The sequence below is a fragment of the Arachis hypogaea genome, chromosome 9, assembly GCF_003086295.3.
Source record: "Arachis hypogaea cultivar Tifrunner chromosome 9, arahy.Tifrunner.gnm2.J5K5, whole genome shotgun sequence".
In the NCBI taxonomy this organism is placed as follows: Eukaryota; Viridiplantae; Streptophyta; class Magnoliopsida; order Fabales; family Fabaceae; genus Arachis; species Arachis hypogaea.
In genome coordinates, this window is record NC_092044.1 from 27,195,719 (window position 1) to 27,267,807 (window position 72,089).

The 72,089-nt window shown below is 37.7% G+C and overlaps 1 protein-coding gene and 1 non-coding gene across 2 annotated transcripts; one reads left to right on the top strand and one right to left on the bottom strand.

Moving 5' to 3' along the window:
* Positions 1–3,463: 3,463 nt before the first annotated feature.
* LOC112710755 (importin subunit alpha-2) lies at positions 3,464–8,873 on the top strand. Its single transcript, XM_025763156.3, has 11 exons — positions 3,464–3,984; positions 4,264–4,360; positions 4,455–4,546; positions 4,949–5,080; positions 5,428–5,613; positions 6,277–6,440; positions 6,596–6,674; positions 7,336–7,464; positions 7,580–7,707; positions 7,806–8,205; positions 8,345–8,873. Exons 1-10 carry the CDS (start codon positions 3,769–3,771, stop codon positions 8,176–8,178), a joined length of 1,596 nt encoding a protein of 531 aa, XP_025618941.1. The 5' UTR covers positions 3,464–3,768; the 3' UTR covers positions 8,179–8,205; positions 8,345–8,873.
* Positions 8,874–19,805: 10,932 nt separating this feature from the next.
* On the bottom strand, positions 19,806–19,909 carry LOC112713148 (small nucleolar RNA R71). The gene has a single exon (XR_003158123.1). It is a non-coding gene; the product is annotated as a small nucleolar RNA R71 (small nucleolar RNA).
* Positions 19,910–72,089: the final 52,180 nt, after the last annotated feature.

The window sequence follows — 72,089 nt, forward strand, 5'->3', positions numbered from 1 at the left end:
AAAGTAGTGTCAGATATTATTAAGTTTATTTTTATTCTTTATTTCTTTATTTGTATTTTCATTATATTTGACAAAAAATAAACCTACACATATATTAAATCGTTGACCTAAAGACAATTTATTTGCCAATAAAAATAAATTTTATTTATAATTGGAATAAAACTTATTTACCAATAATCGGTGGATAAAATTAAAATTACACCTGTGTCATATAATTATAATTGATTAATTGGTATAAAATGAAATTATACCCGTGCCATGAGTAATAATCTAAATAATTATATCTTAACAAAATATAATTTGAAATAATTTATAAACAATTATCTTAACAAAAATAATTATTTAATAATTGATTTAAAAATCAATGCAAAAAATAATTATTAATAATAGTATTATTAACCGGGTAAATAATATAATTTCAAATTATTACTTGAAATATAAATAATATATGGAAATCTATTGAGTAAGTCAATGATTTTGCACCTTAATAATTTGACAATTATTACTCAATTAGCCAGTTAATTAAATTAGTAATAACAATTTCCAATTTCAAATTTTGTATATTAAGTAGTTATTAAAAACTGGATAATAACGATTTACACGGGAAAATTATTGATAAATTCAATTAACCATAAAGAAGATAATATACTAACAGTTTTAGTATATTATTTATGGCAAAGGAAATTATTTTCTCAAATTAAATTTTATATAATTATAGTAAGTCTCTATAATTAAAGTAATATAAAATTACTTTATATATAACAATAATATTATACATATTTATATATCTCTTCTTTTATCTCTTTTTTTTAAAATATTGCCATATAATTAATGTAAAAAATATATAATATTAAACTGTTTTGTTATGCATATATATGAATTTATATAATAACCCGTATAATTTATATGTATGGCATAATACATATGTTAAAAAAAGATTCCATAATTTTTGAAAATCACTGTTTTATTATATGAAATTGAAATTAAAATTAAATAATTTCTATTTATATAATTTTTTTTCTATAAGTATCAAGTATTTTCATTAAAAATTCATATCGTTTGTAATTAGTATATATATATATATATATATATATATATATATATATATATATATATATATATATATATATATATATATATATATATATATATATATATATATAAGTCGTAATAGTCAATTGTTTCAATTATTTTGACGTTAATGCTCTTGCGAATGAACTAAGTGGGTATTAAGAAAGGCTAACTAATGAGCAGAAATTTGCATACAATCAAATAATTGGTGCTGTTAGCGGTAATATGGGTGGACTTTTCTTCTTATATGGTCAAGGTGGTTGTGGAAAAACATTCTTATGGTCAACTATATCATGTCAATTAGGTCTAAAGGAGGTATAGTTTTAAATGTTGCTTCTTGTGGGATTGTTGTACTTTTGTTGCCTAATGGAAGAACTTCACTTTCAAGGTTTAAAATTTCTTTGGCCATAAATAAGGATTCTTTGTGTAGCATTAAACAGGGAAGTCCTCTTGCAAGGTTAATATCTAAGGCCAAATTAATCATATGGGATGAAGATGAAGCTCCAATAATAAGTAAGTATTGTTACGAAACTTTAGACAAATGTCTAAGAGACATCTTAAGGTGCTCAGATTCGTATAATGCTCATTTGCCATTTGGAGGTAAAGTTATTGTTCTTAGAGGAGATTTTAGACAAATTTTACCTATGATTCCCAGAGGCTCAAGGCAAGATATAATTCAGTCTTCTATTAATTCTTCATATTTGTGGCATAACTATAAGGTTTTGAAGCTTATAAAAAACATGAGATTGTCACTAGGTGAAAATAACAACATACAAGAACTCAGAAATTTTGCAGAATGGCTACTCAAAATTGGTGATGATTTAGTTGGTGATACAACAGATGGTGAATCGATCGTTCATATACCATCTGACATTTTGATTAAGAACTCTGAGACAGCTTTGGATGACCTCATTAATTTCGTGTATCCAGATATGTTATCCAATTTATCCGTTGAAAATTATTTCAAGGATAGAGCAATTCTTGCACCAACTTTGGATTGTGTCACTGATGTCAACAACAAGATGACTGCAGGGTTACTTGGACAAGAAAGAGTCTACTTAAGTTCAGACTCTGTGTGTGCTGAAGAGGGAAATATGGAATTTGAGTTAGATGCTTTCTCGCCGGAGATTTTAAATGGAATAAATTGTTCAGGTCTACCACCACACAAGTTGGTTCTGAAGGTTGGCGCTCCTGTTATGTTGCTGCGAAATATAGACCAAACTAATGGTTTGTGCAATGGAACGAGGATGCAAGTTAGAAGAATGGGAAATATGGTGTTAGAATGCAAGACTTTAACTGGTAACAAAGCTGGAAGTATTGTTCTTATCCAAAGACTGAATCTAATTCCAAATAATGAAACATTGCCGGTCATGTTTCAAAGAAGACAATTCCCAATTATCATGTCATTTGCAATGACAATAAATATGTCCTAGGGACAAACTCTATCGAAAGTTGGAATTTACTTTCCAATGTCAGTTTTCACCCATGGTCAATTGTATGTTGCGTTATCAAGGGTAACGAGTAAAGATGGTCTGCGAGTGCTGTTGCAAGATCATGGACACTTGGAAGATAACTGCACGATGAATGTAGTATATAGAGAAGTTTTTGAGATCCTATAATAAAAAGGTAATAACAAAATGTCTTACTAAATGTATTTATTTATTAAAATTTATTACTATCACTTATAAAAATTTAAAAATTCTAGGAACTAATAGATGAATTCTTATTGCACATTAATAGTTTGAGAATATTAAAATTATCATTAAAATTCGTATAATTTTATTCTCTTGACAAACAATTTTATAATTACATTAATCATATAATTTTATATACAAATATTTATACAGTGTTGTTTTATGTATATATTTTGCAGGTATCAAAGGATAGCATTGAATTGTTATTCAGTAGGTTTAAATTATTTATTGTTTATTACAAAACTTTCTGCATTAGAATTCTCTATTAATTTGTTCTTCATTTTGAGCTGATTTTGATATTTTCTTACTTCACAGTAAATCAACATATAAAACTTTGTTGGTAAATTTAAGTATTACTAGATTATTTATGATCATATTGAGTATATATGCCTGATTTATTGAAAAAAGTAGATTAAATAACTATTTTATAGTTAATACAATTAATACTATATTAAGAAAAGAAAAACAACGCATACAAGTTATTTTTTTATTAATTAAATTATTATAATTAAAATAAAATTTAACATAACAACTTAAAATTATAATTTCAATCTTATCACGTGTATGGGCACGGGTGATTAAACTTGTTATTTGATATAATTCGGTGCCTTGCCGATTATTTATGATGTTGAAACAAATAAGCAGTTTGATTTTCAAAAATTTGCAATTAGACATTACGTAGATTGTTTTATATTTATATGTTAATTAACAATTATAGATTGATAGAATGAATATTTTATGAATGGCACGGACAACAAGCCACTACGCTGTTTACGCTTGTGCATCCTAGACACAAGTTATACTTGTCCAGTTGTTCTCCTTTCCAAACACACCCAGTCTGCTCCCGCTTCCTGCCATTTCTTCAATAGCAAAAACCCTATTTTTCAAGACTTCCAACTTCCAATAGCTTAAGCCTAAAACCCAAAATCTCTTCGATTCTATTTATCTACTCTCCAAGAAACCCTACTCATCAGTTCACTCTTCTCTTGATTGTTCCCAAACGATGTCGTATCGCCCAACCGGAAACTCAAGGACCGATGTCCGCCGGAGCCGCTACAAGGTGGCTGTCGACGCCGAGGAGGGTCGCCGGCGGCGAGAAGACACCATGGTGGAGATCAGGAAGAACCGAAGGGAAGAGAGCTTACAGAAGAAGCGGCGCGAGGGTCTCCAAGCACAGCAGATTCCCGCTTCGGCACAATCCACTGTGCTAGAGAAGAAGGTCAATTCTTACATCTTCCACAATCTGTACTCTCTTTTTTCCTGCTCATAATGATAATCATTTTTCTCCTATTTTATCCCTCGAATATGGGTATCGTTAGTTTACTTAGATGCGTGCTCGGTTGACCTGTTCACTCATGATACTTGAATTGTTGAATTGATCTTCTTATTTCGTTATATTTATGTTTACCGAGTAGACTTCAGTAGTTTTATTAAGAATGTTGATGGCAGTGCGTTGATTGTGTTAATTTGCTTACACTGAAAGTTTATGGTGGTGCAGTTGGAACACCTACCTACGATGGTTGCAGGTGTTTATTCTGATGATAATAGCCTTCAGCTGGAAGCAACTACTCAGTTCCGGAAGTTGCTTTCGATTGGTTAGATGTTTGGTCTTTATAGTTTATACTACTACCTCATTTATTTCTTGTAGTTTTGTTTAGTTCACTTAGATGGGTGCTTTTCTTGTTCCAGAGCGCTGTCCGCCGATTGAGGAGGTTATACAGGCTGGTGTCGTTTCTCGCTTTGTTGAATTTCTTTCGAGGGATGATTTCCCCCAGTTGCAGGTTTGTTGTCTGCCTTGTTTTCTTTAATTAGTCTTTTAACTTGAAAGTATAGGTAGGTAGGTATATGGATGCAGAACACTTGGAACACTTTAAAGTTTGAAAATTACAATTTTCATAGATGGCGTATATAATTAAAAATTTTAAAAAAATTTAAATAAGATGATTCATGTTTTAATTTTCAATATTAAAAATTATTTTAAAATCTGAATAAACTAAAAATTTGCATGTCATTTCTTTTCTTAGGTAATTTTTTCCCCCAAATGTATATGTGAATTATGAAATGTGTTATTAGTGTGTCGTCATGGTCTAATGTGGACCTGTAGAAACAAATGGCCAGTCGTTATGTACATGCTTTCTAGCTTCTACTATATTTCATTGACTATGTTCATTGCATGTTGTTAGTTCGAGGCAGCTTGGGCTTTGACAAATATAGCTTCTGGAACATCTGAAAACACCAAGGTGGTAATTGATCATGGGGCTGTCCCCATTTTTGTAAGGCTCCTTGCTTCACCCAGTGACGACGTCCGTGAACAGGTACCTTTTTTGTGCTGTTGCATCCTTTAAGCGTTGGGGAACATACACGTGCATTGTTTGTGTATGTGTTGTTTTTGTTAAGTTTGTGAAATTAAAAATATGGATCATGATTATGAAATACAGTTGTTCATCTTCCCCTTTGGATTTTGATGAGATACTTGTGGCAGGTATAATGTTGCTATGTATGTGCTCATGCATACAAAGAAAGTGGGAGAGTTCTTAATGCTGAGTGTTATTATTTATTATTAATATGTAGCAGACAATGCGATGCAATGCATTGTGTCTAAATTTATCCATGGTATCTTTTGTTAAAAGTTTTTATTTAACCACTTGTTTTTGGTTTCCAGGCAGTGTGGGCATTAGGAAATGTTGCTGGGGATTCTCCCAGATGCCGTGATCTTGTACTCAGTCATGGTGCTCTGCTTCCTCTGTTGGCGCAATTGAATGAACATGCCAAACTTTCCATGCTTAGGAATGCTACCTGGACACTTTCAAACTTCTGCAGGGGCAAGCCACAGCCTCCTTTTGATCAGGTGAAAAACAGTTTATTTAATGGCTTAATCTTTCTGAATAATCAGTTTTTGAAAATTGATTGTCTGGTCCTTAGGTATGTTTGCAAGTTTTTGTTTCGGAGAGAAATGGAGGTCTTGAAGTGTAAAGCTTAGTCCATTATATACTTTAAACCCTTCTCTTCTTTCTCTTCCCCATTGAAACCAAAAGTAGCATCATATCTTTACTTGCCCTTTTAATTGTTTTAGTACAGTCCTTTATCACAATGAGATCTAGATGTACATGTATGTACCCTATTGATTAGAATGTCCTTGTATTTTCTAGAATACTTTATTACTTTGTTAGAGTTGGTTTTTGGATCTGATGAGCAATGTCCCTCAGCTTTTTCTCCGTTCTCTTAAAAATCAATTTCATGCAATTCTATCATCATGTTTCTAGGATGTGCCAGCATTCTTCTTTGTTAGTGGCTGTAGATTATCTAATATGTAATTTTGTTGCACTTGTATGTTTTGTCTTAGTATCAGCCAAGCAACAGCCAAAGTCATTATTTATTTGGGAGGCTGCCATTTGCTACATCAATGGTTTATCCAGTTTTAGTTTTCAAAACTTCTCAATTCCACTTAACTGAAGTTACTTATGTTTTATTCTTTGCCGTATATTTTGTTCTTTTTTCCCCCTTTAAACAGGTTAAACCTGCACTTCCTGCCCTTGCTAGTCTTATCCATTCAAATGATGAAGAAGTCTTGACCGATGCTTGTTGGGCACTTTCATATCTTTCTGATGGTACAAACGACAAAATTCAAGCTGTAATTGAAGCTGGTGTCTGTCCCCGGCTAGTTGAACTTTTAATGTGAGTACTAAACTTATGTCTCTGCAGTTTTGTTCCAAAAAAAAAAATGCCTGAATGCTTGTGTCCTGACAACCCAATTCCATTTGTTGTCAAGTTCTAACTACTCTTTTCTTTTCTTTTTTTCTTTTTTTTTTATTTTAAATAATCTTGTTCAGGCACCCATCCCCTTCAGTTCTAATTCCTGCTCTTCGTACTGTTGGAAATATTGTCACTGGAGATGATATGCAAACTCAGGTATTAAATTCCAGAACATGTCACGGTTCTGTTGTTGTGATCAGTATCTCGCTATGCCTTTCTGCATTGAGGAATATTGGGACATAGACACAGCATGCCTTTCACAATTGATTGTGATGTCCTTTTCCCTTCCTCTCTTCTTCCACATTACTAATCCTGTAGTATAACATTTCACCCGTTCCCCACTATATAGAAGTCATATTGTTGTTGATGTTGACACTTTAAAATCGACTTTTTTTTTATCCTTTTTTGTTCCTTTCAAATTTGAATTTGAATTTTTAGGTAAAGTATTATCAGTCATCTTATTCATTCATCAGTAGTGTGCTTCTTAGATTATCAATTATTGATTGGTTTGTGTTGCCACTCCTTGCTTTGCTCTTTTTCTCATTCACCCACAGACGTGTCACAGGCATCAAACTGCAACATTATTGCTGAGTTGAATTCCAAATTTTTTTAAAGATTGATTTGGTGATTATATTAAATGTAGTTCAGTACAATGAAAGATAATGGGTTTTGTAATTTTTCTTTCAAACTCCATTGCCGTGTTCAACCTAAACATGTTTCTGACGATAATTGCCTAATTAAACTTGGTGTTACAGTAATTAAATGTTCTTGTCAATACTTTTTCGGGTTTTTTCAAATGCGATTCTTTTCTCCATAGGTTATCATCAACCATCAAGCACTTCCTTGCCTTCTTAATTTGTTGTCTAATACTTATAAAAAAAGCATCAAGAAGGAAGCTTGTTGGACCATATCAAACATCACAGCTGGTAATAAACAGCAGATTCAGGTATAGCATGCTCCCCCCTCTCTTTATTTTGTTTTACTTGCATGTTCTAATAATTAAAGTTCATAAAATCCTCTTCTAATTCTGAGCATTTTGTTGTTGTATTTTTCTATTACAGGCCGTAATTGAGTCTAATATAATTGGTCCTTTGGTCAGCCTGCTTCAAAATGCTGAGTTTGACATCAAGAAAGAGGCGGCTTGGGCTATATCAAATGCTACATCTGGTGGATCTCACGAACAAATCAAGTATGAAGAGTAGCTTTTGATCATAATATCCCCTTGATTTGATAGTGGTGTTATGATACTTTTAGTATCAAGTTATGATTATTTTCCCTGGTTGACAGGTACCTGGTAAGCCAGGGGTGCATCAAGCCCTTGTGTGATCTTCTCATCTGTCCAGATCCTAGAATTGTGACAGTTTGTCTGGAAGGACTTGAAAACATCTTGAAGGTGGGTGAAGCTGATAAAAATATGGGCAATACTGGTGATGTGAATCTGTATGCCCAAATGATTGACGATGCTGAGGGTTTGGAGAAAATTGAGAACCTCCAGAGTCATGATAACACAGAGATCTATGAAAAGGCAGTGAAGATTCTTGAAACATACTGGTTGGAGGAAGATGACGAGACTATGCCTCCAGGGGATGGTTCCCAAGCAGGGTTCAACTTTGGTGGCTCTGATGGTCCTGCTGTGCCACCTGGTGGATTCAACTTTTAATTAGAAGATATTCATGCTTTTTCCTGGGTAACATTATTTCATGCTTCTCCTTATTCTGATTTATCTTTAAATCCTTGAATATTCAGTAGAATTGATTTGGTGATTTGTTTGTGGCATTTGTTTTCTTTAATATTCAAGACATTATTCAGATGTTTGTCAACTGCAGGAGTTTCAGCTGCTTTAAAGTCGTCCAGTTCCACAGGACAACAATTGGGGTCACTAATGCTGTCGATGTGTGCATCCTATAAGGTCCATCCTTGGTAAATAGAGGATTGCTGGACCCAGCTTTGGTTTTCAGTGGCTGGTTTACATATCACATGGTGTCATATGGGTTGTGGCATGATTTTTTTGCCAATTTAGATATCACTCGAGTTCATTCTGAACATCATCATAGAATTGATGTTCAGTCTCGTTGGTTTTCCTTTGTAATATGCTAAATATTATTTCTGTCCTCCATTATAGTTACAAGGAAACATTGAAGTCTTTGTTTTACCACTTCCCTTGTAGCCACTAAGTTCTTTTGACGATTAAGTTTTGATGATTTCCCTGATGTTAAATTAGTAGTTGTCATATTGGCCCTCGTTTCGTTATGTTCCTTGTGTATTTCTAGTTTGGTTTGGGTAGCCGAAAAGTAACGGGCTTCCCCTGTTGTGTATTAGAATTTTATATCTAGTTGATCTCTGGTTTTTTCGTTTTTTGCTTGCATTATTTTAGCCTCTGTTTTAGTCTCCTATTTAACGGTCTCAACAGTGTTTTCTTGATTTATAATTGTATTCTGCCTACACGATACTATTCTTATGAGGCATCTTTTATTGAGTTAAATCTTAATTTGATCCCTGAAATTTGGCCTGATGCTTAGAATGACTTTTACAATTTCGTTGGTTCCAATTAAAACCCCCAAATTTACAATTGTGGCTTTAGCTTACCCCTGCGATCATCTCCATCACCGGAATGCTGATCTTTCGCAATTGTATGACATGGTGGACACTACTTAAATGACGACGCATTGGTTTCGTGTGCAAACCCTTTGGAAACCACGTAGTGTAAGGATTTTCTTGATGTTTGGCAACTTATGATCGTCGTATGAACGATGTGGTTTCTAAAGGGTTTGGACGCGAAACCAATGCGCCGCCGTTTAAGTAGTGTCTACCGTGTCATGCAATTGCATCAAATCAGCATTCTGGTGACGGAAATGATCGCAGGGGCAAGTTGGAGCCACAATTGCAAATTTAAGAGTTCTAATTAGGACCAACGAAATTGTGGATGTCATTTTGAGCATCGGGCTAAATTTCAGGAACCAAATTGAGATTTAACTCTTTTATCTGTTTGAATTTTTATTACTGTCACTCATTGTGAGAGGGATATGGTGGTTCATATTTTATGTATTTAATATTAATAAATGAATTATAACATAATGAATTTAATAGGGGATGATCCAAAGCAAATACACTAGTTATGTTGTCTGGGATGAATACAAAGATAAGGATAGTAGGCAAAATAAGAAAAATTAGATAGATAAGTATTCATACGCAAATACATAAAAAATAATAAAAGAGTGGAAGTTAGAGTGATGCAAACATAAAATGAAGTTATTTAGGCGGTTTACACTGTGGAAAACGAGGGTTGACCAAATGAAAAATAAATCAGTGGTTACTGTCAGGGGTGGCAAGCGGAAAAGTCCGTTCTGCCGAAAGCCTGCTTTTTGGCGGGCTGGTCTCCCCTCCTCCTCGGCTCGCTCTGCGTAATGAAGTAGTCTTAAAAATTTCACTCCATCCTGCCTAACTGCGGGCTGGCAGGCTGGTAAGCCCGCCAAATTTCTTTTTTTTAACTATTAATTATTAAATAGTATATATAATTTTATAATTATTTTAATAAATTTATAATTTTTAAAGGCATAAAAATTATAATTTTTATATTCACAAGCATTAAAGTCTTTGTAATTATAAATATTGTCTCCAAAACAAAATAAACATAATTCAAAATACTCAATTTTCATCTTCATTTTCTTGTAAGTTGGGTTGGGAGAAGTTGAGTTTTGGCAAAAAAGTTACAAAAATACCCCTTGCTAAAAAAATACTAAACCTAGCGGGAAAATTCGCCCCGTTCCGCCAAAGCCTGCTGTTTAAGCAGTGCGGATTAGGTGGGATTTTGCTATTTGGCGGTGATAAAGGTCAAAAGTGGGTTCGGAATTTCACAAAATAGAATTTCTTCGATGCAAGTATAGTCCAAACCTACAATTGACCAACATCAAAGTTTTCCAAAGATGTCACAATCAACACAAAATATTCGAGAGTTTTAAGTACCGGATCGTCTTCCTCAAACTATGCAATTAAGATGTTACGCTCTTGGTTGTGAGGAAAAATGGGGGTTTTCAATTGTGGAACGAAAGATTAAAAAAACTCATAAACAAAAGAACTAACAAACGATCAAAAAAGGAAATTAATGCAATTAAAAAAGAAAGAAGGTCAAAACTTAGTGAAAATGCGGTAAATGCATAAAAGAACCTTGACTTGGGAATGAGAATTAAGGAATCCTATCATCGTCATAACCACAACTATGGCAACTATGATGAGTTAATCTCGCTTCGTCAACTCCTAATATCGAGGAGTAAGTCAAGTAAGCATAATTGACCTTAATCCATAAGTCCTAGCTAACTTACTAATTACTTAGTATAAAGCTAGCGTCAATGGAAACAAGAATCAACTAACAACCTAAGAATTACTACTAAATGTCGGACATTATGACTCTAGTATCCTAGGAACTAATTTCCCAAATCAAGGTGTGAAAATCTACTCAAATTATATAGTTGGTATTTTCACAAATATCTTGTGGGCATAAAAGCTAAACAAAAGAAATTGCAAAAGATAATGAAAGCTATAACCAAACTATTCACAATATCAACAATAGAAACTCAATCAAGCATGTATAAACTATAAAATACCAAATTCATAAATAAAGAATTCAAGAAATCAAAATTGCATATATTAACAAAATAACTTGAACTATAAGACAAGAGCAAAAGTAGTGTAATTAAAGAGAAGATTAAAGAGTACTTACAATGAAGATGAACGAAATCTAAGATCAAAACTGAAACTATAAAATTCTACAATAAAAATTTAGTAAACCCTAAGAGAGAATTTTCTAAACTACACTACTCCTACTCCTAGTATGTTTTTCTATCTAAAAGTGAGCTCCAAAGTGTCCCCCCTTTGATATGAAATGATCCTCCTTGATATAGCACTCCAAATGGCTTCAACAACTCTAAAAATTGGGCCAAGAGAGCCCCAAATTTGCGAGCCACATGGTTCATTAATGTAGACACACGCTGGGACTTATGCGTACGCATAGGATGTTGTGCGTACGTACACTTGAGTGTGTGCTTCTCCTTTATTTTCTTCATAAAATCTCCCATTTTGCATGCTTCCTTCCACTTTTGCCTAGCTATTCTTGCCTAATTGATCTAAACTCACTTAACAAAATATATCATAGCGTCGAATGGAATAAAAGTGGAATTAAAATGATCAATTTAAGCACAAAACACATGTTTTCACATTTAGGTCTAATCTAGAGAGAAATCATAAAAGTATGTTATTTTGGTGATTAAGTGTGAGTTTATGTGATGAAATCCGTCCAATTCAAGTAAAAAATTATCATCAAATATGGACTCATCAGGCGGTCCCAATTTTTTAGTCCGACCTTCTTTTTTGGCGAGTTACACGGCTGGCCCAGTGGGTTTAGACCCGTTTGCCACTCCTAATTACTGATTAGGGAGCGAGGAGATATCCACATTAGTCAGATATAATGGCGTTAATTGATTCATGTAATCAACTTCATTTAGTCGTATGAGATCTTTTTGTTATTTTTGTATAATAAATTTAATAGAAAACTATTAAAGAAAATGTCGGGAAAAATTCAAATGCTTACAACAGTAATCCCTGGAGATAAAAACAAGAGTTCCCCAAAGTTCTAAAAGTTGATAAGGTTTTGTTTTTATTAACAATAAAGATTAAATGTCACTATGTAAGGTTGCTACATAGGCATTTCTTTTTGTCTATTTTTTTTGTATAGTTATCAGAACTGAATCGGTAATCAATCTAATCATATGACTGAGTCACTGGATCACTAGTTCAATCGGTAGGTCACTAATTCATCTGGTTAATCCAGTCATAATTAAAAAAATTAAAATTATATATCCAATATCAATTTTTAAACATAATTAATAATCTAAAACAAAGATAATAAACAAGTCTCTAGTACAAAATACATTCTCAATTTAAATTAACAATGACAAGTAAAAGATAACACAATCGGTAAATTAAGTCCAAGGGATGAGCTCAAAGTCAGCATCAATATCTTCATAAGACAAAATTGGAGCTTGATCAAGATTTTTCTCATTTTAATTTGCATCTATATCTTCCATAACATTGTTATTCGGTCCATCATTATCTTGATCATCTTCCAAATTTAATTGATCTACATTTGTGTATTTTTCACAAATCAGTATCAAGAATAATTCGTAATAGCAACCGACAATTAAAATATTCAAGCAATTGAAAAATTTACCAAGATCATCTAAAGTTGGTTGAATAGACATATTTGTCAAATTATTTCGTAGACATCAACCTTTTCAGGAGTTAAAAATGGTGGTGAATCTTCCAATATCCAATCTGAATGGTCATCAAATGCATCAAGACAAATTGGATCATAGCTTTACTTTCTCATTTGAAATTAGGTAAATAATTATAAAAGATACCTTTATTGTAGCCTCAAGTTATAATGAACGAAAACAAGATCATTAAGCTTTTGATGTTCTAACCGATTCCTCTTCTTTGTGTGGATGTGTTCAAAAATACTCTAATTTCTCTCACAACCCGAAGAACTAAAAGTTTGACTTAAGACACGAATGACTAACTTTTGTAAATTTGGTGCTCTAGTTCCATAAGATTCCCACCATTGGTCTTAAAATCAAAAGAGGCAATCCATTACAATTAGTTGTTTTAAATAAACAAACTAATAAAGAAAGATAAAACCAAATAAAATATTTACCTGGCATCACTGTGCTTCGTTCACGTAGTGCAGATTGTCTTCTAAAATCATCTTCAGCATTCTTATATATTCTTATCTCACTTGTCAACTTAGAATTCAATTCTAGTTCACCATATGCATATTTCTCAATTACATCTAGTAGGCCAGAAGTGGTTTGCTTATATTTTTCAAAATTCATCAGCATTTAATCGAAAAGTAGAATTTAACCAATAGCCAATAGCATGAAGGTTTTTCTGAAGTTGTAAATTCCAATGAGTATCCAAAATCTTCAAGTAAGGCTCCACAATCTTCTTTCTTCGTTGAAACTTCTTCACCATCTCTTCTCTAGCCTTATAAAAAGCTTGATAAAGAAAACCCATTGTAGTCGTATCTTCACTATTCACAATACGAAGCACACGAACAAGTGTCTCAGTAAGCTTAACAATATCCGTACATTAATTCTAAAACTTAGAGTCTAAAACTTGATCCACAAATGTTTTAGCTTTAGCTTCTTTGGAGTAGGCTGAGATTCTCTATTCTTTAGAAGTTACCATATCTCTCAATGCATCTTTTTGTGCTAGAATACTCTGCAAAGCTATGAAATTGGTAGCAAAGCGAGTTGGAGCTGGACGAAGTTTTTCTCGCCCACTAGTAAACTTTCTCATCAGATACAATGGATGACATTGATTATATATGTATTTAGTAATCTTTGAAGCATGTGAAACCGTCTCACTTACTTCATCCAACTTTCCAATATCTTACAACATCAAATTAATACAATGCGCATCACAAGAAAACCAATACAACTTAGGAAATTTAGCTTCCAACAACCTTCCAGTAGCAATATAATTTGTATCATTGTCCGTCATTGTATGAACAACATTTTCAGGACCGACAAATAAGACAACATCCTTAAAAAGCTTAAACAACAAATCAGCAGTCTTGGAGGCATGAGAAACATCAACTGACTTTAGGAAGATAGTTCCTTCAGGACAATAAACCAAGAAGTTAATTAAAGTACGCCTACAACGATTAGTCCATCCATCAGTCATGATAGTACATCCAGTTTGCTTCCAAATTTCACAATAATGTTCAATCATCTTTTTCACATCCTCCACCAACTTGCTCAACAAATACCCAAAAACTCTACCAAAGTTTGGACTTTTATACCCTGCACCCATGCTTGCAATAACATCAATCATTGGTTGTTAATATGCTTAATTAACTGCTGATGAGCGGATAATTTATACGCTTTTTGGCATTGTTTTTAGGTATTTTTAGTAGGATCTAGCTACTTTTAGGGATGTTTTCATTATTTTTTATGCTAAATTCACATTTCTGGACTTTACTATGAGTTTGTGTATTTTTCTGTGATTTCAGGTAATTTCTGGCTGAAATTGAGGGACCTGAGCAAAACTCTGATAAAAGGCTGACAAAGGACTGCTGATGCTGTTGGAATCTGACCTCCCTGCACTCGAAATGAATTTTCTGGAGCTACAGAACTCCAAATGGCGCGCTCTCAACGGCGTTGGAAAGTAGACATCCAGAACTTTCCAGAAATATATAATAGTTCATACTTTATTCAAGATTAGACGACGTAAACTGGTGTTCAACGCCAGTTCCATGCTGCATTCTAGAGTCAAACGCCAGAAACACGTCACAAACCAGAGTTGAACGCCAAAAACACGTTACAACTTGGCGTTCAACTCTAAAAAAAGCCTCTGCATGTGTAAAGCTCAAGCTCATCCCAAGCACACACCAAGTGGGCCCCTAAAGTGGATTTATGCATTAGTTACCTATTTTTGTAAACCCTAGTAGCTAGTCTAGTATAAATAGGACATTTTATTATTGTATTAGACATCCTGGATTGTATTTTTGATCCTGTGATCACGTTTTGGGGGCTGGCCATTCGGCCATGTCTGGACCTTCATCACTTATGTATTTTCAATGATGGAGTCTCTACACGCCATAGATTAAGGGTGTGGAGCTTTGCTGTACCTCAAGTTTTAATGCAATTACTACTATTTTCTATTCAATTCAGCTTATTCTTATTCTAAGATATTTGTTGCACTTCAACATGATGAATGTGATTATCCGTGACACTCATCATCATTCTCACCTATGAATGCGTGACTGACAACCACTTCCGTTCTACCTTAGACCGAACGCATATCTCTTGGATTCCTTAATCAGAATCTTCGTGGTATAAGCTAGAATTGATGGCGGCATTCATGAGTATCCGGAAAGTCTAAACCTTGTCTGTGGTATTTCGAGTAGAATTCAGGGATTGAATGACTGTGACGAGCTTCAAACTCGCGATTGTTGGGCATGATGGCAAACGCAAAAGAATCAATGGATTCTATTCCGACATGATCGAGAACTGACAGATGATTAGCCGTGCTGTGACAGAGCATTTGGACCATTTTCACTTAGAGGATGAGATGTAGCCATTGACAACAGTGATGCCCTACATACAGCTTGCCATGGAAAGGAGTAAGAAGGATTGAAGGAAGGCAGTAGGAAAGCAGAGATCCAATAGGGACAAAGCATCTCCATACACTTATCTGAAATTCTCACCAATGAATTACATAAGTATTTCTATCTTTATTTTCTGTTTATTTATTGTTATTATTCAAAAACTCCATAATCATTTATTATCCGTCTAACTGAGATTTACAAGATGACCATAGTTTGCTTCATACCAACAATCTTCGGGGATCTACCCTTACTCCGTAAGGTTTATTACTTGGACGACCCAGTGCACTTGCTGGTTAGTTGTGCGAAGTTGTGAAGTTATGTTTGGACCATGGTATCATGCACCAAGTTTTTTGGTGCCATTACCAGGGAGAGAACGGACATGAATGCCATTATCAGAAATCACAATTTTGCCTATCAACTGCATTAAAAGGCACAGAAGCATTGATGAGCGGATAATTCATACGCTTTTTGGCATTGATTTTAGGTAGTTTTTAGTATGATCTAGTTACTTTTAAGGATGTTTTCATTAGTTTTTATGCTAAATTCACATTTCTGGACTTTACTATGAGTTTGTGTGTTTTTCTGTGATTTCAGGTATTTTCTGGCTGAAATTGAGGGACCTGAGCAAAACTCTGATAGGAGGCTGACAAAGGACTGCTGATGCTGTTGGAATCTGACCTCCCTGCACTCAAAATGGATTTTCTGGATCTACAGAACTCCAAATGGCGCGTTCTCAATGACGTTGGAAAGTAGACATCTAGAGCTTTCCAGCAATATATAATAGTTTATACTTTATTCGTAATTAGATGACATAAACTGGCGCTCAACGCTAGTTCCATGCTGCATTCTGGAGTCAAACGCCAGAAACACGTTACAACTTGGCGTTCAACTCCAAGAGAAGCCTTAGCTCGTGGATAGATCAAGCTCAGCCCAAGCACACACCAAGTGGGCCCCGGAGGTGAATTTATGCATCAATTACTTACTTCTGTAAACCCTAGTAACTAGTTTAGTATAAATAGAACTTTTTACTAGTTTATTAGATGTCTAGGACTATCTAGTTCTTTTGACCATTCGGTCTTTCATGGGGGCTGGCCACTCGGCCATGCCTAAACCTCTATCACTTATGTATTTTCAACGGTGGAGTTTCTACACACTATAGATTAAGGGTGTGGAGCTCTGCTGTACCTCTTGTTTTAATGCAATTACTACTATTTTCTATTCAATTTGACTTATTCTTATTCTAAGATATTCGTTGCACTTCAACATGATGAATGTGATGATCCGTGACACTCATCATCATTCTCACCTATGAACGCGTGACTGACAACCACTTTTGTTCTACCTTAGACCGGGCGCATATCTCTTGGATTCCTTAATCAGAATATTCGTGGTATAAGCTAGAATTAATGGCGGCATTCATGGAAATCCGGAAAGTCTAACCTTGTCTGTGGTATTCCGAGTAGGATTCCGAAATTTAATGACTGTGACAAGCTTCAAACTCGCGATTGCTGGGCGTTAGTGACAGACGCAAAAGAATCAAGGGATTCTATTCCAACATGATCGAGAACCGACAGATGATTAGCCGTGCTGTAACAGAGCATTTGGACCATTTTCACTGAGAGGATGGGATGTAGCCATTGACAACGGTGATGCCCTACATACAGCTTACCATAGAAAGGAGTGAAAATGATTGGATAAAAGCAGTAGGAAAGCAGACATTCAGAAGGCACAAGCATCTCCATGCACTTGTCTAAAATTCCCACCATTAATTTACATAAGTGTCTCTATCCTATTTTATTCCTTCGCGTATACTATAATTTCTTAACACAGTTGAATCCGCCTGACTGGGATTTACAAGATGACCATAGCTTGCTTCATACCAACAATCTCGGTGGGATCGACCTTTACTCACGTAAGGTATTACTTGGACGACCCAGTACACTTGCTGGTTAGTTGTGCGGAGTTATGACAAAGTGTGATTTATGTTTGAGAGCACCGAGTCTTTGGAACCATTGTTGATGATCACAATTTTGTCCACCAAGTTTTTGGCGCTGTTGCCAGGATTGAGTTTGGACAACTAACGGTTCATCTTGTTGCTCAGATTAGGTAATTTTCTTTTTGTTTTGTTTTCAAAAATTTTTCAAAAAAAATTTATTCCTTTTTTTTTCTTCGAAAAAAATTAATAAAAATACAAAAAAATCATAAAATCATAAAACCAAAAATATTTTGTGTTTCTTGTTTGAGTCTTGAGTCAATTTTTAAGTTTGGTATCAATTGCATGCTTTAAAAATATCTCTTGCATTTTTTGAAAATTCATGTATTCATAGTGTTCTTCATGATCTTCAAGTTGTTCTTGGTAAGTCTTCTTGTTTGATCTTGATGTTTTCTTGTTTTGTGTCTTTTATTGTTTTTCATATGCATTTTTGTATTCATAGTGTCCATGCATTAAAGATTTCTAAGTTTGGTGTCTTACATGTTTTCTTTGCATCAATAATTTTTCAAAAATATGTTCTTGATGTTCATCATGATCTTCAAAGTGTTCTTGGTGTTCATCTTGACATTCATAGAGTTCTTGCATGCATCTTGTGTTTTGATCCAAAATTTTTTGTTTTGGGTCATTTTTATGTTTTTCTCTCTCATAATTAAAAATTCAAAAAAATATCTTTTCCTTATTTCTCTCCTAATTTTTGAAAATTTGAGTTGACTTAATCAAAAATTTTTAAAATTAGTTGTTTCTTACAAGTCAAGTCAAATTTTCAATTTTAAAAAATCTTATCTTTTCAAAATCTTTTTCAAAAATCATATCTTTTTCATTTTTTTTTACAATTTTTCGAAATTTTCTTTTTAAAAAAATGTTTTTCAAAAATGTTTTTCTTAATTTTATCTTTATTTTCGAAAATTATGCTAACAATTAATGTGATTGGTTCAAAAATTTGAAGTTGTTACTTTCTTGTTAAAAAAGGTTCAATCTTTAAATTCTAGAATCATATCTTTTAGTTTCTTGTTAGTTAAGTAATTAATTTTAATTTTAAAAATTAAATCTATCTTATCTTATCTTTTATATCATATCTTTTTCAAAATTTTATCTTTTTCAAAAATTTGATTTCAAAATATCTTATCTAATTTCTTATCTTCTTATCTTTTCAAATTTGATTTTAATATCTTTTTCAACTAACTAATTAACATTTTGTTTGTTTCTTATCTTTTTCAAAACCACCTAACTACTTTTTCGTCTCTAATTTTTGAAAATATCTCATCCCTTTTTCAAAATTCTTTTTTAAATTAACTAATTGTTTTAAATTTTAATTTTAATTCTATCTCATCTTTAATTTTCGAAAATCATTAACTCCTTTTCAAAATTAATTTTTGAATTCTCTCCCTCTTCTCTTCTTCTATTTATTTATTTATTTACTAACACTTCTCTTCACCTCTCTTCATCTCAAATCACTATCCCTATCCTCACCCTTGTGTTTGGATTCTCCACTCTTCTTCACTCTTATTCCCTTTCTTCTTCTACTAATAATAAGGATCCTCTTTATTGTGACATAGAGGATTTCTCTTCCTTTTCTTTTTCTCTTCTCTTTCATATGAGCAGGAACAAGGAAAAAGGCACTCTTGTTGAAGCTGATCCTGAACCTGAAAGAAATCTGAAGAGGAAACTAAGAGAAGCTAAATTACAACAATCCAAAGGCAACCTTTCTGAAATTTTTGAACAAGAGAAGGAGATGGCAGCCGAACCCAACAACAATAATGCAAGGAGGATGCTTGGAGATTTCACTAAACCAATGTCCAAATTTGATGGAAGAAGCATCTCAATTCCTGCCATTAGAGCAAACAATTTTGAGTTGAAACCTCAAATAGTTGCTCTAATGCAACAGAACTGCAAGTTTCATGGACTTCCATCTGAAGATCCTTACCAGTTATTAACTGAGTTCTTGCAGATTTGTGAGACTGTTAAGATGAATGGAGTAGATCCTGAAGTCTACAGGCTCATGCTTTTCCCTTTTTCTGTAAGAGACAGAGCTAGAACATGGTTGGACTCACAACCTAAAGATAGCTTGGACTCCTGGGATAAGCTGGTCACGGCATTCTTGGATAAATTCTTTCCTCCTCAAAAGTTGAGCAAGCTTAGAGTGGATGTTTAGACCTTCAAGCAGAAAGATGGTGGATCCCTCTATGAAGCTTGGGAAAGATACAAGCAGATGACCAAAAAGTGTCCTTCTGACATGTTTTCAGAGTGGACCATATTAGATATATTCTATTATGGTCTATCTGAGTTTTCCAAGATGTCATTGGACTACTCTACAGGTGGATCCATTCACCTAAAGAAAACGCCTACAGAAGCTCAGGAACTTATTGACATGGTTGCAAATAACCAAATCATGTACACTTCTGAGAGGAATTCCGTGAATAATGGGACGCCTCAGAGGAAGGGAGTTCTTGAAATTGATGCTCTGAATGCCATATTGGCTCAGAACAAAGTGTTGACTCAGCAAGTCAACATGATTTCTCAAAGTCTGGATGGATGGCAAAATGCATCCAACAGTACTAAAGAGGCATCTTCTGAAGAAGAAGCTTATGATCCTGAAAACCCTGCAATGGCAGAGGTAAATTACATGGGTGAACCTTATGGAAACACCTATAATTCATCATGGAGAAATCATCCAAATTTCTCATGGAAAGATCAACAAAAGCCTCAACAAGGCTTTAATAATGGTGGAAGAAATAGGCTCACAATATCAAGCCTTATCCATCATCTTCTCAGCAACAGACAGAGAATTATGAACATAATACCTGTAACTTAGCAAACCTAGTCTCTGATCTGTCCAAGGCCACTTTAAGTTTCATGAATGAAACAAGGTCTTCCATCAGAAATCTGGAGGCACAAGTGGGCCAGCTGAGTAAGAAAATCACTGAAACTCCTCCTAGTACTCTCCCAAGAAATACAAAAGAGAATCCAAAGAGAGAGTGCAAGGCCATTGATATAGTCAATATGGCCGAATGCAAGGAGGAAGGGGAGGACGTGAGTCCCAATGAGGAAGACCTCATGGGACGTCTCCCAACCAAGAAGGAGTTCCCTATTGAAGACCTAAAGGAATCTGAGGCTCATATAGAGACCATAGAGATTCCATTAAATCTCCTTCTGCCATTCATGAGCTCTGAAGATTACTCTTCCTCTGAAGAGGATGAAGATGTAACTAGAGAGCAAGTTGCTTAATATCTAGGAGCCATCATGAAGCTGAATGCCAAGTTATTTGGTAATGAGACTTGGGAAGGTTAACCTCCCTTGCTCATTAGTGAACTTGATACATGGGTTCAGCAAACCTTACCTCAAAAGAGACAAGATCCTGGCAAATTCTTGATACCCTGTACCATAGGCACCATGACCTTTGAGAAAGCTCTGTGTGACTTAGGGTCAGGCATAAATCTTATGCCACTCTCTGTAATGGAGAAGCTGGGGATCATTGAGGTACAGCCTGCCTTATTCTCATTACAATTGGCAGACAAGTCAGTAAGACAAGCTTATGGATTAGTAGAGGATGTGTTAGTAAAGGTTGAAGGCCTTTACATCCCTGCTGATTTCATAATCTTAGACACTAGGAAGAAGGAGGATGAATGCATCATCCATGGAAGACCTTTCCTAGCCACAGCAGAAGCTGTGATAGATGTTAACAGAGGAAAAGTAGTCCTTCAATTGAATGGGGACTACCTTGTGTTTAAGGCACAGGGCTATCCTTCTGTAACAAGGGATAGTAAGCATGCAGAGCTTCTCTTAGTACAGAGTCAAACAGAGCCCCCACAATCAAATTCTAAGTTTGGTGTTGGGAGGCCACAACCAAACTCTAAGTTTGGTGTTGAACCCCCATATCCAAACTCTAAGTTTGGTGTTGGGAGTCCACAACATTGACCTGATCACCTTTGTGGCTCCAAGAGAGCCCACTGTCAAGCTAGTGAGATTAAAAGAGCGCTTGTTGGGAGGCAACCCAATTTTTATTTATCTAATTTTATTTTATTTTCATTGTTCTTTTATGTTTTATTAGGTTTATGATCATGTGGAGTCACGAAAAAATAATATTAAAATTAAAAACAGAATCAAAAATAGCAGAAGAAAAATCACACCTTAGATGAAGGACTTACTGGCGTTTAAACGCCAGTAAGGAGCATCTGGCTGGCGTTCAACACCAGAACAGAGTATGGATCTGGCGTTGAACACCAGAAACAAGCAACACCTTGGCGTTCAAACGCCAGGAATGCACCCTGAGGAGAGCTGGCGCTGAACGCCAATAACAAGCATAGAACTGGTGTTCAACGCCAGAAACATGCTGCAACTGGGCGTTGAACGCCCAGAACATGCATCACTTCGGCGTTTAAATGCCAGAATTGCATACAAAGGCATTCTACATGCCTAATTGGTGCAGGGATGTAAATATTTGACACCTCAGGATCTGTGGACCCCACAGGATCCCCACCTACCATATTCTCACCCTACCTCCTAATAATCCTATAACACACTTTCCCAAAAAACCCTTCACCAATCACCTCAATCTCTTTTCCCAATTACCCCCTTCACCACTCACATCCATCCACTCTTCCCCATAAACCCCACCTACCTTCAAATTTCAAAATTTCTTTCCCACCCAAACCCACCCTAAATGGCCGAACCTACTCCCTCTCCCCTCACTATATAAACTCCTCCATTCTTCTTCATTTTCACACAACACAAACCTCTCTTCTCCTTCTTGGCCGAATACATCTCTCCTCCCTCCTCTATATTTTCTTCTTCTTCTTCTCTTCTTTCATCTCTTGCTCGAGGGCGAGCAATATTCTAAGTTTGGTGTGGTAAAAGCATAGTTTTTTGTTTTTCCATAACCATTGATGGCACCTAAGACCAGAGAAACCTCTAGAAAAGGGAAAGGGAAGAAAAAAGCTTCCACCTCCGAGTCATGGGAGATGGAAAGATTCATCTCCAAAGCCCATCAAGACCACTTCTATGATGTTGTGGCCAAGAAGAAGGTGATCCCCGAGGTCCCTTTCAAGCTCAAGAAAAATGAGTATCCGGAGATCCAACATGAGATCCAAAGAAGCGGTTGGGAGGTTCTAACCAACCCCATCCAACAAGTCGGAATCTCAATGGTTCAAGAGTTCTATGCCAATGCATAGATCACTAGGAACCATGATCAAAGTAAGAACCCGAACCCAAAGAATTATCATACAATGGTTTGGGGGAAATACTTAGATTTTAGTCCGAAAAATGTGAGGTTGGCGTTCAACTTGTCCATGATGCAAGGAGATGCACGCCCCTACACTAGAAGGGTGAACTTTAATCAAAGGTTAGACCAAGTCCTTATGGACATATGTGTGGAAGGAGCTCAATGGAAAAGAGACTCCAAAGGCAAGCCGGTTCAACTAAGAAGACTGGACCTCAAGCGTGTGGCTAAAGGATGGTTGGAATTCATCCAACGCTCCATCATTCCTACTAGCAACCGATCTGAAGTTACTGTGGATCGGGCCATCATGATCCATAGCATCATGATTGGAGAGGAAGTAGAAGTTCATTAAGTCATCTCCCATGAATTCTACAAAATAGCCGATAAGTCCTCTACTTTGGCAAGGCTAGCTTTTTCTCATCTTATTTGCCATCTATGTTACTCAGCTGGAGTTATCATAGAAGGAGACATACTCATTGAGGAGGACAAGCCCATCACTAAGAAAAGGATGGAGCAAACAAGAGAGCCCACTCATGGAACCCAAGAGACGCATGAGGAAGCTCATCACCAAAAAATCCCGGAGATGCCTCAAGGGATGCACTTTCCTCCTAACAACTATTGGGAACAACTCAACACTTCCTTAGAAGATTTGAGTTACAATGTGGATCAATTAAGGGTGGAACATCAGGAGCACTCCATCATTCTCCATGAAATTAGAGAAGATCAAAGAGCAATGAGGGAGGAGCAACAAAGGCAAGGAAGGGACATAGAATAGCTTAAGGACATCATTGGTCCTTCAAGAAGAAGACGCCACTAAGGTGGATTCATTCCTTGTTCTTATTTTTTCTGTTTTTCGTTTTTATCTATGTTTTGTGTCTCTACTTCATGATCATTAGTATGTAGTAACTATGTCTTAAAGCTATGAATAAATTCCATAAATCCTTCACCTCTCTTAAATGAAAAATGTTTTTAATTCAAAAGAACAAGAAGTACATAAATTTCAAAAATTGTCCTTGAATTTAGTTTAATTATATTGATGTGGTGACAATACTTTTTGTCTTCTGAATGAATGCTTGAACAGTGCATAATTTTGATCTTGTTGTTTATGAATGTTAAAATTGTTGGCTCTTGAAAGAATGATGAACAAAGAGAAATGCTATTGATGATCTGAAAAATCATAAAATTGATTATTGAAGCAAGAAAAAGCAGTAAATAGCAAAAGCTTGCGAAAAAAAATTTTAGAAAAAAAAAGAAAAAGCAAGCAGAAAAAGCTAATAGCCCTTAAAACCAAAAAGCAAGGGTAAAAAGGATCCAAGGCTTTGAGCATCAATGGATAGGAGGGCCCAAGAAAATAAAATCCAGACCTAAGCGGCTAAATCAAGCTGTCCCTAACCATGTACTTGTGGCATGCAGGTCCAAGTGAAAAGCTTGAGACTGAGTGGTTAAAGTCGTGATCAAAGCAAAAAGAGTGTGCTTAAGAGCTCTGGACACCTCTAACTGGGGACTTTAGCAAAGCTGAGTTACAATCTGAAAAAGGTTCACCCAGTCATGTGTCTGTGTTATTTATGTATCCGGTGCTAATACTGGAAAATAAAATGCTTAGGGCCACGGCCAAGACTCATAAAAGTAGCTGTGTTCAAGAATCAACAAACTTAAATAGGAGAATCAATAATACTATCTGAAATTCTAAGTTCCTATAGATGCCAATCATTCTAAACTTCAAAGAAAAAAGTGAGATGCCAAAATTGTTCAGAGGCAAAAAGCTACAAGTCCCGCTCATCTAATTAGAATTAATATTCATTGATATTTTGAGATTTATAGTATATTCTCTTCTTTTTATCCTAATTGATTTTTAGTTGCTTTGGGACAAGCAACAATTTAAGTTTGGTGTTGTGATGAGCAGATAATTTATACGCTTTTTGGCATTGTTTTTAGGTAGTTTTTAGTATGATCTAGTTACTTTTAGGGATGTTTTCATTAGTTTTTATGCTAAATTCACATTTCTGGACTTTACTATGAGTTTGAGGATTTTTCTATGATTTTAGGTATTTTCTGGCTGAAATTGAGGGACCTGAGCAAAACTCTGATAGGAGGCTGACAAAGGACTGCTGATGCTGTTGGAATCTGACCTTCCTTCACTCAAAATGGATTTTCTGGAGCTACAGAACTCCAAATGGTGCGCTCTCAACGGCGTTGGAAAGTAGACATCTAGAGATTTCCAGAAATATATAATAGTTGATATTTTATTCGTAATTAGACGATGTAAACTGGCGCTCAACGCCAGTTCCATGCTGTATTCTGGAGTCAAACGCCAGAAACACGTCATGAACCAGAGTTGAATGCCCAAAACACGTTACAACTTGGCGTTCAACTCCAAGAGAAGCCTCAGCTCGTGGATAGATCAAGCTCAGCCCAAGCACACACCAAGTGTGCCACGGAAGTGAATTTATGCATCAATTACTTACTTCTGTAAACCTTAGTAGTTAGTTTAGTATAAATAGAACTTTTTACTAGTTTATTAGATGTCTGGGACTATCTAGTTCTTTTGACCATTTGGTCTTTCATGGGGGCTGGCCACTCGGCCATGCCTGAACCTCTATCACTTATATATTTTCAACAGTGGAGTTTCTACACACCATAGATTAAGGGTGTGGAGCTCTGCTGTTGATGAGCGGATAATTTGTATGCTTTTTGGCATTGTTTTTAGTATGTTTTTAGTATAATTTAGTTAGTTTTTAGTATACTTTTATTAGTTTTTAGCTAAAATTCACTTTTCTGGACTTTACTATGAGTTTGTGTGTTTTTCTGTGATTTCAGGTATTTTCTGGCTGAAATTGAGGGTCCTGAGCAAAAATCTGATTCCGAGACCAAAAAGGACTGCAGATGCTGTTGGATTCTGACCTCCCTGCACTCGAAGTGGATTTTCTGGAGCTACAGAAGCCCAATTGGCGCGCTCTCAACGGCGTTGGAAATTAGACATCCTGGGTTTTCCAGAAATATATGATAGTCCATACTTTGCCCAAGATTTGATGGCCCAAACCGGCGTAGCAATTCGGCCTCAGAAATTCCAGCGTTAAACGCCGGAACTGGCATAAAATTTGGAGTTAAACGCCCAAACTGGCATGAAAGCTGGCGTTTAACTCCAGAAAAGGTCTCTACACGAAAATGCTTCATTGCTCAGCCCAAGCACACACCAAGTGGACCCAGAAGTGGATTTTTACGTCATTTACTCATTTCTGTACACCCTAGGCTACTAGTTTACTATTAATAGGATCTTTTGACATTGTATCAGTACCTGATGACCTCATGACACTTTACACGTTTTCTTTGTGTATCTTCCACGGCATGAGTCTCTAAACCCCATGGTTGGGGGTGAGGAGCTCTGCTGTGTCTTGATGGATTAATGCAATTATTACTGTTTCTCATTCAATCATGCTTGCTTCCATTCTAAGATAATACTTGTTCTTAACCCGGATGAATGTGATGATCCGTGACAATCATCATCATTCTCAACTATGAACGCGTGCCTGACAACCACCTCCGTTCTACCTTAGATTAAGTAGTTATCTCTTGGGTTCTTTAACCGGAATCTTCGTGGTATAAGCTAGACTGATGGCGGCATTCAAGAGAATCCGGAAGGTCTAAACCTTGTCTGTGGTATTCTGAGTAGGATTCAATGATTGAATGACTGTGACGGGCTTCAAACTCCTGAAGGCGGGGCGTTAGTGACAGACGCAAAAGAATCACTGGATTCTATTCCGGCCTGATTGAGAACCGACAGATGAATTCCGCTATGCTGTGACAGAGCATATGCAATCGCTTTCACTGAGAGGTTGGGAGGTAGCCATTGACAACGGTGAAACCCTACATACAGCTTGCCATGGAAGGAGACTTGCGTGTTTGAAGAAGAAGACAGTAGGAAAGCAGAGATTCAGAAGATGGAGCATCTCCAAACCTCAACCTATTCTCCATTACTGCAAAACAAGTAATCATTTCATGTTCTTTTGCTTTTAACAATCAATCCTGATAATTTCTGATATCCTGACTAAGATTTACAAGATAACCATAGCTTGCTTCAAGCCGACAATCTCTGTGGGATCGACCCTTGCTCACGCAAGGTATTACTTGGACGACCCAGTACACTTGCTGGTTAGTTGTGCGGGATTGCAAAAGTGTGATTGCAATTTCGTGCACCAAGTTTTTGGCGCCGTTGCCGGGGATTGTTGAGTTTGGACAACTGACGGCTTATCTTGTTGCTTAGATTAGGACTGTTTTATTTTTGTTGGTTTAGAGTCTTTTAGTTGAGTCTAGTTTCATATTCTAAGTTTGGTGTCAATTGCATGCTTTTGTTTTTATTTTAATTTTCGATTTTTGCATGTTCTTAGTCCCTTTTTGATTTATAAAAATTCTAAGTTTGGTGTCCTCTTTGTGTTTTTCCCTTAAAAATTTTCGAAAACTGTGTGTTTGATTTTCTAAAAATTTTAAGTTTGGTGTCTTTTTGTGTTTTTCTCTTTCCTCTTTTCAAAATCAAATCTTTTTCATAAAAAATTTTTCAATCATATCTTTCTAATTACTATTTTCAAATTCTTTTTAATTAACTCATTGATTCAGTTTTCAATTTGCTTTGATCTTATTTTCTTTTTGATTTTTGAATTTTTATTTTATTTTATTTTATTCTATTTTTTTTTCGTAAATTCAAAAAAAAAAAACACAAAATTTATCTCCTTGCAATCATTATCATTTCCCTTTTGTCCATTGTGGACTTAAGTGGGATCAATCAGTCCAAAAGGACTCTGGGGTCATATGCTAACCCCATTACAGCTGCATATGGGAGTAGCATCTGTACACCTCCCATCAAAGCAAGCAGCTTTGAACTAAATCCTCAACTCATTATCATAGTGCAGCAAAATTGCCAGTATTCCGGTCTTCCACAGGAAGAACCTACTGAGTTTCTGGCACAGTTTTTACAAATTGCTGACACAGTACATGATAAAGAGGTAGATCAGGATGTCTACAGACTATTATTGTTTCCATTTGCTGTAAAAGATCAAGCAAAAAGGTGGTTGAATAACCAACCTACAGCAAGCATAAAGACATGGAAACAGTTGTCAGACAAATTCCTGAATCATTTTTACCCTCCTAAGAGGATGACACAGCTAAGGCTGGACATCCAAGGCTTTAAATAAGAGGATAATGAATCCCTTTATAATGCCTGGGAGAGGTATAGAGGTATGCTAAGGAAATGTCCCTCTGAAATATTTTCAGAGTGGGTACAGTTAGACATTTTCTACTATGGGCTTACAGAAAAAGCTCAGATGTCTTTAGACCACTCAGCTGGTGGATCTATACACATGAGGAAGACAATTGAAGAAGCTCAAGAGCTTATAGACACTGTTGCTAGAAACCAATATTTGTACTCTAGCAATGAGTTCTCTCCAAAAAAGGAAGTCATGGCTGTAGTCACTGACCCTAGTCCTCAAGAACAGATAATTGAGCTTAATCAACAATTGCTCCTGATGACAGAACAGTTAGCAGACTTTAAAGAGATGCTCTATGAAACTAAAGTTGCTAACAAGAGCATAGAACTGCAGTTGAATCAAGCAAAACAGCAAATATCCAAACAGATAACAGAGGAATGTCAAGCAGTTCAACTGAGGAGTGGGAAGACACTGAATAACACTGCTCAGAAGAGCAAAAAGCCAAACAAGGAACAATCGACAGAGGACAACCAAACCACTGTGCAAAATCCCTCTGAGGACAGTAAGAGCCCAGAGAGGAATATTATTGGCGTTCAAACGCCAGAAAGGGAAGGAAAGCTGGCGTTAAACGCCCATTCCTTGCCCAGTTCTGGCGTTCAAACGCCAGAAAAGGGGGAAAAGTTGGCGTTAAACGCCCATTTTCCACCCAATCCTGGCGTTCAGACGCCTGGGGAGAATCAGACACCTGAGAGTGCTGACAGTAATCCCTCTAACAAGGCTTCTTCAACCACTTCTGTAAGGAATAAACCTGCAGCATCTAAGGTTGAAGAATATAAAGCCAAGATGCCTTATCCTCAAAAACTCCGCCAAGTGGAACAGGATAAGCAATTTGCCCGCTTTGCAGACTATCTAAGGACTCTTGAAATAAAGATTCCGTTTGCAGAGGCACTTGAGCAAATACCTTCTTATGCTAAATTCATGAAAGAAATCTTAAGCCATAAGAAGGATTGGAGAGGAACAGAAAAAGTGTTTCTCACTGAAGAATGCAGTGCAGTCATATTAAAGAGCCTACCAGAAAAGCTTCAAGATCCAAGGAGCTTTATGATACCATGCACATTAGAAGGTGCTTGCACCAAGACAGCTCTATGTGATCTTGGAGCAAGCATCAATCTAATACCTGCATCCACTATCAGAAAGCTTGGGTTGACTGGAGAAGTCAAACCAACCCGGATATGCCTCCAACTTGCTGATGGCTCCATTAAATACCCATCAGGCATAATTGAGGACATGATTGTCAAGGTTGGGCCATTTGCCTTTCCAACTGATTTTGTAGTGCTGGAAATGGAGGAGCACAAGAGTGCAACTCTCATTCTAGGAAGACCTTTCCTAGCAACTGGACGAACTCTCATTGATGTACAAAAAGGGGAAGTAACCTTGAGGGTCAATGAGGATGAGTTCAGGTTGAATGCTGTAAAAGCCATGCAGCATCCAGACACACCAAATGACTGCATGGGCGCTGACATTATTGACTCTCTGGTAGAAGAGATCAATATGGCTGAAAGCCTAGAATCAGAGCTTGAGGACATCTTCAAAGATGCTCAACTTGATCAAGAAGAACTAGAGGAGGCAAAGGAATTTTCAAAAATTCCTCAGGAGGAGGATAAGCCTCCCAAGCCTGAACTCAAACCACTACCACCATCCCTGAAATATGCATTTCTGGGAGAGGGTAACACTTTTCCAGTGATTATAAGCTCTGCTTTAAATTCACAGGAAGAGGAAGCACTGATTCAAGTGCTAAGGACACACAAGACAGCTCTTGGGTGGTCCATAAGTGACCTTAAGGGCATTAGCCCAGCTAGATGCATGCACAAGATCCTATTGGAGGATAATGCCAAACCAGTGGTCCAGCCACAGAGGAGGCTAAATCCTGCCATGAAGGAGGTGGTGCAGAAAGAGGTCACTAAATTACTAGAGGCTGGCATTATTTATCCTATTTCTGACAGTCCCTGGGTGAGCCCTGTCCAAGTTGTTCCCAAAAAGGGAGGCATGACAGTGGTTCATAATGAAAAAAATGAACTGGTTTCTACAAGAACAGTCACAGGGTGGCGTATGTGTATTGACTACAGAAGGCTCAATACAGCCACCAGAAAGGATCATTTCCCTTTACCATTCATAGACCAAATGCTAGAAAGACTAGCTGGGCATGACTATTACTGCTTTTTGGACGGCTATTCAGGCTACAACCAAATTGCAGTAGATCCTCAGGACCAAGAGAAAACAACATTCACTTGCCCTTCTGGCGTGTTTGCCTACAGGAGGATGCCTTTTGGTCTGTGCAATGCACCTGCAACCTTTCAGAGGTGCATGCTCTCTATCTTCTCAGATATGGTAGAGAAATTTCTGGAAGTCTTCATGGATGACTTTTCAGTATATGGAGACTCATTTAACTCCTGTCTTAATCACCTAGCACTTGTCTTGAAAAGATGCCAAGAGACTAACCTGGTTTTAAACTGGGAGAAATGTCACTTTATGGTGACTGAAGGAATTGTCCTTGGGCACAAAATTTCAAACAAGGGAATAGAGGTGGATAAGGCAAAGGTAGAGGTAATTGAAAAATTACCACCACCTGCCAATGTTAAGGCAATCAGAAGCTTTCTGGGGCATGCAGGGTTCTACAGAAGGTTTATAAAGGATTTTTCAAAAATTGCAAAACCTCTGAGTAACCTGTTAGCTGCTGACACACCATTTGTGTTTGACACACAGTGTCTGCAGGCGTTTGAGACCCTGAAAGCTAAGCTGGTCACAGCACCAGTCATCTCTGCACCAGATTGGACATTGCCATTTGAACTAATGTGTGATGCCAGTGACCATGCCATTGGTGCAGTGTTGGGACAGAGGCATAACAAGCTTCTGCACGTCATTTATTATGCCAGCCGTGTTCTAAATGACGCACAGAAGAACTACACAACCACAGAAAAAGAGTTACTTGCAGTGGTCTATGCCATTGACAAGTTTAGATCCTATCTAGTGGGGTCCAAAGTGGTTGTGTACACTGACCATGCTGCTCTTAAATATCTACTCACAAAGCAGGATTCAAAACCCAGGCTTATAAGATGGGTGTTGCTTCTGCAAGAGTTTGATATAGAAATAAGAGACAGAAAAGGGACAGAGAACCAAGTAGCTGATCATCTGTCCCGAATAGAACCAGTAGCAGGGGCGTCCCTCCCTTCTACTGAGATTTCTGAGACTTTCCCAGATGAGCAACTATTTGCCATTCAGGAAGCTCCATGGTTTGCAGATATTGCAAATTTTAAAGCTGTGAGGTTCATACCCAAGGAGTACAGCTACGTGCAGAGAAAGAAATTAATTTCAGATGCCAAGTACTACCTCTGGGATGAACCATATCTCTTTAAGAGATGTGCTGACGGAGTGATCCGCAGATGTATACCCAGAGAAGAAGCACAAAGGATCATATGGCACTGCCATGGATCACAGTATGGAGGACATTTTGGAAGTGAGCGAACAGCCACTAAAGTCCTCCAATGTGGCTTCTACTGGCCTACTCTCTATAAAGATTCCCGAGAGTGTGCGTAACTGTGACAGTTGCCAAAGAGCTGGTAACCTGCCTCATGGATATGCCATGCCTCAACAAGGGATATTAGAGATAGAATTGTTTGATGTATGGGGAATTGACTTCATGGGGCCATTCCCACCATCATACTCAAACACTTACATTCTGGTGGCAGTGGACTATGTATCTAAGTGGGTAGAAGCAATTGCTACACCCACTAATGATACAAAGACCGTACTGAAGTTCCTCCAGAAAAACATTTTCAGCAGGTTTGGCGTTCCCAGAGTGCTAATCAGTGACGGGGGCACTCATTTCTGCAATAAACAGCTACACCTTGCTATGGTTAGATATGGAATTAGCCACAAAGTGGCAACTCCGTATCATCCACAGACAAATGGGCAAGCTGAAGTCTCTAACAGAGAACTAAAAAGAATCCTAGAACGGACTGTGATAGCCCGAAGAAAGGATTGGGCAAAGAGCTTGGATGATGCTCTGTGGGCATACAGAACAGCATTCAAGACTCCTATAGGAACCTCCCCATACCAACTGGTGTATGGGAAGGCCTGTCATTTGCCTGTGGAACTGGAACATAAAGCCTACTGGGCAACCAGATTCCTAAACATGGATGCACAGTTAGCTGGTGAAAAAAGACTGCTCCAGTTAAATGAGCTAGAGGAGTTCAGACTCAATGCCTTTGAAAATGCAAAAATTTATAAGGAAAAGGCAAAGAAATGGCATGACAAGAAGTTGTCAACCAGAGTCTTTGAGCCAGGACAAAAAGTTCTGCTCTTCAACTCTAGGCTCAGACTGTTTCCAGGAAAACTCAAATCCCGTTGGAGGGGTCCGTATGTGATTACAGGAGTGTCACCATATGGATATGTTGAGCTTCAGGATATCGATTCTGACAAAAAGTTCATTGTTAATGGACAGAGAATCAAGTTGAAGGCAACTTTGAGCAGGAATGCTCAAAACTGAGACTTGAGTGATTCTCAGTGAAAGTCCAGCTAAAGACAGTAAAGAAGCGCTTGCTGGGAGGCAACCCAGTCATTAGGAGGTTATATGATTAGTTCTTACAGAGGCAAATATCAAAAATGAAGGAATTCACAGAGTTACAGAAGGATTCAGCTCAAAAAGCAGAGAAAATGAGCTTACTGGCGAAAAAACGCCAGTAAGGGGCATTTTGGGCGTTAAACGCCAGAATGGGTACCATTCTGGGCGTTTAACGCCAGGAATGGTGCCATTTTGGGCGTTAAACGCCAGAATGGGCACCATTCTGGGCGTTTAACGCCAGGTGTGCAGCATCCTGGGCGTTCAGAAAAACGCCCAGTGATAAAGGCTTTCTGGCGTTTAACGCCAGCCAGGGCACCTGGCTGGGCGTTAAACGCCCAAAAGGGGTAGCAATTGGGCGTTAAACGCCAGAATGGGTGCCATTCTGGGCGTTTAACGCCAGAAAGGTGGGGGGACCACATTTTTGTTTTCAACTCAAATTTTTTCACACTTTCCTCTTTTTACCCATACTCTTCTACATAAATGCACTTCAACCTTTCATCATTCACTTTCAAATCTTCACAAATCAAAACCATTCTTCAAATCTATTTCAAATTAATCCCAAATCTTCTTCAAAAACTCACCCTTTTCTCAATTTCTTTCCATATCTTCTCAAATCTCCTTTCAAATCTCTCTTTTTTTCGAAAAAACTCTCCCCCTCACCTTATAAATTCGTGTTTGGCTTCCTCTTTCCACCACACCATTCGAATTTCCTCTTCCTCTCTCTCTCTCTTCTCTTCTTTCTTTTCTTTTTGCTTGAGGACAAGCAAACCTCTAAGTTTGGTGTGCTTTTCCGTGATCACTAAGCCAAGATTCATCAAGATCATGGCTCCTAAAGGAAAACAAACCAATTTAAGAGGAAAGAAAGAGACTAATCCAAAGAATCTTTGGAATCAAGAGAAGTTCTTAACCAAAGAACATGAAGACCATTATCACAAAATAATGGGTCTGAGGTCAGTGATCCCGGAAGTCAAATTTGATCTGAAAGAAGATGAATATCCGGGGATCCAAGAGCAAATTCGAAATAGAGGATGGGAAGTTCTAACCAATCCTGAAATAAAGGTTGGAAGGAACATGGTTCAGGAATTCTACTCTAATTTGTGGCTAACAGATAAGCAGAGAATGACTGGAACTGCCTACCATACCTACAGAACCATGGTCAGAGGGAAAGTTATGTACTTCCATCTGGACAAAATAAGAGAAATCTTCAAACTACCTCAACTGCAAGATGATCCTGATTCCTTTAATAGGAGGATGGTGAGAGTAGATAAAGGGTTGGATCAAGTTCTAGAGGACATATGCCTCCCTGGGACTAAGTGGATAACCAATTCAAAGGGTGTCCCAAACCAACTCAAGAGGGGAGACCTCAAGCCAATTGCAAGAGGGTGGCTAGACTTTATTGGGCGTTCCATATTGCCCACTAGCAACCGTTCTGAGGTCACCATCAAGAGAGCAGTGATGATTCATTGCATTATGCTTGGAAAAGAAGTGGAGGTCCATCATGTGATTGCTTGTGAGATCTACACAATTGCAAATAAGAATTCCACTGAAGCCAAATTGGCTTACCCAAGCTTGATCTCCTTGCTCTGTAAAGAGGCTGGGGTGAAGATGGGAGTAGATGAGTTCATACCCATTGAACACCCAATCACCAAGAAGTCAATGGAAGGACAAGTGCAAGACAACTCTATCAAGAGGAGGGCGCAGGAATTCCTCCCTGAATTCCCAAGAATTGACTACTGGACCAGCCTAGAAGCATCTATCTCCAAGCTGCAAGAGACTATGGAGCAACTGAAGGAAGAACAGCAGAATCAGAACTGCATGCTCTGCAAATTGCTGAAGGAATAAGAGAAGCAGGGGCGTGAACTCCAAGAATTGAAACGCCAAAAGTTCTCCTCTCAAGCTGAGGGAGCATCCACTTCTCAAAATCAAGGTTGTTGAGTCCTAACTCTGTGAAAACCTCTATCATTAGGAGCCTATGTTTGCGTTTTTTTTCCTTTGTTTTGTTTTTATTTTTCGTTTTTCTAGTCTCAGTTTATATCTATTTTTGAGTCTTGTTTTAATTCATAATTAATAAAATTGAAATTTTATGCCTTAAAGATATGAATGTCCTATGAATCCATCACCTCTCTTAAATGAAAAATGCTTTAATCACAAAAGAACAAGAAGTACAGGATTTCGAAATTTATCATTGAAACTAGTTGAATTAGTTTGATGTGGTGACAATACTTTTTGCTTTCTGAATGAATGCTTGAACAGTGCATAGTCTCTTGAATTTGTTGTTTTGAGAATGTTAAAAAATTGTTGGCTCTTGAAAGAATGAGGAAAAAGAGAACTGTTATTGAGGATCTGAAAAAATCATCAGATTGATTCTTGAAGCAAGAAAAAGCAGTGAAAAAAAAATATTTTCGAAAAAAAAGAGAAAGAAATAAAGTTGTGATCCAAGGCAACAAGAGTGTGCTTAAGAACCCTGGACACCTCTAATTGGGGACTTTAGCAAAGCTGAGTCACAATCTAAAAGGGTTCACCCAATTATGTGTCTGTGGCATGTATGTATCCGGTGGTAATACTGGAAGACAGAGTGCTTTGGGCCACAGCCAAGACTCATACACTAGCTATGTTCAAGAATCATTATGCTCAACTAAGAGAATCAATAACACTATCTGAGTTCTGAGTTCTTATAGATGCCAATCATTCTGAACTTCAAGGGATAGAGTGAGATGCCAAAACTGTTCGGAGGCAAAAAGCTACTAGTCCCGCTCATCTAATTGGAGCTATGTTTCCTTGATATTTTGGAGTCTATAGTATATTCTCTTCTTTTTATCCTATTTTGATTTTCAGTTGCTTGGGGACAAGCAACTATTTAAGTTTGGTGTTGTGATGAGCGGATAATTTGTATGCTTTTTGGCATTGTTTTTAGTATGTTTTTAGTATAATTTAGTTAGTTTTTAGTATACTTTTATTAGTTTTTAGCTAAAATTCACTTTTCTGGACTTTACTATGAGTTTGTGTGTTTTTCTGTAATTTCAGGTATTTTCTGGCTGAAATTGAGGGTCCTGAGCAAAAATCTGATTCCGAGACCAAAAAGGACTGCAGATGCTGTTGGATTCTGACCTCCCTGCACTCGAAGTGGATTTTCTGGAGCTACAGAAGCCCAATTGGCGCGCTCTCAACGGCGTTGGAAATTAGACATCCTGGGTTTTCCAGCAATATATGATAGTCCATACTTTGCCCAAGATTTGATGGCCCAAACCGGCGTAGCAATTCGGCCTCAGAAATTCCAGCGTTAAACGCCGGAACTGGCATAAAATTTGGAGTTAAACGCCCAAACTGGCATGAAAGCTGGCGTTTAACTCCAGAAAAGGTCTCTACACGAAAATGCTTCATTGCTCAGCCCAAGCACACACCAAGTGGACCCAGAAGTGGATTTTTACGTCATTTACTCATTTCTGTACACCCTAGGCTACTAGTTTACTATTAATAGGATCTTTTGACATTGTATCAGTACCTGATGACCTCATGACACTTTACACGTTTTCTTTGTGTATCTTCCACGGCATGAGTCTCTAAACCCCATGGTTGGGGGTGAGGAGCTCTGCTGTGTCTTGATGGATTAATGCAATTATTACTGTTTCTCATTCAATCATGCTTGCTTCCATTCTAAGATAATACTTGTTCTTAACCCGGATGAATGTGATGATCCGTGACAATCATCATCATTCTCAACTATGAACGCGTGCCTGACAACCACCTCCGTTCTACCTTAGATTAAGTAGTTATCTCTTGGGTTCTTTAACCGGAATCTTCGTGGTATAAGCTAGACTGATGGCGGCATTCAAGAGAATCCGGAAGGTCTAAACCTTGTCTGTGGTATTCTGAGTAGGATTCAATGATTGAATGACTGTGACGGGCTTCAAACTCCTGAAGGCGGGGCGTTAGTGACAGACGCAAAAGAATCACTGGATTATATTCCGGCCTGATTGAGAACCGACAGATGAATTCCGCTATGCTGTGACAGAGCATATGCAATCGCTTTCACTGAGAGGATGGGAGGTAGCCATTGACAACGGTGAAACCCTACATACAGCTTGCCATGGAAGGAGACTTGCGTGTTTGAAGAAGAAGACAGTAGGAAAGCAGAGATTCAGAAGATGGAGCATCTCCAAACCTCAACCTATTCTCCATTACTGCAAAACAAGTAATCATTTCATGTTCTTTTGCTTTTAACAATCAATCCTGATAATTTCTGATATCCTGACTAAGATTTACAAGATAACCATAGCTTGCTTCAAGCCGACAATCTCTGTGGGATCGACCCTTGCTCATGCAAGGTATTACTTGGACGACCCAGTACACTTGCTGGTTAGTTGTGCGGGATTGCAAAAGTGTGATTGCAATTTCGTGCACCAGCTGTACCTCGAGTTTCAATGCAATTACTACTATTTTCTATTCAATTTGACTTATTCTTATTCTAAGATATTCGTTGCACTTCAACATGATGAATGTGATGATCCATGACACTCATCATCATTCTCACCTATGAACGCGTGACTGACAACCACTTCCGTTCTACCTTAGATCGGGCGCATAACTCTTGGATTCCTTAATCAGAATCTTCGTGGTATAAGCTAGAATTGATGGCGGCATTCATGGGAATCTAGAAAGTCTAACCTTGTCTGTGGTATTTCGAGTAAGATTTCGGAATTGAATGACTGTGACAAGCTTCAAACTCGCGATTGCTGGGCGTTAGTGACAGACGCAAAAGAATCAAGGGATTCTATTCCAACATGATCAAGAACCGACAGATGATTAGCCGTGCTGTGACAGAGCATTTGTACCATTTTCATTGAGAGGATGTGATGTAGCCATTGACAACGGTGATGCCCTACATACAGCTTGCATAGAAAGGAGTGACAAAGATTGGATAAAAGCAGTAGGAAAGCAGACATTCAGAAGGCACAAGCATCTCCATGCGCTTGTCTGAAATTCCCACCATTAATTTACATAAGTATCTCTATCCTATTTTATTCCTTCGCGTATACTATAATTTCTTAACATAGTTGAATCCGCCTGACTGGGATTTACAAGATGACCATAGCTTGCTTCATACCAACAATCTCTGTGGGATCGACCCTTACTCACGTAAGGTATTACTTGGAGACCCAGTACACTTGCTGGTTAGTTGTGCGGAGTTGTGACAAAGTGTCATTTATGTTTGAGTGCACCAAGTCTTTGGAGCCATTGTTGATGATCACAATTTCATCCACCAAGCATCAATCGTCAATCCTGCAATGGCAATGTCACATTTTTCCATAATTTCTTTACTTTGCAATACACTTTTTATAGTTGGTTAGGCTCCAGGTGTTGTTGAAGATGGAAAAAAAAGTCTCTATTCCAGTAGCTTTTTTTCCTTTCCTAGTTGCAGGTGGTGGCAACCTTGTCCTTGAATGTTGTTGTTGTTGTTTTGTTTTGTTGTTGTTGTCGTCGTCGTGCTTCAAGATCTTCCATTCTATCAAATTCTCTTTCAACTTCATCACATGCTCCATAAATTTCTGCATAATTTTCTTGAGCTTTTCTTTTTTTTCCTATTATTATAAACTCTTTTAGTGGTAAGATTAGGGGTAAATGTTGCTGATGATGCTTGTTCTTGAGTTGGTGGTATTTCTGATGGTGTTTGAGATGAAGACACTTTTAAAATTCTAACAAAAGAAACAAAATATTTTCAGAATTTCAATAACAAAAGATTTACCTAAGTCAGTTTTTAAGCAACATAACAACCACCACCAAAGTTCACTGATGATAATCAACAACAAATTTAACAATTCAAGTATTCAACTCTGTTATCCACTATCCAGCAACAAAAAAATTTGGTTCAACAATTCTAGTGAAATACTAAATAACAATAACTTTAAAATACCAAATACAATAGGAATAACCTTATAACCACCAGATTTAATAACAATAATAACTAAAATATACTCAGGTTCAAGTGTTCAACAACTCTAAAAATCAAATACAACAGCAACAACCACCAGATTCAACAATAATTCTAGATTTCTAGTGAAGGAAGCTCACCTGGTTGACTGGTTCCCAGACCGCGACACAAGAAGACGACGACAACCACCACCCGATGGAGTAGAAGCTGCTTGATTGGTTCTGTCTGCTCCTGCCACTAACGAAGTGAACGCATGGGCACGGGATTGTGACAATGACCGAGGTGAGAGACTGAGAGAGCATTGAGGTGAGGCCGTGAATGGCTAAGAGTTACGACTAACGAGGTGAGGGGAGAGATTATGGAGTGATGGGTGAGGGTGAGGGACTATCGAGTGCCGAGCTCGAGAGAGCAGAGAGACGAAGTTGGCTGGGGGTTAGGGGGTTCTACCGTTATAGTCATATTAGGGGCTATGGAGCATGTGACATTAGTGATTAGCCATTAGTGACTTAGGGTTCATTCAAAGGGGAGGGGGGCACCTGAAAGGCTGAAACAATGTTGCTTCAGTATTAAAAAAAATTAACACGACCCGGACCAGGTTAAATTAATTGGCTGGGTCACCGGGTTCTACCGGGTTTACTAGATAGCCGGTTCAATGAGTGGCTCACCCCGGCCGAATGACCGGGTTTCCGGTCGAACCAGCTGGGTCAAGCCGCGTTTGATAACAATGTTTTTTTTATCAACAGAACATAACTATTTAACGATTAATTATTTTTGTAAATTTTTAACTTGAATCTAATGCTGATAAAAATAAAGGTTAAGTACGATTTTAGTCTTTATGATTTAATCTAAAAATCGAATTTGTTCCCAAAGCTTTTTTGCATTCGAATTCGTCCATAAGGTTCAATTTGATTTTAAAGTCGTCCTTTCTCTAAATTTTGGACAAAAATATCCTTTTACAAAATCACACTTTCTCTCATTTTTTTATAGATCTGTTATTTTTGTACACTCTCCAAAGAAGCGATGAAGCAAAACAACAACAGCAACAAAGCAAAACAATCTCATATTCAAACATCATCAACGAATAAAAAACACTCCACCAACAAATCCAAACATTCTCGCACCCAATCGAATGCCTCTCATAGTGAAGTAAAACAAAATGAAAGAAAAACAGAAAATGATTATTGGAGGCAGAGTTAAAATAAAAACAGAATAGATTGAAGGATAGAAGAATTTGGGCCAGAACAAAGGCAAAAGTAGTGGTACTGGTAATTTTAAAATCTCCAATGTGTTTTCCAACCAAGAGGGGCACAAAATAGAATAGGGGGATGTAGAGACATATTAGAATAGGGTGATGTAGACCCAAAATAGCATGCGACAATGATGACAACATGCCTTCTTTAAGCCCTCTTTGGTTATCTCTCTCCCCCTCTCTATTAGATATTTATGAGTTAGGACTAGTTTTTCAGTCCAGTACAATTAGTTAGTTTCCATATATAACCCCACACACCTCATGTATATATTCTCACCATACCGTGTAATAAGTGGAAATAATAATCAATCAATTTTGGCTCATTCCAACCACTGAATATGGTATCAAAGCGATGATAGCTTTCATATTCAACTCCTCATCCCGTCGATGAATCCCTCATATTCATTTGTACTTTTCTTCTTTTTCGTTCCTTTTCTCTACTCTTTTTCTGCTCCTCACATTTTCACTAATCCAATAGAGTTGATGAAAGCTATTTCTCCTTTTGTTCTCTCAAGAAAAAAAAGGAGAAAGCTCCTATCACAAGATCGAGTGTGAGAGGTTAATCAATCAGGAAATCACAGTTTTATTTTTATCATGATAGATTCGTATTTTCTCTCCTCTGCAGATCAATAAGGACTTATCCTAGTAATGCAACAACTTACAGAGAAAAATTACAATTCTTGGAGCAGAGCCATGAAGAAAGCTCTTAATATCAAATGCAAATTAGGGTTCATCACTGGTGCAGTTCCTCGTCCAGATCCTGAGCTTGATGCAGAGTAATTTAAAAATTGGCAATGTGTGAATGATGTCGTAAGTACCTGGATCCTTAATTCAGTTTCCAAAGAAAAAACAACTTCTCTTCTATTCAGTGGTTCCGCCGAGGAGTTATGGAATGACCTTAAAGAACGATTCCAACATGGTCATGTTCCAAGAATTTTTTAGATTAAATGTGAATTGGTGAATTTACGTCAAAGAACTATGTCTGTTTCATAATATTTCACAAAGATTAAGGTCCTTTGGGAAGAATTGAACTTTTACCATCCAATTCAATGCAATTGTGGTGATGCGAGGCTTCTACAAGAATTCTACCATGTTGAATATGTTCATTATTTTCTAATGGGATTAGACGATTTGTATGCTCAAGTCTGTGGTCAAATCTTGTTAATGGAACCTCTTCCGACCATTAACAAAGTCTTGTCCCTAGTCGTGCAAGAAGAGAACCATTATGCAATTGGAGCACCTTATTCCTCATCTCTTATTGCTTTCTTGGCAAGAAACTCTAACACTCCTCCACCACATGACAGAGGTAGAGGTTTTCCCAAGAAAGATCGCCCGCTTTGTTCTCATTGTGGCATTCTTGGATAAATAGTGGATAAATGCTTCAAGATCCATGGATTTCCACCAAGGTACAGTAAAGGAAGAGGATCACAAAGCTACACCGCAAAGAAATCAGCACACAATGCAATCGCTAGAGATCCAATTAAAGCAACAAAAATAGCAACCTTCAAATTCAGCTTTCACACTGAGTACAACTCAGATGCAGCAGCTCATGCACCTACTCAATAATCAGAATATTCCAAAAATTCCCTCAAATGCAGTAACATAAGTCAACACACCAGCAGGTATAATCCTAAATACTTCACTCACAAGGTCAAAGTTATCTAAACATGATTGGGTTTTGAATAGTAGTGCCACAATCCATATTGCATGTGACTTGTCTCTATTTCATTCAATTCATTCTTCATAAAATTACTCTGTTTCTCTCTTAAATAATGCAACATTTAAAGAAAATTTCATAGGCTTAATACTTATCAGTGCAAATATCACCTTGCTTAATGTTCTTTATGTGCCTGAGTTCAACATCAACTTTTTATTAGTCTATTTCTTTCTATCAAACACCTCACTTCACATCACTCTTAGCTCACTTGATTTCATAATTCAAGACATTGAAGATGGTTGGGAAGGATGAGCTACATGAAGGACTCTACATCTTCAAGGCAGCAACTCCCCCCAATCCTCTACCAATAAAGTCTCATAACACAAGCCAAACGTTGGTTTAGAATTTTCTCAATAAAAGAATTCCGTTGTAAGCATAGTCCAAACCGACAAATGACCATCAGTCATAGTTTAATTTTGTTTGTCACAAATACAAACCAATAAAACACCAAGAGTATTAGATCTCGGGTTGTCTCTCAAAGGAATTGCAGTGAGGTATGCGTGTTATCGGTTATGAGAATATCAGGGGTGAGATAGCAATTGATAAGAATTTAAATAGCAAAAAAGTAAAGTAAATAACTAAAGGAATATAAATGCTAAAACGACACTCTTATTAGCAAGGAATAAGAATTAAGGTTTTCTATCCTTGTCATTAATCTAAACACAATAATTATCAAGAATAATCCTATTATGTTATCTCTAACATCGGAAAAAGGTCAAGTAGGCATAACTGATTTTAATCCACAAATCACAACCACTTTACTAATTGAGCTTAGTAAGAGGTTAACATTAGTGAATACAAGATCAAATAATAATTCTAGATTATCAATCCAATTAAATTAGACATTAATGACTCAAGATTACCTAATTTCTAAAATACAAGCCAATAATGCAAAAGTATACTCTAAAACTAATTCAAACATTTTAGTAAACATAAAGCATGCTAAATTGCAAGAATAGTAAAATCTAAGACTATCAAGTGCAAGAAATCAATAACAATAATTGAAAAAAGCAACAATAAACATGAAAACAAAAATGGCATTAAAAAAATCAAAATCAACAAGAGTTCATAAACATGAAAGTGACAAAATAAAGGGAATAACAAATAAAACTACAAGAATTAAGATGCTAGAACAAGAAACTACAAGGAGAATTATAATAAAACAATGATTAAAATCTAAATCTAAGAAGATATTTACCTAAGAACTCTAAATTCTAGAGAGAAGAGGGAGCTTATCTCTCTTGAAAAAATACCCTAAAACATGTTCGTAAACTACCCTAATTGCTCTTCCCTTGTTGCTTCTTGAGTTTGGCATGAGATACTTTAGAAATGAGTTGGATTGGGCCCAACAAAGCCTTGAAATTGCAACCCACGTGTTCACTTAAGTGAAGCACGTGCTGACAGTCATGCGTAGGCATGAGGCATGAGGCATGCGTACGTGCAACATGAAATTCATGCATACGCATAAGGCATGCGTACACATGACCATGAAATTCTCCAAACTCCATTTCTTCATGAATTTTCTACTTTCGCATGCTTTTTCCTCACTTCTTCAATCCATCCTTACCTTGTAAGCCTGAAATCACTCAACAAACACATCAAGGCATCAAATGAAATTAAAGTAAATTAAATCTAGCATTTTAAGAGTCTAAAAAGTATGTTTTTACTCTTAAGCACAATTTAGGAAGAAATCACGAAATCATGTTATTTCAGTGAATAAGTGCAAGATAAGTTGATAAAATCCACTCATTTTAATACAAGATAAACATAAAATTATGGTTTATCAACCTCCCGACACTTAAACAAAGCATGTCCTCATGCTAAACATCAAGAAAGATACAACTAATTTATCTAAATGCATGCAACTACTCTACCTAATACTATCTAATTACCTATATGTATCTACTTAGTCAAATTAAATCAATTTCCAAGAATACATATATAAACATAAGGGCTAAAGCAATAGCGACCAAGTCAAATCCACAATTGAATTGATTCATAGAAAATAATTACAAACTTGCAAGATAAGAGATAATCATAGGTGGAAACATAGAATTGAGCAATCGGACCCCTCACTGGATGTGTATACGCTCTAATCATTCAAGTGTATAGGGTTGATTCACTCAATTCTCCTCTAATCACGCTTTCTAAGATTTATTCTTCATTTAACAATCAACAATTATTCCATGTATGCATATAATTATCATGAGGACTTTTTCAAAGGTTGTAATGGGGCTAGAGTTAAGGTAAGGATGCATATGGTCATGTGAGCTAGAATTTGAATTTTGATTAACTTAAGTTCTCACCAAACATATAACAATTTATATAATTCTAAAACACAACCTAGCTACCCATTATTTCATCTTTCACATACTCATGCATTCTTTTCAAGTTACAACCCCTATGCATTGTTATTATTACTTTTTATTGGGGCATTTGTCCCCTTTTTATTGCTTTCCTTTTTTCTTTTATTTCAAAGAGAAGCATATACACAAGTGTCAATGCATGTGGTTTACACAATTAATACATGAGTATGTACCCAATTTCCAAGATTTTTAATAAAAGTACAAAACACACTTTTATCAACCAATGTTTCCAATTTTCCCACACTTAGATATTACACACTCTCACTAGCCTAAGCTAATCAAAGATCCAAATTGAGGATATTTATTATTTTTTTCACTTAAGGATAGTAATGTGCTAAAATTAAGAACAAAAGAGAATTAATAAAACTCAAAGTGGGCTAACAAAGGTAGATAAAAGGGTAAGGCTATTTGGATGAGTGAGCTAATTGAAATAATGGCCTCAATCACATAAATGCATATATACACAAAATAATGAACATAAAGAATCAAACAAATCAAAGATTATAATCATAAAAAGAGAATAACACACACAAGAATGAAATAGTGGTTAATATGATGTAACCACTTATTAAGGCTCAAAACTCACACGGTTGTGTGTTCTAGTTCAAAAACTATGTTCCACAATATATAGTTTAAGCATGTTTGCATGAAAAACATCAACTCAAATCAATTTTGGAATGTCCTATAAAGAATTTTTTCTTGAAAATTTCATTATTTTGGCTAAACTTATTCTTTATATATGTATATAATGTGATTGGATGGAATTCATCAAAAATCCTAAGTTTATTTCCTAATTTTAACCAAACCAAATAATCAAGTGTATAGAAAACTGAATTAGGTGCAATCATCACATTATCCAATCATAATCAACAACCAAAGAGTAAAAGCATATATACAGGCCAAAATAAAAGTGCATCAAACTATAAAGATACTAGTTACGTACAAACAAAACTAATAAAAGCAATAAACTAAAATATATCCAAAATAACAAAATGCTAAAAAATTATCTAAAAATCATAATAAAAACTAAAACTGAAATGTTTGAAATGGAAGAATTGTCACCCAAAATTCTCCGATCATTCGGATGACCTCCCCACACTTAAAATCTAGCACCGTCCTTGGTGCTCATGAAGTCATGCAGAGTGGAATGAGTCGTCATTGTCATCTCCACTGTCATCTGCTATAGTCTACTCCTCCTACTCACTAGGCTCGAAAAGAGTGTCAGGTTCCTCCGGTGGGAAGTTAGTGCAGCCAGATATCCTCTTCAGGTAGTCAAATTGTCGCTTATTGCGATGTTCCATCTGATCAATCTGCTGGAAGAGGCTCTGTAGAAGGTGATAAATTGGCTATGATGATGCTAATGGTGCTGGTGGTGCTATGGGTATTGATGATGATAGGGCTACTGATATTGAGGGTGTTGAGAGTCTGGTCTCTGAAGTGGGTGCTGCCTCACGTCTGCCTCTGCGCCTGGAGCTCGGTTGAGGTCTGAACCAGTAGCCATACGGAATCACCTTGTTGCTTCCTATGATCGTCGGTCTCTCATCTGTGGCCAGCTAGAGAACCCCTGCCTCCATAGCCAACTCAGTAGTCAAGCACGAGAAGGTCAGGTTGCCAATATAGTGAGCTCGGCCCATGTACTTTCTGATGAGCCTTGGAAGGTACAACTGCTTACCTTCTAGGACACACCAGACCAATACCACCATATTAGCAACAACAACGGTATGGTGGGTGCTTGGCATCATGTAATTGGCCAAGATCTGTTGCTAGATCCGAGCCTCATCAGTCAGAGCATGAACTGATATCACCTTGGGAGCTGTCTTGTCTGCTCCTAAAATTCACTGGCTCTCAGGTTTAGTGATAACTGTCATTACCTCATCCTAGTCAAACTTCATCTGCTTCGTCTCACCTTCGGCCTTTTCATAAGCATCTTTACCATTGGGTCTAGTGGTGCGGAATTTTATAACCCACAAATTAACCGGCAAGTGCACCGAGTCGTACCAAGTAATACCTCAGGTGAGTGAGAGTCGATCCCACGAGGATTGATGGATCAAGCAACAATGGTTGGTTAAACTACTTAGTTAGGCAAACAGAAAAAAGTGTTGGATGTTCAAAGAGCATTAAATAATAATCAAGAATATCAGAATGCAAGCAGTAAAGAGTGAAATATATATGGAGAAACAGTTAAGACTTCAGAGTTATCTATTTTCTAGATTGACTTTTCTTATTAACTATTTTAATCATGCAAGATTTAATTCATGGAAAACTATATATGACTAGACCTTAATTCCTTAGACCTTTCTACTCTCCTCTAAAATTCATTAATTGCCAATTCCTTGGTCAATTAATTTCAATTAGAAGCTGCATGATCAAATTCCAGTTTGTATGCCACAAAAATCCTAATTACCTAAAGATAAGAGGATTATATGTCACGTATCCCGTTAAATCCATATAATTAGAATTTAGGAGAAATTATTTTCAGGCTGTTGTTCAAGTAAAGAACTTTTCTAAGTTATACAAGAACTCAATTAGAACATGGGTCATACTTCTGTTCCACCCAAATTTCATAAAGTAAAGAACGAAAACAATTCTTGAAATATAAATCAAAATATGAATTAAAATAGAAAAATAATAGTATCAATCCATACAATAGACAGAGCTCCTAACCTTAACAATGGAGGTTTAGTTGCTCATGACTCAGAGAAAAATAAGGATTCAGGTCAACTGGAAGTACGAAATGTTCATTGGTATAGAATCCTAATTTCTTTTATATCTAATCCTAATTTTCAAAACTAAATAATATCTTTTTCCTATTAAAAAATAAAGATTAAACTTAAATCAGAATTAATTATGGCAATCAGCAAGTCTTCAATTGATGGATGTGGACCACTTGATTCCTTCACTTTGCAGCCTCTAATCTGTGCTTTCTGGGCTGAAAACTGGGTCAAAAGCATCCTAGAAATCACTGGGGGCGAATTCTGAGTTTGCATTACGTTGCGCATGTCGCGCCAGGTGCGCGTGCGTGCCGATGGACGTTTCGCCAATGTGCATGTGCACGCCCTTTAATGCCAAGTCAACTATGATAAATTGTATATCGTTGCAAAGCCCCTGATGTTAGCTTTCCAACGCAACTGAAACCGCCTCATTTGGACCTCTGTAGCTCAAGTTATAATTGATTGAATGCGAAGAGGTCAGACTTGACAGCTTTGTGATTCCTTCCATTTCCATCAAATCCAGCCAAATGCTACCTAAAATAAACAGAATTGCACAAGACTCAAAGTAGCATCTATAGTGGCTAAAAGATAACTAATTTATGATTAAACTCAACAATTTAAGTGCAAATTCACTAGGAAAAGATAGAAAAGATGCTCACGCATCACAACACCAAACTTGAATTATTGGTTGTCCTCAAGCAACTAAACTAATATGGGCTTAGAATGTGAATTTGCATGAGAATGAGAGTTTGATTAACCTCAAGTCTATTCTTAAAATGGGGTTTATTCATTGTAATTTTGAACAGTTTTGGCATCTCACTCTCCTTTGAATCAGAAGGATGTCATTGTCATTCGAAATTAGAATCCGGATAATATTATGAATTCTCTAATCTTTTGTAACTCAATTTAATCCTTGAACACAGCAAATTTCCTTTGATTCTCTTTTCTTTGATGCTTTGCACCTTAAGCCTAGCCGTGACTTTAAATATTTTGTCTCAAGGATTACTTGACACATAAACACCACAAGCACTTAACTGGGGAACTCTCTTTAAGTCTTGATTTTTCTTTCAGTTATTCCCAGACAGTGGTGCTCAAAGCCTTTGGCATACTCTTGTTAAATGCAATTGATCTCGACTCTTAGTGTTCTGTCTCAAGGATTACTTGACACAATCACACCACAAGCATATGACTAGGGAAACAACTCTTTTAGCTTTTAATCAAGTCTGACCTCCCTAGTCATTGATGCTCAGAGCCTTGGACCTTGCTTTTATTATTATATAATTATTTTTTTTCTTGCTGATTTCTTTGCTTCAAGGATTAAACTTTCACTTATTGCAGGGAATTCATAATAGTTTTCTAAATTCCTGTTCCTTATACATTAACATTCTTTGATTCAAATTCAAATATGCATTATTCATGTCATGCATTCAAAATCACAGAAAATACCACCACATTTAAGTAAATAATACTACTCTTAAAATTAAACTCAATTTCTCAAGCAATACATCACTTCTTTTCTTTTCTTTTTAGATTCAAGTTTAGTGAGCAATACCTAAGACACTTTTCAAAATTAAAGCAAATAATAAAATGAAACTAAATCTAGGAACTAAAAGTACTAAAGATCATGCAAGCAATCAAAGCAACAGAAAACAGAAGACAACAAAATAGGAACGGAAGAGAAATAGAATGAAAGGAACTCAACCACCTCAGTTATGTTGGTGGCCATCTCATTCCTCCATGAAGAACATTCATCTCCCTTTGGTGCTAAACAGAAAAGGCATAAGCGAAGCGTCAACACCAAACTTAAAGGTTTGCTTGTCCTCAAGCAAAGAAGAACTGAAAACAGAGAGGAAAAATAATTAGTACGATAAAAGAAGGATAAAAGGAGAAAAGAACAAGAGAGAATTAGGATTTGGGAGGGAGAGAGAATGAAAACAGGGTGGCGTGTTGAGTAATTGGTGTGGCACAACCGACGCGAACCCGCACTGCGTGCGTTCGTGCGGGTTGCGAAAAGGGGAAGGGACGCGGATGCGTCCAGTGCACCTGCGCGTGGATTGTCAAGTGGTAAAAAGAGCGCATACGTGTCCCTGGATCAATCTGTGCTTCTAGCATGAATCCAGCGCGAGGCCAGCACAACTCTTGGCCATCCACCCAATTACGTTGATTTTTCAAGGCACGCGTGCGTGCCATGTGCGCTCCCGTGTTGATTGCCGAGAACCAGTGGGACGCGTACGCGTGGGTGAGCTGGGGCGCGAGGCATAGTTCCTACACAACTACAGCGCAACATTCTGTTCAATCTCACTCAATTCGCATTCACTATGGACGTGAACGCACACCAGGTGCGCGCGTGTGGAATTCTTTTTTTTTTTGAAATATTCTCTTCCTGTTCTAAAATAGCTACATGATGAAATCATCGGGTTGCCTCCCGACAAGCGCTTCTTTAACGTCACTAGCTTGACAGTCAGTGCTGCTAATTCAGCATATGGGCGGACCTCTGGCGATCAATCTCGCCTCCAAGATAGTGCTTCAACCTCTGGCCATTCACTGTAAATTTTTTGTCAAAATTCTCTTCCTATATTTCCACATGACCATATGGTGAAGCTCTGGTAACCACAAACGGTCCTGACCATCGGGATTTCAACTTCCCGGGAAAGAGTTTGAGCCTTGAATTATACAGAAGAAATCTCTGTCCTGGCTCAAAGACTCTGATGGCTATCTTCTTGTCATGCAATAGCTTAGTTATATCCTTATAGAGCTTGGCATTCTCATAGGTTGAGTATCTGAATTTATCAAACTCATTCAACTGAAGCATTCGCTTAATTTCTGCAACTTCCGAATCAAGGTTCAGATACCTAATTTCCCAGTAGGCTTTATGCTCCAACTCGACTAGCAAGTGACAGGCTTTGTCATAGACCAATTGATAAGGGGACATGCCAATAGGAGTCTTGTAAGCTGTCCGGTATGCCCAGAGAGCATCATCAAGCTTCCTAGACCAGTCCTTTCTTGAAACACTGACGGTCTTCTCTAGAATTCTCTTGAGTTCCCTGTTGGAAACTTCAACCTGCCCACTTGTCTGAGGGTGATAAGGGGTTGCCACTTTATGACGGACTCCATATCTCTGCAGAAGAGAGTCCAACTGTCTGTTACAGAAGTGGCTTCCTCCATCACTAATGAGTGTCCTTGGAATACCAAACCGGCTAAAGATATATCTCTACAGAAAACTCATCACCACCTTGGCATCATTGGTAGGTAGAGCCACAGCTTCCACCCATTTGGACACATAATCAACTGCCACTAAAATATAGTTGTTTGAATGTGAGGGTGGGAAAGGTCCCATGAAGTCAATACCCCATACATCAAACAACTCAACCTCAAGAATTCCCTACTGTGGCATTTTATGGTTGGCAGAGAGATTCATGGCCTTTTCACATCTGTCACAGTGCTTCACAAATGCTCTTGAGTCTCTGAAGAGAGTCGGCCAGTAGAATCCGCTCTGAAGGACCTTTGTAGCTGTCCTTTCACCACCAAAGTGGCCTCCATAATCTGAACCATGACAGTGCCAGAGAATCTGATGTGTTTCTTCATCTAGGACACATCTTCGGATGATACCATCTGAACACCTCTTAAAAAGATATGGTTCCTCCCAAATGTAGTACTTTGCATTCGTCAATAGCTTCTTTACTTATTGCCTGTTGTACTCCTTTGGAATGAAATTCATGGCTTTATAATTTGCAATGTCTGCAAACCATGGAGCCTACTGAATGGGAAACAACTGCTCATCCAAAAATGTCTCAGTCACAGCTGTGGGGGGTTGTACTCCTGCTTTAGGCTCAATTCTAGAGAGATGGTCAGCTACTTGATTTTCTGACCCTTTTCTGTCTTTTATCTCAATATCAAACTCCTGAAGAAGCAACACCCATCTGATTAATCTTGGTTTAGAATCCTGATAAGGTTTGCTTTCAGAGTTTCAAAAGCATGCAGACAATTAGAATAAAAAACAAAAGGAACATCAACAACCAACATGTTGCTCAATGGTTTAGCAATTATAGAAAAGTCCTTTATGAATCTCCTATAAAATCCTGCATGACCCAAGAAACTCCTGACTACTTTAGCATTTGCTAGTGGTGGTAATTTTTTAATTACCTCCACCTTTACTCTGTCAACCTCAATCCTCTTACTTGAAATCCGGTGTCCAAGAACAATACCTTCTGTGACCATAAAATGGCATTTTTCCCAATTCAAAACAAGGTTTGATTCTTGACACCGTTTCAAGACAAGAGATAAATGCTTAAGGCATGATTCAAAAGAGTTACCAAAAAAAGAAAAGTCATCCATGAATACCTCAATGAACTTTTCAACCATGTCAGAAAAAATTTAAAGCATACACTACTGAAAGGTTGCTGGAGCATTACAAAGTCCAAATAGCATTCTCCTGTAGGCAAATACTCTAAAGGGGCATGTGAATGTTGTCTTCTCTTGATCTTGAGGGTCCAATGTAATTTGATTATATCCAGAATATCCATCTAGAAAACAATAAAAAGCATGACCAACTAACTTCTCAAGCAGTTGATCAATGAAAGGCAGGGGAAAATGATCCTTCCTTGAAGCAGTATTGAGCCTCTTGTAGTCTATACACATTCTCCATCCTATGATTGTTCTTGTAGGAATAAGCTCATTTTTTTCATTCTAGATCACTGTTATCCCTCCTTTCTTGAAAATTATCTGCACATGACTTACCCAAGGACTGTCAGAAATAGGGTAAATAATACCTACTTCCCATAATTTTGTTACCTCTTTTTGGACCACCTCTTTCATGGTTGGATTGAGTCTCCTTTGTGGTTGCACAACTGGTTTAGCATCATCCTCCAAAAGGATCTTGTGTATACACTTGGTTGGACTAATCCCCTTCAAGTCACTAATGGTCCACCCAAGAGCTATTTTATGGCTCTTGAGCACTGAAACAAGCGCATCTTCCTCTTCAGGCTTCAAGGAAGAGTTAATAATCACCGAATATGAATCATTTTCACCCAAGAACACATATTTCAGAGAAGGAGGTAAAGGTTTGAGCTCAAACTTGGCGGCTTCCTCCTCTGCTTTAGGCGTGTAAACTATAGCCTTCTGGGGTGGTGAATCATCAATTTCAACTAAATTCATACTCAGAAATAGGATCCAGAATGTCATCAAGCACCTCAGCTTTCAGTACCTCTTGAACAAGTGGTTCAATAACATCTATTTTCATGCACCCTTCAGAATAATTAGGGTGTTTGAGAGCCTCAAAAACATTTAGGACCACTTGTTCTTCATCGACCTCAGGGTAAATTCATCCTTTTGCACATCAATCAGAGCTCTACCTGTAGCTAAAAAGGGTCTACCAAGTGTAATAGAGGATTTTACCTCCTCTTGCATGTCTAATATAACAAAATCAACAGAAAAAATAAATGGCCCTACTTTAACAAATAAATCCTCAACAACACCCACAGGTAATTTAATAGAAAGATCAGCAAGTTGAAGAGAAATACGAGTGGGTTTTGCCTCCTCAATTTGAAGCTTTTTCATCACTGAAAGTGGCATTAGATTGATGCTAGCTCCAAGGTCACATAAAGCTCTCTGAATGATGACATCTCCAACGGTGCAAAGAATGAAAAAGCTCCCTGGGTCTGGCATTTTCTCAGGGAGATTGTGTTGAATAATTGCACTATACTCCTTAGTTAACACCACTGTTTCTTGTTCCTTCCAATTTCTCTTATGGGTCAACAACTCTTTCATAAATTTAGCATAAAGAGGCATTTGCTCAAGAGCCTCTGCAAAAGGAATGTTGATCTGTAGCTTCTTGAAGACATCTAAAAATTTGGAAAACTGCTTTTCTTTAGAAGCCTTTTGAAGTCTCTGAGGATATGGCATTTTTGGCTTGTATTCAGGAGCCTTTGGCAAGGTAGGATAAGTGCCAAGAGAATCAGGGAATGGGTTATCTGCACGCTTAGGAGGGGCACACTCTACTTCTTCCTTCTTCTCCTCTGGAGCTTCTTTTTCAACTAATTCTTCATTGGCCTTGGTCTCAGAGCCAGCTACTTTACCACTTCTCAACTGAATAACCTTGCAATCTTCTCTTGGGTTCACCACTGTATCACCAGGTAATGTTCTTGCAGATCTCTCAGGTATTTGCTTGCTCAGCTGGCCCATTTATACTTTCAAGTTTCTAATGGAGGTTCTGGTTTCCTACATAAAACTCATCATCATCTCTCAATTAGAATCTTCTTAGGATTTAGAGTTAGCCTGCTGAGGTGGTTGTTGTTGCTGAGACTGAAATTGGCAGTTATTGTAATTGTTCTGTTGGAAGCCGTCCTGAGAATTATTGTTAAAATTATGAGGTCTCTGAGGTTGGTCTCTCCACCCAAAATTTGGGTGATTTCTCCATCCTTGATTGTATGTCTGAGAATAAGAGACATTATTTGGGATTTCTAGAACCACTCCCCATGTAATTGACCTGTTCAGAAGAGGATTGAGCATAATTATAATAATCATTTTGCACTAAATTTCCTGCCATGTCATAGGAGACCTCTTGAGGTGGATTTTGGGTGTTGATAGATGAGACTTGCATGCCACCCATGTGTTGAGTAAGTAGACTTATTTGCTGAGACATAAGCTTGTTCTAAGCAAGAATAGCATTAAGAGCTTCTACTTCCATGACACCCTTCTTTTGAGGAGCCTCAGAGTTCACAGGATTCATGTTAGATGAGTATAAATATTGGTTACTAGCAACCAATTCAATAAGCTCAATAGTCTCCTCTGCTGACTTCTTCTTGTGCAATGAACCTCCTGCAGAATTATCTAAGCACATCTTGGACATTTCACCCAAACCTTCATAAAAGATATCTAGTTGGGTCCACTTGGAGAACATGTTTGGAGGACAATGCCTAGTCAGTAGCTTGTATCTCTCCCAAGCTTCATACAGAGTTTCACCATCCTTCTGCCTGAAGGTCTGAACCTCCACCCAAAGCTTAGTCAGCTTCTTTGGTGGGAAAATTTAGTGAAAAACTCAGTAACAACCTTGTTCCAAGTATTCCAGACTCTCCTTGGGTTGGAAATCTAGCCATAGCTTTGCTCCATCCCTCAGAGCAAATGGGAAAAGCATGAGTTTGTATACCTCTGGGTTCACTCCATTTGTCTTCACAGTATCACAAATCTACAGAAAATTAGAAATAAACTGATTTGGGTCTTCGTGGGGAAGACCATGATACTGCCATTTTTGTTGCACCAGGGTGACCAGTTGTAGCTTCAACTCAAAGTTGTTCGTAGCTATAGGAGGCACCACGATGCTTTTTCCATAAAGATCTACAGTAGGAGCAGAGTAATAGCCAAGTACTCTCCTTTGTTACTCATTCCCATTCGGATTTGCCATATTGGCATTACCAGCATTGTTAGGATCCATAGTGGATTCTGCAGCCTTGCAAAGTCTAGCTTGTTGTAAACGCTACCTGAAAGTCCTTTCAAGTTCAGGATCAAAGTCTAAGAGATGTTCTTTGTCTCTGTTCCTGCACATAAATAAACAGAAGACAAGAAAAAAATGGAACTCTCTACGTCAGTGTGTAGAGAATTCCCAGTGAGGTAACCTGAACCAGAAAACACCAAACTTAATTTTAAAAATTACTAAAAATATTAGTGCTATTAAAATATTTTTTTCTTTTTTTTTGAAAATATTAAAAATATATTTTAATAAAATAAAAATAAAATGCCTAATCTAAGCAATCAAACAACTAATAGTTGTTAATCACTATCAATCCCCGGTAATGGTGCCAAAAACTTGGTGCGGGATTGACGTTAGGATTTTTGCCAGTAAAGAATTTCATAAAAACAGTCGCGTTGTAGATATAGTCTCTAAACCGACAGAAATCCCTTCGTACAAACGTTTTGGTTGTCACAAGTAACAAACCCCTTTAAAATTGATAACCGAGTATTTAAACCTTGGGTTGTCTTCTCAAGGAATTGCAGGGAGGTATGTTCTTATTATTGGCTATGAAAAAGGTAAAATTGGGGTTTTGGAAGTAAGGTGGGAATATGTTATATGACAAGTAAAATAAAATAATACTAATAACATCTCTTGGCAAGGTATAAGAACTGGAAGTCCCATTCTAGTTATCTTTATCAATTGTGATGAGAATTGGATTTTTCTCCCACTTTGTTAACCTCTAACTATGAAGGTAAGTTAAGTGGATGAATTAATTCGAATCCTCAAGTCCTAGTCTTTCCTTGGGAAAGGCTAGAGTTATTGGAATATGAATTAATGAAATGAAGAAATCCAATTTTCAATCAAAAATGGAGCTGATAACCTTAGGGTCACCAATTAATCAACCACAGCCAAGAATGTAAAAAGCTAAATTAAAATCATAAATATCTGGAATACCTTCAATTCATTCAAAGCAGTAAAATCTAACATGGAAGACATTCATAAGCCAATTGGACAACAGGAAAATCCAAATTATTTATATAAATAAAAGACAGCAGTCATCAATCTAAAATATCTCAAATAACATTAATCAAGAAAATCAATCTAAACATGGAACATTGAAAAATAAATAAAAATAAAGAACATGGGATTGAGAGTCACTCCTAAAACTAAGAGAAGTCCTACATCCTAATCCTAAGAGAGAGAGGAGAGAACCTCTCTCACTAAAAACTACATCTAAAATAATAAAAAGAGAATTATGAAAGCCTTCTGAAGTCTCCCCTCATTCCTCCACTTTGCAGCCTTTAATCTGTGTTTTCTGGGCTTGAAACTGGGCTTGAAATAGCCCAGGATTTGCTGTTTGCGAAATCTGCCACGCTGATTTTCGCAGATGCGACGCGTCCGCGTGGATGACACGTTCGCGTCACCTATCTATACAGTCACTATAGCAAATTATATATCAAACCGAAGCCCCGGATGTTAGCTTTCCAGCGCAAGTGGAACCGCATCATTTGGACCTCTATAGCTAAAGTTATAGCCGTTTGAGTGCGAAGAGGTCAGGCTAGACAGCTTAGCAGTTTCTCCAACTTCTTGTATTCCTTCCACTTTTGCATGCTTCCTTTCCATCCTCTGAGTCATTCCTGCCTTGTAATCTCTGAAATCACTTAACACACATATCAAGGCATCTAATTGTAATAAGAGAGGATTAAACATAGGGAACTTAAGGCCAAAGAAGCATGTTTTCAATCAAAGCACATAATTAGGAAGGCAAATGTAAAACCATGCAAATAGTATGAATAAATGGGTAAAGAGTTGATAAAAACCACTCAATTGAGCACAAGATAAACCATGAAATATGGTTTTATCAACCTCCCCACACTTAAACATTAGCATGTCCTCATGCTAAGCTCAAGAGAAGCTATAAAGGAATGAAGAGGAATGATAGAATGTATGAGATGCAACCTATGAATGCAACTAAATGCAAAATATTTCTACCTACTTGGTTAAAAATAAATAAGTTCTTCAAGACAAATATGAACTGGATTTCACTAATTCAAATCGCAAAATACAATACAAATAGACTTGTAGAAGAAAATAGCTCATGAAAGCCGGGAACAAAGAATCAAGCATCGAACCATCACTAGTAGTGTATATCACTCTAATCACTCAAGTGTTTTAGGTTCGATTCTCTTGATTTTCTACTAACCTTGCTTTCTAAGGCTTGCTCTTCATCTAACAATCAACATAAATTTAATGCACCAATACACAAATCAAGAGGTCTTTTAAGGGTTGTAATGGGGTTAGGGTCAAGGTAGGATTGTATTTGGCCAAGTGGACTAAAATTTGAATCCTTAATTAACATAAACTATTCCATCTAACTTAGGACAATCCATGTAATTGATATACCCCATTTTGAGGGTTTATCTTGTGCTGATTTCAGGGGTTTTATCAATAATTCCGCACACTTTCTAGATGAAAATACAAGACTTTGTGTTCCGTTCCTAATTTTGCCTCATGGATGAAAACATGCCTATTTTGCACTAAATTAGATACATTTCTTATCTTCTCTTGATGCCATTCGATGCCGTGACCTGTGTGTTAAGTGGTTTCAGAATATAGGGCAGGGATGGACCAGAAGAGAGAAGGAGGACGGGTGCAAAGGAAGGGAGCATGAGAATTGAACTTTGGAAATCTCAGAATGGGCGCGTGCGCGCCGATGTTCGAATAGGATTTTTTTAAAGAGCCACGTGACTTGGGCGTGGAGGCAGTTGGGAATCCCATTTTTGGGAAGTGCCTTGGCGGGAAAAGCTTAAGAAGACCAAGGGAACAAGGGTTAAGGACTTTTTAGCTCATTTTCTAGATTCTAGATATTTTGGGAGATAGTTAGTTACACTTGTGGAGAAGGAGAGAGATTCAAAGCTCTCATTAGGGTTCATCTTCATCCAATTTCTGAATTTTCATTCACTCTTTGGTGAGATCCATTGCAATTCTCAATTCATTTTGTTCATGTCATAGATCTTCTTCTCTAATCTCAAGTAGTGTTTGTAATTGCTCAATTCTCATAGATCTTGGATTCAATTTTGTAGTTTTGGATTTAATCAATTCTTCTAGAATTTCATTTCCATTGTTGTTCTTTGTTAATTGTTGTTAGTTCCTTGTGTTGAAATACTTTTAATTCTACGTTCTTCTAAATTTTACCATGGCTTTCACTCTTGCTCACCAAATGTTTAATGAAATGCCAACACTAGTTATGGAGTAAAAGTTTCTTACTTGGCATAGGGTTTGGGCCATTAGAAGAAGTTGAATAGTTGTGTCAATTGTTGATTTAGAATTAGGGATTGCTAATTGACTTGGAGTACACTAAAGCTAGATTTCCATAAGGTAAAACTAGGACTTGTGACTCAAGTTGATTACTTACATTTGACTTTCCTCTATACCTAGGGGTTAACTAAATGAAGCAAGGCCTAATTGTTGTCATCATTGAAAGAACTATAAGGATAGAATTTCTAATGCCAACCCTAAGCCAAGTCTTCTAAGGATTGATTGTTTGTTTTCTATTTTGCTAAAACCTTCAAAGAATCATAACAAGGCTTTCTAATCAATAAGATGCACACTCTAGCAATTCCAAGGGAGGACGACTCGGGAGACTAATACTCTCGGTTATAGATTGTAGGATTGTTTGATGCGAAGTTTAAGTGTCGATTATACTATACTCACGATCATATTCATCATTGAATTCTAAATCGACATGCTAAATTTCGTTTATCAAAATGGCGCCGTTGCCGGGGATTTTGCTTAGTGTGCCATGTTATTGTTTGGAATGAATGTGTATATATGTACATAGTTGCATTTCATTGTAATTTGTTCAAGTGACTAACCCCTCATCGTTACCATGAATCTCACTTCCCCTTCATTGCATGACACGTTCACAACCGAATCCGAGCTTAGTCCCCTTTGATCCGGAAATAGAAAGAACTTTGTTTCATATTAGACAAGCTCGGAGGCGGCTAAAGTTTGGGAAAGGTGAAGAGGTCTCCACCACCTCAACCACCTTACTAAAAGTGAACATTGAACCGTCACTCAAAGAAGGCATTAGTCATACTTCCATCAATATCACTAACAGCTCTTCTTTCGTTTTAGGTACTAACACCATGGATGCTCCGAGGAGGGTTACCATCAAGGAAGCGGGTGCACCGGATTATGTCCTTCAACCCCTTCATGTAACTCATCCCAACTTGAATGCAAACTTTGAATTGAAGACCGCTTTGATCAACCTCCTACCTAAGTTTCACGGGCTTCCCCCACAAGACCCTATTCGACATCTCAAGGACTTTCATTGTATATGCTCAACCACTAGACGGGAAGGATCCGATGAAGTTGCTATATGGTTGTTTGCTTTCCCTTTCTCTCTTGAGGATAAGGCGAAAGAATGGTTCTACACTCTATCTAGTGAAGTCACCTCTGATTGGGACCTACTTAGAAGAGGATTCTTGGATAAATTCTTGCCTCCAGAGAAGATGGATAGGCTAAGGAAGGAAATGTCTTGTATTGTGCAAGGTGAAACGGAACCGCTATACGAGTATTGGGAACGGTTTCGTAAGCTACTAGGCGCATGCCCTAATCACATGCTTGACACTCAAGTATTGCTTGGATACATATGTCAAGGGATGCGAGAACAAGATAGAACTCTCTTGGACACCTCTAGCAATGGTTCTTTGTCTAAATATAAAACAGCGGAGGAGGCATGGCAACTTATCATTGACTTAGCCGAATCCAATCAACATATGAGACGAAGAGTCAACCACCCGAGAACCGTGAATGAGGTATCAACTAGTAGTGAAACCACCGCTCTAACTTAATCCTTGAGTGAAATGACATCCATCTTGAAGCAACTCCAATTGAACCAACAATAACCACAACAACCTCAATCATACCAACAACACCTCCCACCCCCTCAACAACACAATCAACAATTGGTCCCTCAAAAAGTGTGTGGCATTTGTTCTTGCTATTCCCACTACACGGATGAGTGCCCAAGCCTTCAAGAAGATAACACCTTGGCGGCTACCCATAATTTCTATGACCGCCCAAATCAAGGGTACTACCAAGGCGGTAATCCTAACCAAGGGCACCCTTATCAAGGAGGAAACTACAATCAAGGGAGCGGGTACCATAATCAAAATTGGAGAGACAATCATCAACAAGGAAATAGGGACAACAACAACAACGGAGGAGGTCAAAGATGGAACAATAACTCACAAAATTTCTCACAAAACCGGCCACCATACAACCAACAAAATCAACCATACAACCAACAAAACCCACAAAGAAACTACCAAACATACCAACCACCACATCAAAGACCACCACCCAACCAATCACAAACCCCTCAACTCACATATGCAACCACCCCCTCCAACCAAGACGAAACACTCCGGACCATCATCTAAGGCCAAAAGGAACTACAAAACACACTTGCTTCCGGCCTCACTGGCCTCACCTCTACACTACAAGCTCTTCTTGCACGAATGGATACACCATCAAACCCCACTCCTCAACCCCCAATCCAAAGCGTCATTCCCTCTCAACCTCAACCCAATCCTAAGGGGGGCATAAATGCCATCACCCTTAGATCTGGAACACAATTAAAGGAGAAAGGAGCAAAGGACTCAAATCCCATGACAATCGCCCAAGAGGAGGAGAGAATAGGTATAGAAGAAGTAGAGGAAGAGGAGACACCACAAGTTATAATTGAGGATGAAGCTCAACCAACAAAGGAGACCCCCAAGGCCAAGAGAACCTTGGAAGAAGAAATTGCTCAACCACTCCCATTCCCAACACTTGCGAAGAAAGCTAAAAAGCGCATAGAACTCGACCCCAAAATGGTAGAAATGTTCAAGAAAGTTGAGGTAACCATCCCCCTCTTTGATGCTATCCATCAAGTTCCTAGATATGCAAAATTCCTTAAAGATCTATGCATGAACAAGGATAGAATTCTTGAATTGGAAACCATCCCATTGGGGAGTTCTATTTCCGCTTTAATGGGAGCATTGCCCGAGAAGTGTGATGATCCGGGCCCTTGTATGGTCACTTGCACCGTCAATGGAATTCAATTTATCAATTGTATGTGTGACCTCGGAGCATGTGTTAGCATCATGCCGCTCTCCGTCTACCGGTTATTGAAGTTGCCACCACTAAAAAGGTCGACGGCAAGATTTGTCCTAGCGGATAAAAGCATAATAACTGTGACGGGTGTTGCGGAAGATGTATTGGTGAATATCAAAGGGTTGGTGTTTCCAATTGACTTCTATGTCCTTGAAATGCCATCAAGCGAAACCGAGAGAGCATTATCTATCCTACTTGGAAGATCATTTTGGAGAACTTCTAGATTTAAGCTAGATGCCTACTCGGGAACCTACTCATTTGAAATAGATGGGTGGTGGACGAAATTGTGATCACTATTCTTTGTGCTTATATGGATTTATTCAAAAATTGTCTTTATTTGGATTCACAACTCCGTTCAACTAACCAGCAAGTGTACTGGGTCGTCCAAGTAATAAACCTTACGTGAGTAAGGGTCGAATCCACAGAGATTGTTGGTATGAAGCAAGCTATGGTCACCTTGCAAATCTCAGTCAGGCAGATTAAAATAGTTTATGGGTTTTCGAAAATATGCAAGTTAAGGAAATAAACAATAAAAGGGATAGAACACTTATGCAGATTCATTGGTGGGAATTTCAGATAAGCGGATGGAGATGCTGTAGAGCTCTCGGACGCCTGCCCTCCTACTGCTTCTACTCAATCCTTCTTACTCATTTCCATGGCAAGCTTTGTATAGGGGTTCACCATCAACTGTGGCTACTTTCATTCCTCACGGGGAAATATCCTGTGCGGCTGTCACTCGCACAGCTAACCAGTCTGGAGGCATCACCCATGGCTGATGGCTACATCCCATCCTCGCAGTGAAAACTATGCTTACGCACTCTGTCACAGTACGGCTAATCACCGGTTGGTTCCCGCTCCTACTGGAATAGAATCCCTCTTTTGCGTCTGTCACTAACGCCCAGCAGGTTAAAGTTTGAAGCACGTCACAGTCATTCATTACCGGAATCCTACTCGGAATACCACAGACAAGGTGAGACCTTCCGGATTCCCAGGATCCTACTCGGAATACCACAGACAAGGTGAGACTTTCCGGATCCTTATAAATGCCGCCATCTATCTAGCTTATACCACGAAGATTCTGTTGGGGAATCTAAGAGATACGCATTCAAGCTCTGTTGCATGTAGAACGTAAGTGGTTGTCAATCACATACATTCATAAGTGAGAATAATAATGAGGGTAATTTGACTCATCATATTCATCATGTTCTTGGGTACGAATGAATATCTTGGAATAAGAATAAGATAGAGATTTGAATAAAAGAAGATAGAATTTCATTAATACTTGAGGTACAGCAGAGCTCCACACCCTTAATCTATGGTGTGCAGAAACTCCACCGTTGAAAATACATAAGCAAAGAGTTCAGGCATGGCCGAATGGCCAGCCCTCTCTAACGTGATCAATGATCCCCTCTGATGAAGAATAAAACAAAACTGAGATCAAAGATGTCTAATACAATAGATAAATGTCCTATATATACTAGACTAGCTATTAGGGTTTACATGAGTAAGTAATTGATGCATAAATCCACTTCCGGGGCCCACTTGGTGTATGCTTGGGCTGAGCTTGATCAATCCACGAGTAGAGGCATTTCTTGGAGTTGAACTCTGAGTTATGACGTGTTTTGGGCGTTTAACTCCGGATCATGACGTTTTTCTGGCGTTTAACTCCAGACAGCAGCGTGTACTTAGCGTTCAACGCCAAGTTACGTCGTCATTCTTCAAATAAAGTATGGACTATTATATATTTCTGGAAAGCCCTGGATGTCTACTTTCCAACGTCGTTGAGAGCGCGCCAATTGGAGTTCTGTAGCTCCAGAAAATCTATTTCGAGTGCAGGGAGGTCAGATTCCAACAGCATCAGCAGTCCTTTTGTCAGCCTTCTTCAGAGTTTTGCTCAAATTCCTCAATTTCAGTCAGAATTTACCTGAAATCACAGAAAAACACACAAACTCATAGTAAAGTCCAGAAATGTGAATTTAACATAAAAACTAGTGAAAACATCCCTAAAAGTAGCTTAAACTTACTAAAAACTATATAAAAACAATGCCAAAAAGCGTATAAATTATCCGCTCATCACAACACCAAACTTAAATTGTTGCTTGTCCCCGAGCAACTGAAAATCAATTAGGATAAAAAGAAGAGAATATACTATAAAGTCCAAAATATCAATGAATATTAATTTAATTAGATGAGCGGGACTTGTAGCTTTTTGCTTCTGAATAGTTTTGGCATCTCACTTTTTCCTTTGAAGTTTAGAGTGATTGGCTTCTCTAGGAACTTAGAATTTCAGATAGTGTTATTGACTTTCCTAGTTAGGCATGTTGATTCTTGAACACAGCTATTTTATGAGTCTTGGCTGTGGCCCTAAGCACTTTGTCTTCCAGTATTACCACCGGATACACAAATGCCACAGACACATAACTGGGTGAACCTTTTCAGATTGTGACTTAGCTTTGCTAAAGTCCCCAGTTAGTGGTGTCCAGAGCTCTTAAGCACACTCTTTAGCTTTGGATCACGACTTTAACCATTCAGTCTCAAGCTTTTCACTTGGACCTTCATGACACAAGCACATGAATAGGGACAGCTTGATTTAGCCGCTTAGGCCTGGATTTTATTTTCTTGGGCCCTCCTATCCATTGATGCTCAAAGCCTTGGATCCTTGCTACCCTTGCCTTTTGGTTTTAAGGGCTATTGGCTTTTTCTGCTTGCTTTTTCTTTTTCTTTCTCAATTTTTCGCCAATTTTTTTTTTCACAAGCTTTTGCTTTTTCACTGCTTTTTCTTGCTTCAAGAATCAATTTCATGATGTTTTTCAGATCATCAATAACATTTCTCTTTGTTCATCATTCTTTCAAGAGCCAACAATTTTAACACTCATAAACAACAATATCAAAAGACATATGCACTGTTCATTCATTCATTCAGAAAACAAAAATTATTGCCACCACATCAATATAATTAAATTAAATTCACTAATAATTTCGAAAATTATGTACTTCTTGTTCTTTTGAATTAAAACATTTTTCATTTAAGAGAGGTGAAGGACTAATGGAATTATTCATAATCTTTAAGGCATGGTTACATACTAATGATCATGAAGTAAAGATACAAAACATAGATAAACACAATATTAAAAACGAAAACAGAAAGAAATAAAGAGCAAGGAATGAATCCACCTGAGTGAGGGTGGCGCCTTCTTGAAGGTCCAATGGTGCTTTTTGAGCTTCTTTATGTCTTTTCCTTGCTTCTGTTGCATGATCCCTAGTGATTTTGGTGTTTTTAACATTATTTGCTCCCAATAGTTGTGTGGAGGACAACTTATCCCCTGAGGTATCTCAGGGATCTCTTGATTTGCAGCCACATGTTATACCACTGAGCTATGACGGCTTATATTTTCCATCTCCCAAGACTCAGAGGTGGAAGCTTTTGTCTTCCCTTTGAGGTTTCTCTGGCCTTAGGTGCCATTAATGGTAATGAAAAAGCAAAAAGCTATGCTTTTACCACACCAAACTTTAGAAAATTGCTCGCCCTCGAGCAAGAGAAGAAAGAAAAGATGATGAAGAAGAAGAAGAGATGGAGGGATGTGTGTATTCGGCTATATGGGTGGGTTTGGGTGGGAAAGAGTTTTGAATTTTGAAGGTGAGTGGGGAAGAGTGGATAGAAGTGAGTGGTGAATGAAAATTGGGAATTGTGACATGGGGAATTCAAATCACAAAAATAGGATTAGAAGGTAAGGTGGGAATATAGTAGGTGGGGATCCTGTGGGGTCCACAGATCCTGAGGTGAAAAGAAATACCATTCCTTCACCATATAGGCATGTAAATTGCCTCCATGCATCATTCTGGCGTTCAAACGCCCATTGGTGCATGTTCTGGGCGTTAAACGCCCATGTGATGCATGTTTCTGGCGTTGAACGCCAGTTTCATGCTTGTTTCTGGCGTTCAGCGCCAGTTTGTCCTCTCTGTGCACCTTCCTGGCATTTAACGCCAGGTTGTTGCTTGTTTCTGGCGTTCAGCGCCAGAATGGTGCACGTTCTGGCGTTAAACGCCGGCCAGATGCACCTTACTGGCGTTGAACGCCAGCCCGTGCATCCTCCAGGGTGAAAAATTTTTTTCTTCTGTTTTTTCTTCTGTTTTTAATTTTTTTGATTTTTTCGTGACTCCTCATGATCATGTACCTAATTAAACACAAAAATAACAAAGAAACAAAATAAAATAAAATTAGATAAATAAAATTGGGTTGCCTCCCAACAAGCGCTTCTTTAATGTCAATAGCTTGACAGTGGCTCTCATGGAGCCACAAGATGATCAAGTCAATTTGAATGTGTTGTCTCCACACCAAACTTAGAGTTTGGACATGGAGTTTGAACACCAAACTTAGAGTTTGGTTGTGGCCTCACAACACCAAACTTAGAGTTTGACTGTGTGGGCTCTTCTTGACCTTGAACTGAGAGAAGCTCTTCATGCTTACTCTCTTTTGTCACAGAGGGATGGCCATGTGCCTGAAACACAAGGTATTCCCCATTTAATTGAAGGATTAACTCTCCTCTGTTGACTTCTATCACAGCTTCTGCTGTGGCTAGGAAAGGTTTTCCTAGGATGATGGATTCATCATCTTCCTTCCTAGTGTCTAGGATTATGAAATCAGTAGGGATGTAAAGGCCTTCAACCTTTACTAGCACGTCCTCTACTATTCCATAAGCTTGTCTCACTGACTTATCTGCCAATTGTAATGAGAACAATGCAGGTTGTACCTCAATGATCCCCAGCTTCTCCATTACAGAGAGTGGCATAAGGTTTATCCCTGACCCAAGATCACATAGAGCTTTCTCAAAGCTCATGGTGCCAATGGTGCAAGGTATTAAGAACTTGCCAGGATCTTGTTTCTTTTGAGGTAGAGTTTCCTGAATCCAAGTATCTAGTTCACTAATGAGCAAGGGAGGTTCACTTTCCCAAGTCTCATTACCAAACAGCTTGGCATTCAGCTTCATGATAGCTCCTAGGTATTGAGCAACTTGCTCTCCAGTCACATCTTCATCCTCTTCACAGGAAGAATAGTCTTCAGAGCTCATGAATGGCAGAAGGAGATTTAATGGAATCTCTATGGTCTCTAGATGAGCCTCAGATTCCTTTAGATCCTTAATAGGAAACTCCTTCTTGCTTGAGGGACGTCCCAGGAGGTCTTCCTCACTAGGATTTTCGTCCTCCTCCTCCCTAGTGCATTCGGCCACTTTGATTAAATCAATGGCCTTGCACTCTCCTTTTGGATTTTCTTCTGTATTGCTTGGGAGAATACTGGGAGGAGTTTCAATAACCTTCTTACTCAGCTGGCCCACTTGTGCCTCCAAATTCCTAATGGAGGATCTGGTTTCATTCATGAAACTGAAAGTGGCCTTTGACAGATCAGAGACTATATTAGCTAAATTAGAATTATTTTGTTCAGAGTTCTCTGTCTGTTGCTGAGAAGATGATGGATATGGCTTACTATTATTCAGCCTATTGCGTCCACCATTATTAAAACCTTGTTGAGGTTTTTGTTGATCCTTCCATGAGAAATTTGGATGATTTCTCCATGATGAGTTATAGGTGTTTCCATAAGGTTCACCTAAGTAATTAACCTCTGCCATGGCAGGGTTCTCAGGATCATAAGCTTCTTCAGAAGCTACCTCTCTAGTACTGTTGGATGCATGTTGCAATCCATTCAGATTTTGAGAAATTATGTTGACCTGTTGAGTCAACATTTTGTTCTGAGCCAATATGGCATTCAGAGCATCAATTTCAAGAACTCCTTTCTTCTGAGGTACCCCATTATTCACGGAATTCCTCTCAGAGGTGTACATGAACTGGTTGTTTGCAACCATGTCAATGAGTTCTTGAGCCTCTTCAGGCGTTTTCTTCAGGTGAATAGATCCACCTGCAGAATGGTCCAGTGACATTTTTGAAAATTCAGAGAGACCATAATAGAATATATCTAATAGGGTCCATTCTGAAAACATGTCAGATGGACATCTCTTGGTCAGCTGCTTGTATCTTTCCCAAGCTTCATAGAGGGATTCACCATCTTTTTGTTTGAAGGTTTGAACATCCACTCTCAGCTTGCTCAGCTTTTGAGGAGGAAAGAATTTATCCAAGAAGGCAGTGACCAGCTTATCCCAGGAGTCCAGACTATCCTTAGGTTGTGAATCCAACCATATTCTAGCTCTGTCTCTTACAGCAAAAGGGAAAAGCATGAGTCTGTAGACTTCAGGATTAACTCCATTTGTCTTTACAGTATCACAGACCTGCAAGAACTCAGTTAAGAACTGATAAGGATCTTCAGATGGAAGTCCATAAAACTTGCAGTTTTGTTGCATTAAAGCAACTAGTTGAGGCTTAAGCTCAAAGTTATTGGCTCCAATGGCAGGAATAGAGATGCTTCTTCCATCAAATTTGGATGTTGGCTTTGTGAAGTCACCAAGCATTCTCCTTGCATTATTATTATTATTTTCGGCTGTCATATCCTTCTCCTGTTCGAAAATTTCTGAAAGGTTATTTCTGGATTGTTGTAATTTAGCTTCTCTTAATTTTCTCTTCAGAGTCCTTTCAGGTTCTGGATCAGCTTCAACAAGAGTGCCTTTATCCTTGTTCCTGCTCATAAGAAAGAGAAGAAAACAAGAAAAAAAAGAGGAATCCTCTATGTCACAGTATAGAGATTCCTTTATGTTAGTAGAAGAGGAAGGGGGTAGAAGAAGAGTGGAAAAAAAACACAACTGTGAGGATGGCAGAGATGTGAGATGAGATGTTAGGATATGAATGAAGAGAGGTGAAGAGAAGTGTTAGTAATTAATTAATTAAATAGAAGAAGAGAAGAGAGGGAGAGGATTTTCGAAAATAATTTTGAAAAAGGGGTTAGTAATTTTCGAAAATCAAAGACAAAGTATAATTAAAATTAAAATTTCAAACAGAAAGAATTTTTAAAAAAAAGGGAGGGGGAATTTTCGAAAATTAGAGAGGGAAGAGTAGTTAGATGGTTTTGAAAAAGATAAGAAACAAACAAAGAGTTAGTTAGTTGATTGAAAAAAAATTTGAAATTAAATTTTGAAAAAGATAAGAAGATAAGAAGTTAGATAAGATATTTTGAAATTAAATTTTGAAAAAGATAAAATTTTTGAAAAAGATAAGATAAAAGATAAAAAGATATGTTTGAAAAAGATATTTTGAAAAAGATTTAATTTTAAAATTGACTTAACTAACAAGAAACTACAAGATAAGATTCTAGAACTTAAAGATTGAACCTTTCTTAACAAGAAAGTAACAAACTTAAAGTTTTTGAACCAATCACATTAATTGTTAGCTAATTTTCGAAAATTTGATAAAAAGATAAGAAAAAGATTTTTGAAAATATTTTGAAAAATAATTTTTGAAATTTTCGAAAATTATAAGAAAAATGAAAAAGATATGATTTTTGAAAAAGATTTTGAAAAGATAAGATTTTTAAAATTGAAATTTTGACTTGACTTGTAAGAAACAACTAATTTTAAAATTTTTTGACCAAGTCAATCCGAAATTTCGAAATTTTGGAGGGAAATAAGGAAAAGATATTTTTGAAATCAAATTTTGAATGAAAAACACAAAAATGACCCAAAACATGAAAATTTTGGATCAAGACACAAGATGCATGCAAGAATGCTATGAATGTCAAGATGAACACCAAGAACACTTTGAAGATCATGATGAACATCAAGAACATAATTTTGAAAAATTTTTAATGCAAAGAAAACATGCAAGACACCAAACTTAGAAATCTTTAATGCATGGGAAATATGAATGCAAAAATGCACATGAAAAACAACAAACAACACAAAACAAGAAATTATCAAGATCAAACAAGAAGACTTGTCAAGAACAACTTGAAGATCATGAAGAACACTATGAATGCATGAGATTTTCGAAAAAAATGCAAGAAAAATTTTAAAAGCATGCAATTGACACCAAACTTAAAATTCAACACAAGACTCAAACAAGAAACACAAAATATTTTTGATTTTTATGATTTTCTAATTTTTTTTTGGATTTTTATTAATTATTTTCGAAAATAAAGTTTGCAAAAACAAAAAATAAAAGAAAAATTTTTGAAAAAGATTTTTGAAAAGAAAATTACCTAATCTGAGCAACAAGATGAACCGTCAGTTGTCCATACTCAAACAATCCCCGGCAACGGCGCCAAAAACTTGGTGGACGAAATTGTGATCACTATTCTTTGTGCTTATATGGATTTATTCAAAAATTGTCTTTATTTGGATTCACAACTCCGTTCAACTAACCAGCAAGTGTACTGGGTCGTCCAAGTAATAAACCTTACGTGAGTAAGGGTCGAATCCACAGAGATTGTTGGTATGAAGCAAGCTATGGTCACCTTGCAAATCTCAGTCAGGCAGATTAAAATAGTTTATGGGTTTTCGAAAATATGCAAGTTAAGGAAATAAACAATAAAAGGGATAGAACACTTATGCAGATTCATTGGTGGGAATTTCAGATAAGCGGATGGAGATGCTGTAGAGCTCTCGGACGCCTGCCCTCCTACTGCTTCTACTCAATCCTTCTTACTCCTTTCTATGGCAAGCTTTGTATAGGGGTTCACCATCAACTGTGGCTACTTTCATTCCTCACGGGGAAATATCCTGTGCGGCTGTCACTCGCACAGCTAACCAGTCTGGAGGCATCACCCATGGCTGATGGCTACATCCCATCCTCGCAGTGAAAACTATGCTTACGCACTCTGTCACAGTACGGCTAATCACCGGTTGGTTCCCGCTCCTACTGGAATAGAATCCCTCTTTTGCGTCTGTCACTAACGCCCAGCAGGTTAAAGTTTGAAGCACGTCACAGTCATTCATTACCGGAATCCTACTCGGAATACCACAGACAAGGTGAGACCTTCCGGATTCCCAGGATCCTACTCGGAATACCACAGACAAGGTGAGACTTTCCGGATCCTTATAAATGCCGCCATCTATCTAGCTTATACCACGAAGATTCTGTTGGGGAATCTAAGAGATACGCATTCAAGCTCTGTTGCATGTAGAACGTAAGTGGTTGTCAATCACATACATTCATAAGTGAGAATAATAATGAGGGTAATTTGACTCATCATATTCATCATGTTCTTGGGTACGAATGAATATCTTGGAATAAGAATAAGATAGAGATTTGAATAAAAGAAGATAGAATTTCATTAATACTTGAGGTACAGCAGAGCTCCACACCCTTAATCTATGGTGTGCAGAAACTCCACCGTTGAAAATACATAAGCAAAGAGTTCAGGCATGGCCGAATGGCCAGCCCTCTCTAACGTGATCAATGATCCCCTCTGATGAAGAATAAAACAAAACTGAGATCAAAGATGTCTAATACAATAGATAAATGTCCTATATATACTAGACTAGCTACTAGGGTTTACATGAGTAAGTAATTGATGCATAAATCCACTTCCGGGGCCCACTTGGTGTATGCTTGGGCTGAGCTTGATCAATCCACGAGTAGAGGCATTTCTTGGAGTTGAACTCTGAGTTATGACGTGTTTTGGGCGTTTAACTCCGGATCATGACGTTTTTCTGGCGTTTAACTCCAGACAGCAGCGTGTACTTGGCGTTCAACGCCAAGTTACGTCGTCATTCTTCAAATAAAGTATGGACTATTATATATTGCTGGAAAGCCCTGGATGTCTACTTTCCAACGCCGTTGAGAGCGCGCCAATTGGAGTTCCGTAGCTCCAGAAAATATATTTCGAGTGCAGGGAGGTCAGATTCCAACAGCATCAGCAGTCCTTTTGTCAGCCTTCTTCAGAGTTTTGCTCAAATCCCTCAATTTCAGTCAGAATTTACCTGAAATCATAGAAAAACACACAAACTCATAGTAAAGTCCAGAAATGTGAATTTAACATAAAAACTAGTGAAAACATCCCTAAAAGTAGCTTAAACTTACTAAAAACTATATAAAAACAATGCCAAAAAGCGTATAAATTATCCGCTCATCAATGGGAGAGTCGTAAGTTTCAGCCTAGAAGAAGCAATGAAGCATCCACCGGAGAATCACTCTCTATTCCGGTGTGACCCAATTGACAACATGGTTGCCGAAGTACACCTTGCAAAGTTAGATGAGAAGTACATGATTGAAGAAACAAATGAAGGTCCAAGCGATTTAAACACCACACACCATACAAACCATCCGGAAACTCAAACTTCAAAGAATGACAAAAAGATGGAATTAAAGCCACTACCACTCCATTTAAGGTACTCATATCTTGATGAAGCCCAAGAGCTCCCCGTGATAATTGCAAAAGAGTTAACTCCTCAACAAGAAGAAAAATTGCTAAATGTATTGAGGAAAAATAAAAGGGCAATCGAGTGGAGTTTGGCGGATCTAGTGGGAATAAGCCCCCAAGTATGCGAGCATCGCATATTTCTTGAAGAAGGAGCAAAACCGGTCCGACAACCTCAAAGGAGACTTAATCCAACCATTCTTGAGGTTGTGAAAAAAGAAGTCACTAAGCTACTTGAAGCGGACATCATCTATCCTATCTCGGATAGCGAGTGGGTAAGCCCGGTCCAAGTGGTGCCAAAGAAATCCGGGGTGACCACAATCAAAAATAAAAGCGGTGAACTTATAGCAACAAGAGTGCAAAATTCTTGGAGAGTATGCGTAGACTACCGAAGGTTAAATGCGGTCACAAGAAAAGATCACTTTCCACTACCGTTCATTGATCAAATGCTTGATCGACTAGCCGGTAAATCATATTATTGCTTTCTTGATGGTTATTCCGGATACTTCCAAATTTATATTGCTCTAGAGGACCAAGAAAAAACCACATTCACTTGCCCCTTTGGAACGTACACTTACAAGCGTATGCCATTTGGCCTATGCAACGCACCGGCAACGTTTCAAAGATGCATGATGAGCTTATTTGCGGACTTTCTAGAGCAATGTATGGAAGTTTTTATGGATGACTTTAGTGTGTACGGTGATTCATTTGATCATTGCTTAGGTAACCTTGAAAAAGTCTTAGAAAGATGCACCAAAACAAACCTTGTTTTAAATTTTAAAAAATGTCATTTCATGGTCAAACAAGGCATTGTTTTGGGACATATAGTCTCAAAAGAAGGCATCTCCGTAGATCCGGCAAAAATAAATGTCATATCTAGTCTACCTTACCCCTCCTCCGAGAGGGAAGTTCGTTCTGTTCTTGGACATGCAGGATTTTATAGGAGATTCATCAAAGACTTTAGCAAGGTAGCCTTACCTCTCTCTCGACTACTACAAAAGGACACTGAATTTGAGCTAAGCAAGGAATGTATGGAAGCATATGACAAACTCAAGGTAGCATTGACACAAGCTGGTGGACAAAATTGTGATCACTACAACTTCGCACAACTAACCAGCAAGTGTACTGGGTCGTCCAAGTAATAAACCTTACGCGAGTAAGGGTCGATCCCATAAAGATTGTTGGTATGAAGCAAGCTATGGTCACCTTGTAAATCTTAGTCAGGCAAACTCAAATGGGTATGGTGATATACGAATAAAACTATAAAGATAAAGATAGAGATACTTATGTAATTCATTGGTAGGAATTTCAGATAAGCGTATGAAGATGCTGTCCCTTCCGTCCCTCTGCTTTCCTACTGTCTTCATCCAATCCTTCTTACTCCTTTCCATGGCAAGCTTAAGCAAGGGTTTCACCGTTGTCAGTGGCTACCTCCCATCCTCTCAGTGGAAATGTTCAACGCACCCTGTCACGGCACGGCTATCCATCTGTCGGTTCTCGATC

Bases quoted from the DNA above. Each gene is read 5' to 3' on its own strand.
- LOC112710755 (XM_025763156.3), top strand. From the start codon at position 3,769: ATGTCGTATCGCCCAACCGGAAACTCAAGGACCGATGTCCGCCGGAGC. The intron at 4,547-4,948 runs GTTTGTTGTCTG...GCATGTTGTTAG, and splicing joins ATGATTTCCCCCAGTTGCAG to TTCGAGGCAGCTTGGGCTTT. The intron at 7,465-7,579 runs GTATAGCATGCT...TTTCTATTACAG, and splicing joins GTAATAAACAGCAGATTCAG to GCCGTAATTGAGTCTAATAT.